This window comes from Kogia breviceps, chromosome X, assembly GCF_026419965.1.
Source record: "Kogia breviceps isolate mKogBre1 chromosome X, mKogBre1 haplotype 1, whole genome shotgun sequence".
In the NCBI taxonomy this organism is placed as follows: domain Eukaryota; kingdom Metazoa; phylum Chordata; class Mammalia; order Artiodactyla; family Physeteridae; genus Kogia; species Kogia breviceps.
This window is the reverse complement of record NC_081330.1, coordinates 30698997-30771085: the sequence shown is the minus strand read 5'-3', so window position 1 is coordinate 30771085 and position 72089 is coordinate 30698997. Positions and strand designations below refer to the sequence as shown.

General features: G+C 37.4%; 1 protein-coding gene across 1 annotated transcript; it reads left to right on the top strand.

Annotated features, from left to right (window-relative positions):
• Nucleotides 1–37149: 37149 nt before the first annotated feature.
• On the top strand, nt 37150–38509 carry LOC131747725 (peptidyl-prolyl cis-trans isomerase D-like). Its single transcript, XM_059049702.2, is given in 4 exon segments — nt 37150–37482; nt 37656–37737; nt 37740–38041; nt 38043–38509. Coding segments are annotated over 4 exon segments (1107 nt in total). The 3' UTR covers nt 38433–38509.
• Nucleotides 38510–72089: the final 33580 nt, after the last annotated feature.

Sequence of the window (72089 nt, the reverse complement as noted above, 5' to 3'; positions counted from 1 at the left end):
ACAACAGACCTTTTATGTGATGAAATGACATAAATTAACTTTAAGAAGATAACTGGCTGTTATGGTGAGGCTGACCTGTAGGGGAGAGAGTTTGATTTCTAGGAGATCAGTGAGGGGGCTATTGCAACAGCCTGGACTGATGATGGCCTGAATTAAAGTAATGGCGTAAGTATAGAACAACTAATGATCCTTCAAATGTGGTACAAGTAGATAATAATTGAAGAGAAAGTGTTAAAATACTCCCATGTTTTTAGTTTGGGCCAATAGACAGTGATACCATTAACAAGGATAGGAAAATATGAAGGATAAATGGTTAACTGGGAAAAGATAATTAGATAATGAGTGACTCACAAAACTATGTATCCAACCCCAACCTGTATTCCAAGTTTTGGATTCATATTTTCAACTGTCCTTCTGAGACTCTACAAGTATTGTACTATAATACTTTAATCTTAACATGTCATAAACCAACTTCATCCAAAAAGGGAGTATCTGTTCCTTCAGGGATCCTACATATTAAAGCTGTTCTACTTATTCTACTTTCTTATGTCTCTGTGGGAGATTCTTTCCTGAAATAAGAGGTTACAGATTCTGTTTGTTCTAGGAAGTACTAGGCCCTATATACCTTTTGGAAGAAGCCCACCTCTCCTGGTGACTGTCCAACATGCATACAGGGAGTCTATTACCTTATAGTCATCACAGAAGTTCCTCTAAGGAATTTCTCAGTATATCAAAATTCTTGAATATGAGTTGAAATCTAGTTGGAACAATTTGTGGGTCCCCTGCTCACCATCTTAGAAGACATGCCTCACTAATCAAAGTTTATCTTTCTGAGCTTAAGGCTGCTTGGAAATCAGCAAGTTATATCCTCCTGTTAAGATTAAAAGAGCTCTCTGTCCATGAAAGAACTTCCAAGTGAACAGATTTCCCCAATTCCCAGAACTAATATCTGCACACCATGAGCTCTGGAATATCTTCTGATAAAGTAGATCTTCTCTTAAGAAGTTCAAATACTCTTATAAGTTCCATGGGTGGACTGAAAAACAGTCTTGAAATTCCTGAAATTACTTATACAAATTAAAATATGTGTAGATAATGTACAATTTTCTTGGGAGAAAGTCCATAGTTTTTATCAAATTTTCATCAGGGACTATGATTCTTACAAGACTGATATTTATGAAAGTCAGGAAGCTAAGGGCTTTGCTCTGTCTTGAAATATCACAGCTTTGGATCAATTTGCTTTCAAGATAAAGCTTGATGAATCTTAGCTAAGAGATTACAGATTTTCGTTGTTTTTATGTGTGAGATGTAGGAGATGCACTACAAAGATCTCAAATTTTACTTTCAGTTTACATCTCTCCGATATTTTAAAATTGAAGTTTAGTTGATTTACAATATTGTGTTAGTTTCAGGTGATTAGTTTCAAAATGATTCAGTCACACATTCGGTTATATATATATTCTTTTTCAGATTCTTTTCCATTATAGGTTTTTACAGGATATTGAGTGTAGCTCCCTGTGCTATATAGCAAATCTTTGTCGTTTTTGTATTTTACATATGGTAGTGTGATTCTGTTAATCCCCATACTCCTAATTTATTCCTTCCCTCCATCCCCTTTGGTAACCACATGTTTGTTTTCTGTGTCTATGAGTCTGTTTCTGTTTTGTAAATAAGTTCATTTGTATTATTTTTTAGCTTCAATATTTTCTTAAATAGAAACCAGGACCAACTTTCCAGATATACTTCAAGGCACTACTCTTCTTTTGTTTTTAGATCCTTTCAATCTAAAATTGGCATTGGACAAGCTCCATATCACAATGTCCTTTGATTACTCTCCTGAAATTGAGTTTTTACCCCCTTATTTCTAGTGCAATGCCATGCCAAGTCAAGTACTCAATACATATTTGTTGAATGATGAACAGTTTATAAACTTCTTACTGCTTTCCTATTATTTGGATCTTTTTCTTTCTTGCACTTGTGATTCAAATCATATTTCTATCCTAAAATACTCTCAAATATGACATGCTTCCATAATTAACAACAGCTTATTATAGCAGTGGTCTAGATTCATGGATCAATGCATATATCAATTATGGGAAGTTAGAATTTCAAAAAGTTTGTGTGTAATCCTCAGTGGCTTTGTTATGCTGCCTAGAGGCTCATGTCTTCCCACAACACATCTTACTGAGAACATCCTCAGTTTTCTTTAATAAGATTCTTGTTCTTGTACCAGATTATTCCAAAGGCTTGAGATTCAGTTTACCTTTTGAGATATTATAGGAATTAGAAACATGACCTACATTCTTATATTTTCATTTATGAGAAGCAAGTCGTCTTTCCCTGTTGCTCACTAAGAAAATTTGTGCTTTACCTTATACTTCTTTCTAGGCCCTCTTAGACTCAAAACTAGATTAAAACCATTGTTTTGGAAGAGGTGCATCATTTCTGATAGCTGTTCAGGAGACTTACTGTCTTTTTCTATTGTTTCCCATTCAGCTAGCTCTCTTGTCTCCTCTATAAAGGTAATTCCTGAATGCTCAGCTAAAATAGAGCAATGCCATCCTCTCAGCTATACTGAGGTGAATTTCCATTTGCTTCATAGTAGAATATCATTATTATTATTAATACTACTACTGTTGTTAATCTCATCACATAATGCAACAGTCAAAATGTTTTTAAGCTTCAAGAGACCTATTTGTGATGGAGAGAAGAGCAAGCCAGGAGAACAGCTACCCTACCAGAGGCCTAGGCTAGAAGTGCCAAGGTCTTTTAGCTGCAGTTTACAATGACTCTTTCAAATTCTCAAGCATTCCACAAGTGACATATTTCTTTTCCTCTCTGAGATAAGAGTGTGTTTCAAAGTGGGATCCTCTAGCCCCCACATTCATCTTTGAAGGATACAGTAATCAAATGTGGAGAAAAGAAAGAAAGAACTAGGGGAATTGCTTGTTACTATATTAATTGCCTCTCTGAGCACAACTGGAAATTTTCATGGCTTTGTGTTGGCTTCTATATGTCTCCTACAGCAGAAGTGGGAAGAAAAGACAAAATTCTTGAGTGCAGTTATTGGTTGGCTGGATGCCATGCCAATAGCATATGCCCCAGTTATTGAAGATGAACAGATTGGGTATTCATGACCATCCAGGGTAGGCTCCACATCTTCGACATGGGAACATTAAAACCTACAGGAAGCAAAACATAAGCTGTTTTTGGAAGACCAAGATAGAATTTTACTCTGCTTCTAATTACTGCTTAAATCTAAGGGACTGAAACAAAATTAGACCCATGAAATAAGTATCTATTTAGACACCAGTCCTCTTTTCACAAATCATCTCTTTCAATGAGTATCATCTATGAAGTATGACATTTAGTTATTGGGATTCAAATGAGATGTAACATTTGTCACTTACTGTTTATTCCTAATGAAATGAAACATATGCCAGGCATATGGTCATTTATTCACCACTTATATTTGCATCATGATGGCAACACATTGTGTTGACCTCCACACCTAACCTAATACAATGTACTCATGTATCTGTAGGTAATACACTGTAACTTCACTCTAATGTAGTCTTGTAGGTTCTAACATGGCAGATCTATCTGGGATCACATTCAATAAAGTCTACTTAATATTGTCCTGAAATAGCCTCTTCTATGAAAGCTTGGATACCTAAACACCTTCATAGAAAGTACCAATGCAGCACAGTAAATAGCTGGATATTTGGGGAGGCAGAATGATAGAGTTGGTAAGAGTTATGGTATCAGAGTGAAGGGTTTGGGCATGTTAACAAATCTCCCTGAACCTTAGTTACCTCATCCATTGAAAAATAATACCAATCTTATAAGAATAAACTGAAATAATGTATGTAAAGCACCTAGCACCATATCTTGCCCACAGCAGAAGCAAAAGGGGGTTACCTATAACAAGTTATAGGTACAACAGTCTATTTTAAGTTGACAACAACTTGAGTTGGCCCCATTTTCAAGCTGAACATTTTTATTTCCCCCCTCATGTTTTATGGATTTGATGTCACATTTTACATTTTTTATCTTGTGTATCCATTAACTAATTATTGTAACAATAGGGGTTTTTTTACTACTCTTGTATTTTAACCTTAATACTAGCTTTATAACTGATTAATCCACTATCTCACTATATATCTACCTTTCCAGTGAGATTTATTCTTTCATATGTTTTCTTGTTATTAATTAGTGCTCTTTCTTTTCAGCTTAAAGAAGTCACTTTAGCATGTCTTCTAAGGCTAGTTTAGTGGTGATGAAATCCTTTAGGTTTTACTTGTCTGGAAAACTCTTTATCTGTCCTTCATTCTGAATGATAACTTTGCTGGGTAGGGAATTCTTGGTTGGAAGTTTTTTTCTTTCAGAACTTTGAAAATATGATGCCACTTTCTTCTGGACTGAAAAGTTTCTGCTGAAAAATCTGCTGATAGTCTTTTGAGGGGGGTTCCCTTGTACATAACAAATTGTTTTTCTCTTGCTGCTTTTAATATTCTCTCCTTGTCTTTAAATTTTGACATTTTAATTATAATGTGTCAGTGTGAGTCACTTTGGGTTCATCTTTGGAATTCTCTAGGCTTCCTAGATCTGGATGTCCATTTCCTTGCCCAGTTAGGCAAGTTTTCAGCCATTATATCTTCAAACAAGATTTTTGCTTCTTCTTCTCTCTCTTCTCCTTCTGGGATCCCTATAATGTGAATGTTAGTCTGTTTGATGTAGTCCCATAAGCCCCTTAAGCTATCTTTACTTTTAAAATTCTTTTTTCGTTTTGCTGCTCTGATTGGGTGAGTTCCACTGCCTTGTCTTTGAGTTGACTGATTCTTTCTTCTGCTTCATCTAGTCTGCTGTTGAACTCCTCTAGTGTATTTTTCAGTTAAGTTAATGTATTCTTCAGCTCTGTGACTTCTACTTGGTACTTTCTATCTCTTTGCTGAAGTTCTCACTATGTTCATCCATTATTCTCAGTTCAGTAAGCATCTTTATGACCATTGTTATGAACTCTTTATCAGGTAAATTACTTATCTCCATTTCATTAAGGTTTTTTTTTCTTTTTTTCTGAGGTTTTATCTTGTTCTTTCATTTGGAACATATTACTGTTTCTTCATTTTGCTTGACTCACTTTGTTGGTTTCTATATAGTAGAAAAACCACTTCTCCCAGTCTTGAGGTCATGGTCTCATGTAGGAGGTGAATCTTGTTGTTCAACCCAGCTCTTTGTTTTGTCTCAAACTTCTGTGCTTGTCCAAGCAGCCTATTATATTTTTAACAGTTCCTAATAGTTGAGGATGTGCCAAGACCTGTCAATATCTCTAAGGGGAGAATCTCAGCACCTAGATTTAGGTTGTTTGGGAGCCAGACCCTCAGGCAGCAGCTTTTAATAGTATGCAAATCTATTCAGTCCTGTGGGACCACAAGCATAAAACCCTGCTGGCCAGGGGATCAGGCAGTATCTCCTGAGTGGCAGTCACAAAAACTGGGGCTCCAGACAAGTGTATAAGCTATTTCCTGGGAGATTCTGGTGAGTTGGAGCAAGGCAGAGGGCGAATGCCATGATGGTGTCCACAGCCTATGTTTCTTGAGTGCAGCTCCATAGTCCACTAGATGTGTGCCAAACCTGAAACCTGTCCTTCAGGCTGATGCTCCTTGACAAGCAAAGGCGCATCTTTCACAGAAAGACTGGGAGGTGTGCCTCAGTCTGATGTCTGTGCACTATGCTGGGAGTGACAGCCTACCAAGAACCATGTCTTGGACTGCCACAGTCCTGTGGCACCCAGGAATCCAAGCCCTCTGGCCACTAGAGCCAGGCGATCAAGGGGCATCTTCTGGGTGGCAGCTGCAAAAACTGAGGCACCAGATATAAAAACCAGGGCACTAGCCATATATAAATCTCCCCTTCAGGAGACACTAGTGCTTTGGAGCGTGACAGAGAGAAATTGTGAAGATAGAGCCTGCCTTCCAAGGTTTCTGGAAAGGATTACGGTTAGCCCCTAGATGTGTGTGTAATTGGAAGCCTGCCCTTTGGTCTGCAGCCATGATGATTAACTAATAGGCCTCATCACAGAAACACTGAACTTCTGGGCCTGTTGCCTCTTGCTTGATCCTTGGGTGTGGTAGCTGTTTAAGAACTCTCTGTTAGTTACAGTTCTGTGGGACCCAGGAGTATGAGCCCACTGGCCACCAGAGCCAGGGCATGCAGAGGTGTTCCCTGGAAGCAGTTGTAAAAATCAGGGTACCAGACAAGGATATGAACTTCTTTCTGGGTGACAGTGATTATTAAAGTCCCATGGAATGAGAAATGCAAGCTCCCCTGTCCTCCACAGCCAGGCAGTCAAGAGGCATTCCTTGGGAATCAGCCACAAAGATTGGGGCACCAGACACATGTAAAATAAAAATTTAAAAAAGGAAGGTGCAAGACAGCATATATCATATGCTACATTTGTGTAAGAAAGGAGAAATAAGAAAATAAACATTTATATGTTGTGATACTGTGATTCATAATGAGAAATATTTACATTTGGTCTTCACTCCTAGTCCTGACACAGAGTTCCTAAAACCCCTGTAAATTCCTGAATAATAAGAGCACTTAGAGCATTTTTTGTTCTAATTAGTTGACTCTAGGAGGGCTTCTGGATGCCTCCAGGATGGGGGCTGGCCACAAGGAAAACCAAGCCATGATTAGAAGCTTGAAATTTTCAGCCCTGCCCCCACTTCTCTAGATGGGGAGAGGGCTGGAAATAGAGTTAATAATTGATCATTAAAAAATATGTGTTGACTGAATGCATTTATGGTTAAATGGCTCATGAAATAATGCATGTGGGTGGAGGAATGGGTTCAGAGGAGTCAGGAACACATCCTACATGTCTGAACTGGGGAACACCAAAGAAATAATGGCTGGATTCCCATTTCTGACCTCTATTACTGTACTTTCTTGGCACTCTCAAAAATGATATTTAGGTTTGGTTCACCAGAGATTATTTGATAGTCTTCTCTTTTAAAAGTCATACCAATTTTTTTTTTTTTTTTTTGCGGCACGCGGGCCTCTCACTGTTGTGGCCTCTCCCATTGCGGAGCACAGGCTCCGGACGCTCAGGCTCAGCGGCCATGGCTCACGGGCCCAGCCACTCCGCCACATGTGGGGTCTTCCCGGACGGGGACACGAACCCGGGTCCCCTGCATCGGAAGGCGGACTCCCAACCACTGCGCCACCAGGGAAGCCCCATACCAGTTTTTTAGATCATTATTGTCCAGAGGTGATTCTGGCACATACCACATAAGTGCATCTTCTTCAGAGTATTTGGTAAAATTCTGAGCTACAAGTAATTTCCAATGGTAATTTATTAAGTCAGAAAGCATTTGAAGACCAGCATGTTCTCTAAATCCTGGAATGTTAGAGGTAGAGAACACCAGACTCTTGAAACCTCTTAGAATTTGATGCCAGTAAATAGTTTAACTCCCCTGATAAGCTGTTATTCTTCCTTTTTGCATCAATGAAAAGCAGAGCTTTTTTTTTTGCAATTTACCACTCACCTATACAATATTGACATATTATTTTCTTCCTATTCTATTTCCACCAAATGGACTTTGATCTTTAATTTGTGTAGAGGCACGTGGTATATGGAGAGCAGCATAGCAGTAAAGAGAGACAGAACTTGGAACACAACACTTATGGATTCAAATTCTGAATCTACCATTCACTAGCTATGTGACCTTGAGAAAATTTTGTAACCTCCCTGAGCCTCTTTTGTCATCAGTAATACTTAAAATATCTCACAGTATTGTTATGAATAATACATTTTATAAAGAATGTGTTCAGTAAGGTGCCTGAAGCAACATAAATGTAATTTACCTCTTACAGCTTCTATTGTCTATCCTTAATGGCAAGTCACCTTAAATGTTTTGGAAACATTGGAAGGCATATACAAATAAATTTTTAAAATAAGAAAGAGAAGCTTGTAAATATAAAATGTAGAAAATATAAATGTAGAAAAATATTATACAACTCGTAACACCTTTGAAATGCCAAATGTTATAAATAAAATTATAGATATCATTAATTTAAGAGATTGCAAGTTGAAAAACTGACAATTTGTATTAATTCATAGAATAATATGATAATAAATTTCATGTGGAAAAATGTGCAAAAATACTGAGGAATATATTGGAAAAAAGTTTAATAAGGAAGGAATAGATATAATTACTAAACAATGTTGTTTTGGCCCAGGAATTGATAAGCAGATTACTGGAGCAAATTAGAGGGCATACAAACAGTCAAATAAATACAAGAATGTAATACATTAAAATTTGTGATTCATAACATTGGAGAAAATTGGATTATTTTATAAATGGTTTTGGAACAAATGGATAACCTTCAGGAAGAAAATCACATTAGATTCCTTAGAATAGAATATATTCTCTAGAATAAAATACATTCTAAAAGAATAAAAGATTTAAACATAAAAATAAAAATCTAAAAGTATTAGAAGGTAACATCAAAATTTTTTCTTATAATCTTCATGTGGGAATGACATTTTCTAAGCATGTCTTAAAGTCCAGACCTATTTTTTTAAAAAAAGACAAATTTCACTATATAAATTTTACAGAAGTATGCGTGGCCAGAAAAACCTACCACAAATAAAATAAAAGACAACTTAACAATTTGAATAAAAATGTTAAAATATTAAACTATGGCAGTCAAAGGGCTAATTTTTGTTAATACATAAAATGTCTTTAAAAATAAATCTGTAAAAGATGGACAACTCAATAGGAAAATTGGAGGACTTGGGCAGGTATTTGGGAAAAGGAAATACAAATGTCTTAAACATATTCAAAGATGTTCATTCTTCCCATATAGATTATTACAGGATATAGAGTAGAATTCCCTGTGCTATACAGTAGGTCCTTGTTGGTTATCTATTAACAGATGTTACTGGATCATTTGGATGTCCATACAAAAATAGTGTATTTTGAGTCCTATTCCTACCTCACATCATACATAAATATCAAATATCAATTGCGGATAGGTTACAGATCTATTAGTGAGAGGTTCTAAAATAATTTTCTGTAGAGGAAGACATAGGACATATTTTTGACCCTGGAGTTTTCAAAGATTTCTTAAACAAGGCACAAAAAGTGATAACTATAAAAGAAAAAAAAGTGAGAATAACAAATTAGACCTATTTTAATTGTGAAAATTTCTTAATCAAAAATACAATTGAAAGGGGAAAAACAAGCCAGTGTGAGAGACAATATTTTTAATACTTTGCAATTTATGTATATGTCTTAATATATAAATATCCAGAATATATAAAGAACTCCTAGAAATCAATAAGAATAGAGACACTGATCTCAAGTTTAAAATGTGCAAAATACTTTAAACAGACACTTCACAATAGAAGATAGCCAAAAGGTCAATCAATATATGAAAAGGTTCTCAAGTTTATTAGCCAACAGAAAAACACAAATTAAATGGCATTGTGGGGCTTCCCTGGTGGCGCAGTGGTTGAGAGTCCACCTGCCTATGCAGGGGACACGGGTTCATGCCCCTGTCCGGGAAGATCCCACATGCCGCAGAGTGGCTGGGCCCGTGAGCCATGGCCACTGAGCCTGCGTGTCTGGAGCCTGTGCTCCGCAATGGGAGAGGCCACAACAGTGAGAGACCCGCGTACCGCAAAAAAAAAAAAGGCATTGTGAAACAATTATATATCCACCAGAATGGGTAAAATAAAAAAGGACACAAAAAAAGTTTTGTCAAAGATTTGGAGCAACTGGAACTCTCATGTTTTTCTGCTGGGAGTATACATTTGTACAACTGTTTTGGAAAAGTTTGGCAATAGCTGCATACAACAATATGAATGGACTTAACAATATGAATGAACTTAATAAGCATAATGTTATGTGAAAGAAGCCAGATACAAAAGAGTATAAATCCTATGATTCTATTAATATAAAGTGCAATAAACTATGGGGTTAGAAGTCAGAATGATTCTTACTGTTGGTAGGGGGACTCAGAGGGAGCATGAATGGTGCTTCTGGGCCACATGTAAACATAGCATGATTCTTGATCTAGGGGCTAGTTACATAGATGTGTTTAGTTTGTTAAAAATTACTGTGGTGTACACTTATGTGTTCTTTCTGGAAATATATTCACTTTAATATCCTGTTAAAAATGATGGAGGAAGCTTTGATGTAGTGAGAATGGTGGTATGCAGAGAGAATATATATTGTTTAAAAAAATTTGAATCCTCACTCCTATGAGAATACAAATTTAAAATACAGTATACAGTTTAATCTATCAAATTGGCCAAGATGAATATTTTGTTGGTAAAGTATGTAGAAATAGATATTGTTATACATTGGAGTCTGGATGGTCAATTGGTGCAACTCTTAGGGAGGACAATTTAGCAATAATGTACATAACCTTTCTCATAGTAATTTCAGTTCTAGGAATTTATCCAAGTTTATGTTGGCATATGTGAGCAATGAAATTTATGAAAAGACAGCTATTTAAGTATTGTTTACAATAGCAAAAGACTGAAGATAGCTCATATGCCTATTTAAATGGAATTTTGCAGCAAATTATGTTATATTCATACAATATAAGATATTAGAGCTGTTAGAAAGAATAAGGCAGTTTTGTTAGCTAATATAGGAAAATCTTTGGGATAAACTGATAAAAAATAAACAAAATCCTCACAAACTTAAGCTGATTAATAGTATGTATAGTTTGTTACCATTTGTTTATAAATTGTGTATATATATTTGAATGCATACATATATATGAACATTCTATATAGAGAGAATATCTCTGGAAATTGATGCAAGGAACGGGTTACAATATTTGCCCTGTGATGGGTAACTGGATATCTCAGACAAATGAGTGATTGAGCACTTTTTTTTTTTTTTTTTTCTTTGCGGTACGCAGGCCTCTCACTGTTGTGGCCTCTCCCGTTGTGGAGCACAGGCTCCGGACGCGCAGGCTCAGCGGCCATGGCTCATGGGCCTAGCCGTTTCACGGCACGTGGGATCTTCCTGGACCGGGGCACGAACCCATGTCCCCTGCATTGGCAGGTGGATTCTCAACCACTGTGCCACCAGGGAAGCCCAAGCACCTTATTTTTTCAGTGTACTCTTTAAATTTTGTATTTTTAACCTTATTTGTATACTATATATTCAAAATATTAAGTAGTTATTAAGCAAACTACTGAAAATAACTCTACAATTGATAAATGGAATCACAGAATTGATACAGCTGAAAATTAATTACTGGATTGGAAGAACTAATATTTGGATTCTTTCAGAAGAGAGTGCAAAAAAAAGGTCAAGGAGAAGAAAAAGTTTTAGAAAAAGTTAAAAGACATAGAGATTAGAATTGGAAGTTCCAACATCTATTTAAAAGTAATGCCAGAATGGAAAAAAATGATTAAAGAAATAATAGAAGACACCCCAAACTTAGTGTTGTAAACAACCATTTCATTATGCTGGTAGAAGTTAGAAATACCCCAGAATAAAGTTTCACTGATGAAATCCATGCAGATTCTGATCTTTAAGAATCACATTCATGTGTTCCCCCAAAGTGATAGGATGTCATTATCAGAGAAAGACTACTGGGCTGGGAAGACCAGTGGTCTCACAAGCTTGAAAGATATTTTTGGCTGTAGCTTGTATGTATGCATCTATATTGCTTTTATCCTTAGAAAACAGAATTTAATGATCAGCAAGAAAAACTGAATCCTGCATTGCTAGCAGGTAGCACGTGTTCCTACTACAATCCTGCTTTTTTACTATGGTTAATTTTCTGCTTAATCTCTTTAAATTATTTTATAGTTCAAAGTTACACACAGTTGTAATTAAAATCCAATAAAAACGTCCATCATTCTTTAAAAAAAAAAGAAATAATAGAAGATAAATTTTATGAGATGAATGAAGCCTGAAAGATTTACCTTGAAAGGGCCCACAAAATGCAGAGTAACAATAACTAAAGAACACCTATATCAAAACATACCTTAGTGAAATTTCTGAATGTCATCATTATAAAGATATTTCCAAAGAGAAACAAATAGGATACCTAGAAAGGAACAAAATACAGTTGACCCTTGCAACATTAAATCTAGAAAACAGTGAAGCAGGATCTTCAAAATTGCAAAGGAAATAACTTGAAACCTATAATTTGATATGTGGACAAATAATAAGAATATGAATATGAATTTTGCACAGTTATTGTTATATGTTATAACTTTGGCATGGTGAAGTGCCTCCCAACAGGACAGAAGTCCCCCAAATCATAAAACTTCCCATATGGCAAGAAACACCAATAATAAATTGAGAAAAATATGACAAAATATTTATAATGCATATAAAAGAAATTGATTAATATCTATAATATCTCAACATCTACAAATCAGGAAACAGTCAATAATCCAATGGAAAAACAATCAGGCATTTCATAGAACAACTAGTACAAATGACCAATGAATACATTAAAAGTTAATGCTTAACTTAATTATTAATCAGGAAAATACAAATTAAATCAATAATGAGTATTATTCCTCATTCATTGGATTTAAAAATTTAAAAGATTGTGAACATACAAATGGGTGTGGATGAATGTGTGGGGGAAAGAAATCTTCATATATTTTTTGTGGGGAGCAGAGATGATACTTAATAAATTAATAATTGGTATGGCACTGGCTCTGACCAAAAGTGGACACCAGTCAATGTACTCCACAAGTATACACCTGTGTAATATCAGCCCTCTGTGGCAGAGTAAATTAGGAAAACTCTTTGGAGAGCTTTTTGGGACACATGGACACAAAATTTCACTTAGAAATGAACCTATCCTATAGAAATACTCACATGTAATACACACACACAGAAGAATGTTCCTTGCAGAATCAAAAAAAATTTTTTGTTCAGTGATTGTTTTTTTTTAACATCTTTATTGGAGTATAATTGCTTTACAATGGTGTGTTAGTTTCTGCTTTATAACAAAGTGAATCCGCTATACATACACATATATCCCCATATCTCCTACCTCTTGCGTCTCCCTCCCACCCTCCCTATCCCGCCCCTCTAGGTGGTCACAAAGCACAGAGCTGATCTCCCTGTGCTATGTGGCTGCTTCCCACTGGCTATCTATTTTACATTTAGTAGTGTATATATGTCCATGACACTCTTTCACTTCGTCACAGCTTACCCTTCCCCCTCCCCGTGTCCTCAAGTCCATTCTCTACGTCTGCGTCTTTATTTCTGTCCTGTCCCTAGGTTCTTCAGAACCGTTTTTTTTTTTTAGATTCCATATATATGTGTTGGCATACGGTATTTGTTTTTCTCTTTCTGACTTACTTCACTCTGTATGACAGACTCTAGGCCCATCCACCTCACTACAAATAACTCAATTTCATTTCTTTTTATGGCTGAGTAATATTCCATTGTATATATGTGCCACATCTTCTTTATCCATTCATGTGTCGATGGACACTTAGGTTGCTTCCATGTCCTGGCTATTGTAAATAGAACCCTTGCAGAATTTTTAAATAACAAAACATGATGGGGGAAATTTATGTCAATAGAGAATGGTTAAGTGAATAATGATCCATGTCCACTATGGAGTAACTATGGAGCTCTTAGAAGGATAAGGTAGATCACAATTTAGTGAAAAGATGTTCAAGCTATAATGTTATGGAGAAAATATTAAATTGTAAAACAATTTGTTTAGTATGATGATTTAAAAATAAGAGGAAAATTTATACATACACATAGCTATGTAAAGTAAGAAAAAAAGCAAACTGTAACTGTACTTAAATATTTATTATTTCATTCATCTGTTAAAGTATTCAACAGATGTTAATGGAGCAGCTATTTAAATGCCAGGCACTTTTCTAGGTCCTTGGGATACATTAATGAAACAAAACAGAAAAAAATCCTGACCATAGAGCTTATTTTCTAGTGGGGAAAAAGTGAGTTTGGGAGGCTGGTGATTCATTTCTACTTTTTCTCTATATCCCTCCCTTTATGCTTGATTTTTATTTTTAAATAAGCTTATATACATGTATTACTATTGAATTAAAAATGAAAACATTTAGATAGATGGAGATAAGTATCAGATTAATCTTTTGAGGTGAGAAGAGAGCAGACAAAAATACTCTTAATGAGTTATAAATGTCCCCAAAATTTAGAGACAACTTGTATCTTTGGGGAGAAAAAATGACAGTGATGATCATCAGTCCAATAGTGTGGTAGTAATAACTTATAACTCTCTGTGAGGCTTTTTTTTTCTGGCCAGAAATAAAATATTTTGAATATAATAAATTGTTTAAATTATAAAAAGCTACATGTAGACAAACGGGAAATAAAGAGTACCAGGATTGTGCAAATTTGTACCTGGAGACTTTATAAGAAATTATTTGACATTCCAGAGTAATTTTAATTTATTGTTAAATCCTAGAAGCAAAAATTTTAAAACTGAAAAGAAGTATTTTTACATGTATAAGATAAATTTTTTAAATATATAGTTAGTACTAGTTTCAAGACAATTAGAAAAAGATTAGTCTTCCAATACATCAAAATAGGCTCTTCCGAAAGGGAAAATGAATATAGCAAAAAGTTTTTTAAAAGATCAGGATCATTAATAAAGGAATGAGAAATAAAGAAATAATAAATTAATCACTTTTATTATCATATGGTAAAGATTATAATAATGATACCATACAATGTTGATAAAGTTTTGGGGTATCAGGTAGTTTAACATGCTGTTGGTAGAATTATAAATTGCTACAAATTTTATGGAGTGACACTGAGTAATATAAATAAAAATGTTAAAATTATAATACATTCTAATCCAGAAATTTCAATCCTACTGTTACTGAGTCCAAACTCGCTCTGCTAGCTGCACGACAGGCCAATGAATTGGAGACGAGATGTTAAGGCAGGGAATACGACTTTATCTGGAAAGTCAGCAGACCGAGAAGACGAAGACTAGTGTCTCCGAAAAACCATCTTATCGGGGTTTGGATGCCAGTTTCTTTTGTAGCACAGAGAGGGGGAGGAGATGAGGAGGTAAAGTAAAAAGGCCATAAGTTTTGCAAATATCCCCTGGAATGGTCAGCCTCGGTGAGGGGATGTGTTAATTTCTTCTTTTCTGCAGCCATCCACAGGTGGACAGAGTCAGATTGTCTCCCTGTGAGCTGAACAGAGGCACTTTAACATTCAGGCAGAGAAACAGGGTTCCCTGAGGCCGGCCATTATGTAAGATTAGAATAACAAAAGCAACAAAAAGCAAAGGTTAAAGTCAAAGAAACACATTGAACATGGAGTTCCGATTTTGTTCTTTCCTATTACACTACAAATTTATCAGAAGGAAATGATTTATCTAGGGTACAAATGTTGCATATAAGCTTTTCATCACAATGTTATTTTTAAAGGTAAAAACAAAACAAATTGAATAACAAAAGATAAGCAAAATGAATCATTATGTATCCATGTGCTATTATAAAGAGAAGCTTTAAAAATGCAGATATAGATATTTATTGACACAAATGATCACTATATATTAGTAAGTGAAAAAGAAGGTATGCGAAAAAAGAAGGTAACAAAATAAGATATATATCATAATATTTCATTATTGTGGGGAAAGTTATGTGTTCACATAGGACAAATAATTGAAAAATATTTGCCAATGATAACAAATGTGTAGTGTGCTTTCTGCCACTTCTCCTTTTACATTTATGGCAAAAATAACTAATTAAGCTGTTCATACAAGCCTAGGTACAGTCTCAGAAACCTTGTCAATGCCATTTTCAATGTAGTTATTATAAATCAACCAAAATTGGCACTTGAGAGGAAATATTTTTGACATCTCATATACATCAAAATATTAATAATAGAAGGTAATGCTTTGGTGATTTAAAAATTTTTCCACTTTATTTATTTATTAATTTATATTTTTTATTTTTTCCACTTTATTTTTTAATAGTATTTCATGAATACTTATGACTGATGTATTTCTTTAAATAAACTTTAAATTAAGGATTGTTCTCTCAAAAAGTAAATCAAGTAGAATGATGTCAGTGGGAATGGCAGATAAAGGACCTCTGAAAATCCTCTCTGCCAAGATAAAATAAGAACACTGACAAAAATTGTCAGAAACAACTTTTTCAGGACAGTGGATGTAAATCACATTTGGACTATTCTGTAGTGTGTTTATTCAAGAAAAATGGCTGAATCTTGGTAAGAACAGTAAGCCTTGTGGCATACTAACATGCCCTGTTCTTAAGTCCCACTTCCAATCTCCATCGTTAGCCTTGAAATCCCAAAGCCCAGAATCGTGAAAACCAACAGTTTAGCAGCCATTGAAACAGTCAGAATGGGGCTGGAACTTTTTCAAACCACCCCCCTTTCAGCAAATTGCTATTATTTGACTTGTCTGTCAGTTCCATAGATAACCCCAGTTTTAAGACTTATCTTTACTTGACCTGACCCAGAGCTAACCCAGTGTGAAAAGCCTTTTCCTCAGGGATAATTGCTGAAACCAATTACAGGGAAGTAATTAACTTTGCAGCTGCCTGAGGTTGTGGATAACAGTTGAGGCAAACAATAGACTAACCATGATTTTTAAAAAGAAAAGCTAGGGAATGAGGTCCACAAGGGCTTTGAAAAGCTCTGACACAATCCTGGAAATTTAGAAGGCTCTGTGCATGCCCAAGGCCGTGTGCAGCTGTGCACTTGCTCTGGAAAGACCTGAGAAGGCACTAAGCTTTCAACTCTGGATGATCTTGAGGTTCTGCCTAAGCAGGAAATGAAAACTAAAGCTGCCTGGCTGAGTCTTGATATTGTTCCCTAACATGCACGCAGAGCCCCTGGCAAAGACTGGGAGAGTTACTGGTCCAAATGCTTAATGAAATCTTTGCCCAGTCATTAGCTGACCACTAAGCTAACCAAGCAGAGAGTTTAGTGGCTGCACATGAAAAAGAATACAGACTTTTCAGAACTAGCTCAGAAATATCAGTAAATAAGTAACATACCACCACCAACAAACTCTGCCCTGTAGAGGGGTCCATAAAGCAAACCACAATCAATTTCAATTTTTGATATAATACAATGTTCTCCAATCATAATGGAGTGAAATTAGAAATCAATAACAGGAAGAAATTTGGGAAGTTCACAAATACGTGAAAATTAAACAACACACTACAAAGTAAACAGTGGATCAAAGAAGAAATCACAAGTGAAATTAGAAATTACTTTGAGGTGAATGAAAATTTAAACGCAATATACCCAAACTTAAGGGTTTTAGCTAAAAGCAGTGCTTAGAGGGAAATTTACCTCAAATCATTAACCTAAGCTTTCACCTTTAGAAACTAGAAAAAGAAGAACAAACTAAATCCAAAATAAGCAAAAAGAAGAGTATGAATGGAAATAAAAGAGAATATAAAAGAGAAAATCAAAGAAACCAAAACTTGATAGAAAGATCAACTATATTGACAGAACTTTAGATAGACTGACCAAGAAAAATAAAAGTACTCAAATGACTTAAACCAGGAATCAAAGAGGGGAAATTGCTACTGACTTTTCAGAAATAAAAAAGATTATAAGGGAATACTAAACAATTGTATGCCAACAAATTAGATAACTTTGATGAAATGGACATTTTCTTAAATACAAACTATTGAAAGTAACTCAAGAAAAAATAGAAAATATATATGTGTATATCAAGTAAAGTAATTGAATTAGTAATCAAAACTTCCCACAAAGAAAAAGTCAGGTCCAGACAGATTCACTGGTGATTCCTACCAAATATTTCAGGAAGAATTAACAGCAATCCTTCACAAACTCTTTTAAAAGTAGAAGGATAGGAAATATGTGGCAATTTATTCCATAAGACCAGTATTACCCAGATAGCAAAATCACATGAAAAGAAAATTATAGACCAATATCCCTTATGAATATAGACACAAAAATCCTCAGTAATGTGCTAGCAAACTGAATCCAGAAACATATAAGGATTATATATATTATATATACTATATAATTATATATTACATATAGTTATGTATTATGTGATTATATATATTATATGAGGCTTATATACCTGACCAGTGAGGATTTATCTAAGCCATAGTTGGTTGGTTGGATTGTTGGTTTAATATCCCAAATTAATAGAATATATCATATCAGCAGAATAAAAAATTAAAAACCCACAAGCATCCCAATAGACAGAAAAATCACTTGACAAAATCTTCCATCTTTTCATGATAAAAACTAGCAATACAAGGGAACTCCCTGAACCTGCTAAAGAGCATTTACAAAATTTCCACAGCTAACATCATACTTAATGATGAAAGTCTGAGAGCGTCCCCTCCCACCAATATCAGGAACAAGACAAGGATGTCCACTCTCACCACCTCTATTTTAGTGGTGGATTAGCAAGGAAAATTGGGCAAGAAAAAGAAACAAAAGGCACCCAGATTGTAAAGAAATGAGTAAAACTATTTCCACTTACAGGAATGTGGTCTTATAAAATCTTGAAGAATCCACTAAGTCCGTAATAAAACAAATTAAAAAAGAACTTTAGCAATATTGCAGGACCCAAGGTCAATATATAAAAATTAATTATATTTTTCTATGATAACAGTTAACAATCTGAAAATGAAATTAAGAAAATTCCATTTACAACAATAAAAACCTAAAGATAGAACTACCATATGACCCAGCAATCCCACTACTGGGCATATACCCTGAGAAAACCATAATTCAAAAAGACACTGTACCCCAACGTTCATTGCAGCACTATTTACAGTAGCCAGGACATGGAAACAATGTAAATGTCCATCAACAGAGGAATGGATAAAGAAGATGTGGTACCTATATACAATGGAATATTACTCAGCCATAAAAAGGAACAAAATTGGGTCATTTATAGAGATGTGGATGGACCTAGAATCTGTCATATAGAGTGAAATAAGTCAGAAAGAGAAAAACAAATATTGTCTATTAATGCATATATGTGGAATGTAGAAAAATGGTACAGATGAACCTATTTACAGGGCAAGAACAGAGATACAGAAGTAGAGAATGGACATGTGGACATGGGGGGGAAGGGAAGGGTGGGACAAATTGGGAGATTAGGATTGACATATATACACTACCATGTATAAAATAGATAACTAGTGGGAACCTGCTGTATAGCACAGGGAGCTCAGCTCCGTGCTCTGTGATAACCTAGATGGGTGGGATGGGGGGTAGGAGTGGGAGGGAGGTCGAAGAGGGAGGGGATATATGTATACATATAGCTGATTCACTTCGCTGTACAGCAGAAACCAACAAAACATTGTAAAGCAGGTATACTCCAATAAAAAATATAATAGCATTAAAAAGAATAAAATACTTAGGAATAAATTAACCAAGGAGGTTCTAGACTTGTACATTGACAAATACAAAGCATTATTGAAAGAAATTAAAGAGGACCTAAATAAATGGAAAGGTATCCCATCCTCATGGATTGGAAGATTTAATATTGTTGAAATGGTAATACTCCTCAAATTGATTTAATAATTCAATACAACCTGCTCAAAATTACACTTATTACTTTTGCAGAAATCTACAAACTCACCCTAAAATTCATATGGAAATGCTAGGGACCCAGAATAGCCAAAATAATGTTGAAAAGAAGAAAAAAGTGGGAGGACTCACAGTTCCTCATTTTGAAATTTAATACACAGTTATCATAATCAAGACAGTGTGGTACTAGTGTAAGAATATACATAGAGAACATTGGAATAGAATTGAGAGTACAAAAATAAGCTCTCATATTCATACTGATTTTCGCCAAGGGTGCCAAGACAATTTAATGGGCAAAGGATAGTTGTCTCAACAAATGATGCTGAAACAACTGTATATCCACATGAAAGTAGTGAAATCGGACCCCTACTTCATACCGTATACTCAAAATGGATCAAACACTTAAATGTAAAGGCCAAAACTATAAAGCTGTTAGAAGAAACTTTAGACATAAAACTTCACAACCTTACATATGGCAATGGATTCTCAGATATGACATCATAAACATAAGCAACAAAAGAAAAATTAATAAATTGTACTTCATAAAAATTTTAAAAAGAACTTGTTTGTAATTCAAAGAACAATATCAAGAAAGTGAAAAGACAGCCCACAGAGTGTGAGAAAATATTTCCAAATTATATATGTGGTAAGGAGCTTGTATTCAGAATGTATAAAGAACATTTAAAACTGAACAAAAAGACCAACAACCCAATTAAAAAATGGGCAAAGGACATGGATCAATGTTTCTCTAAAGATGATATACTAATGGTCCCTAAGCACATGAAAAGATGCTCAGTATCATTCATTATTAGGGAAATACAAATTAAAAACAAAAAGAGACATCAATTCACACCCACTAAGATAGCTGTAATGAAAAAGACAGTAACAGGTGTTGGCAATGATGTGAAGAAATTGGAATGTTCATACATTGCTAAATTGCTGTAGAAAACAATTTGATACTTCTCAAAAATTTAAATGTATAGTTAACATATGACCCAGAAATTTCATTCCTCAGTATATACCCAAGAGAACTGAAAACATATAGTCACACAAAAACTTGTATGTGAATGTTGATAGAGGCATTATGCATAATCACTCAAAACTGGAAACAACCCAAATATCCATCAAAGAATGAATAAAACAAAATTTGGTAAAACCAAATTGTGGAAAATATTACTCAGCAATAAAAAAACATACAGTACGAATACATTTCTACAACATTGGTGAACCTTGTAAATATGTTAAGTGAAAGAAGTTGGAAACAAAAGGCCTCATATTGTATAATTCCATTTGTATGAAATGTCCAGAATAGGAAAATCCATAGAGATAGAAGGTGGATTAATGATTACCAGGGTTGGGGTGAGGGGGTAATTGGAAGAGACTGCCAATATGCATGGAATTTCTTATGAGGGTAATGAAAATGGAATTAGATAGTGTTATCATTGCAGAGCTATGTGAATATACTAAAACAACTGAATTTTCCACTTAAAGTGTGAATTTTATGGTGTGTATATTATATATCAATAAAAACTTATTGTCTGAGAAAAAGATATACTGTATTGCTGTCATTAGTTAATAGACTAGTGCAATTATGATGAATATGTGTTGGTAAGGGAATAGTGAAAGATAAGTTCAGATTATTTTGCTGCAATGATTCAGAAGGTAAAATACTGAAGTCATTAATGTCAGAAACAATATAAGAATGCCTCCTATCTCTGCTGCTGCTATTATTATCATTTATTTTTCTTATTGTTATTATTATTACCATGTTATGGAAGCTCTAAGTAAGAATAATATATCATGACACAGAAATGACAACCAAAGCTATTGAAAATAAGCAGAGAGTATTTTCATTATTTGTAGATTATATCATTATTCTCTGGATAAAATCCCATGAAGTTCAACTTAAAAATTGTTAGAATAAGAATGAATAAGGATAAGGTGGACATACATACATATAAAATAAACAGCTTGCATTTAAATTCTAAAACCTCACCAGAAAATATGATAAAGAAAGTTCATTTTCCAGGATTAGAAAAAAAAAACTAAAAACATAGAAATAAACTTACCCCACGAGGCTTGGGATTTATGTGAAAAAAAGCAAAAAAAAAAAAAAAAAAAGCTGTGAAAGAAGACAGATAAATGCAGAAGCAGACTATAATTCTGGACAGCAACATCAAACAGTTTTAAATTGTTAAATTATTTTCAAAATAATTTATGAGTCCAATGTAATTTTTATTCCAGCCTCCTGAAGAATTTATATTGGAATAGTATGAAAAGTTTCTAAGGATCATCTGGACGAATAAACACTGAGACTAGCCAAGGAAATTTTGTAAAGGAAGAGTAATTAGAGAGGCCTTGTCACATCACATATTCTAACTTCATCCCCCTCCCACTCCTGCCTCACTTCAAACCACAATAGCCAAGAAGATATGGAACTGGTACAAGAATCAATATCTGCATCAATGGAAAGAAATAGTCCAACAGAGAAACAACCCCTACCATTATCACTACCACTACCAACAGCAACAAAACCCATGACATTATAAAGAATTTAGAATATGACCAATATGACCTTACCAATTAGTAGGGGGAATAGAAGGATTATTCAGTTAGTGGTGCTGGTACAATTGTTTAAATATTTGAAAAATAAATTTATATCCCGATTATATTCCTTATATCAGCTTAATTAAATTCTTGAATAAGAAGAAAAAAAAATATTTTTAAACCAGGGAAAAAAGTGAGTATTTATTTAACTTTAGCTGAGAAGGAATTTTCTGAGCATAAATTAATGGAAGAAACCACAAAGAAAATGATTGATAAATAAGACTACTTAAAAATTAAAAACCTTGTGCATATAAAAAGTACTCCATAGATGGCTTCTGCCATGAGTTTAGAGTTGAAGATTGATAGGGCTTGACTTATGTTTTGAAAAAAATCATTGTGACTGTTTTGTGGAGAATGGATTCTAGAAAGGCAAGAATTGGAAGCAGGTAGACTATTTAGCAGGATATGCCTATAATTTAGGAGAGAGATGATTCTGGCTTGGACTAGGGGAATAACGGAGGTGGTTAAAAGAGGTCAGATTTGGGGTACATTTTGAAGATAGGTAATTATTTCTAGAGCCTTGGCTGTGCATATAATTAAAGAAATAGGATAGTTAGAGGGATATTCAGGGTCAACAGAGGGTTTTAAAGATGTGGTAAAGATTTGAATATACTCATAACCTGGAGGGAAAGAGCCAAGAAAGAGGAAGATGTTGAAGATCAGGAAACAGTAAATACTTTTGATAGAAGAAAATATGGGGGGAAAAGATAACTGGATGGAATACAAAGCACATCTAAATGAATTAGCTTTGACAAGAAGGAAGCATATGTCACTTGATGAAATGGTGAAAAAAAGAAAAGGATGGGTATAGGATATTGCTATCTTTTTAGATGGTAGACTGAGAAAGTGAAGAAATCCATGCCTAACTACCTCTGTTTTCTTTGTAGTGGGGTAAGGGTGTGTTAGGGCCAAAGCCAGTTTCATTGCAGAGTGACCTATGCAGTCACACAGGGCCCCTCACTCAGAAGGGGGCTCTGCACTTGGGGTTTAATACTCTGTGATTGCTGTCTTGAAATTCTTGATCATTTTACCTTTGAATGTGTTTCCTAAGTAAAGTCCAATTGGAAAGTGGAGCATGTGCTCCGGTCTTGGAGCATTGGATCAGGAGTGACTCAGCCCATGTGTGGTTTTGCCTTCTGTTGCCTCCCCAGGTCTGATTCTTTGCTGCCCGCTCCCCTGCCTCTGCCCAGTTACTGCTGCCACCGCCTGTCATTGGCAGAGGCGTGGGTATGAGCACGTTGAGGGGAGGGGTCAAGTGTGCACATCCCATTCCTTAAGTGGTGAGCCAGGAGACTGGGTAACTACGAGTGTCTACATTTGTCCCAGGAGTATCCCTGCACCTAAGGAGTGCAGCATTCTATAGTAATTAAAAGAATATCTTGAGAAGGTTGAGATGGAAACTGCAGAAGGAAGAAAAATGCTTTTATCTTCCTTTTTGAGCAAGTGGCCCTGCATTTTCATCTTGCACTGGGCCCTGCAAATAATGGAGCCGGCGCTGATTAGGGGCCCTCAGTGGAATGGGAGATGGAGTATGTAACAGGATCTCCAAGCAATGTTCATGAATTTGGATTGGCTCTAATTTACACTGTTTATGTGTCATCTCTAGAAGCATTCAGCATCAATTTATTCGTTACTGGTGATTTCAGAATGAGTACGATCGATAACACAATACTGAAATCAAGGAAGTAGCCTTTATGTGATTAATAAGACTTTTTAATGGAAGAGCCACTAAGCAATGATTCTTTGAAAGTGTTGACCCTAGCATCAAAAGTGAGAGTCCTTAAACTTCTGTTGTATTCACATAGTCAACATTTTACATTTATTTTTTCAAGGCTATGTGATTTAGATTACTTCACCATCTCTGTGTGACTGTCTCCAGTTGTATAGTGGAGGATATAGAATCTGTTCTTTTGTGATATTTGTTTGGGCACTTCAGTGATTTTGCATTAGGCACAGGTGAAAATAAAAACCATTTCGTAGCAAATTTCGGTCCCTTTCTCAAAGACCCAGGAAAGAAGTCCAACCCTTGTAAGATCAGAAGGATTTGCTCTGGTCCAGAAAGTCAATGACTCATTTGAAACATACATTTTTCTTTTAATCTTAAACTGGAAAGCTCCACTAAGATCATAAAGTTTCCTTGCTTGACTGAAGCAGCAGCATTTTGAGAGGAGGTAACTATAAACATTAATTTGAGACTTGCAAGCTAACATTAGACTTTGCTTTTTGTTTGAGGCCATGTAATGGTTTCACTTTGCCTAGAGTCCCTTTAGATTGAGGAAGATAGGGGTATAAAAATACAATTTCTCAGTGATGTTACTCTGAACTACTTTATTATGCAAATAGCTGTGTGGCCAACAATGTGTTCAGTGACCTGCCCGATTCCCTGTGCACACATGCCTTCTTTCTTGCTTTTCTATAAAGGCATTAGTTTCCATGACTTGAGACGGAAAACATTATCAAATGGGAAGTGTTTAGTGCCTCTGAGAAGCTATTTTTTGGTCTCACTTGAGTTGTTAGAAAACAAGCCTGCATCTCAAAAATTTGACCTTTTCCAAGGAGAACAGTAGTTGAAGCTACGAATAGATTGAGTACTCACTGCTTGAAGCTACTTTCTCCATTGATATGCAATTCATAAATCAAGGCAATATAATACATTTGTGCTACATTTGGGGTCTTTGATCTCAGCCCCCTACCAACTGTAGATACATCCATATCTCCTGCTTTAGGACACATACATAGAGCTGTTACACAAGACATGAGGAATTCAATATTAAGGCAAACTTGATTGTAGTTATTTTCCAACTTTTTATCCTAGTTCAAGTAACTGGGTCTCTATCTGGTCCCTGAGGCTTTTCTGTACTGATAAGGTACCAAATCTTGAGGGATGGAAAACCTGCTTTGTTCTTGTTAGTTCTGACCCCAAGCTATATTCCTGTGACTGAAGCCCTATTACCAGCTACCAGACTTTCCTTGGTGCTACCTGCCAGCTTAGATCTTTGAATACCACACTCCTTAACAGTTTGTGGTTATGCTCTGTACACTTGGGAAATTCTTTTATCCATTAATATCACTATGTCAGGGAATTCCCTGGTGATTCAGTGGTTAAGACTCCATGCTCCCAATGCAGGGGGCACAGGTTCGATCCCTGGTCAAGGTACTAAGATTCCTCATGCCTCACGGCACTGCCAAAAAAAAAAAAAAAAAAAAATCACTATGTCAATAGCTCGTCCATGCCATATGACTGTTATTGTCTTTCCTTGGAGACTATGTTTCTTCTGTATGGCAGTGTCTATTCCTGTTACTTGATGTTTTCAGTTTCCCACAGTCTGCAGCACCCCAGTGTGCCCTATATTTATTAATCTTTTGGTTCCTAGTTATGTCACAGAAAAAGACAGAACAATACACAGGAGTATCATGAAAAGACTGTAGCTTCTGGGAATTCCCTGGTGGTCCAGTGGTTAGGACTTGGTGCTTTCACTGCTGTGGCCTGGGTGGGTTCGATCCCTGGTTGGGGAACTAAGATCCCGCAAGCTGTATGGCAGGGCCAAAAAGAAAAAAAAAGAAAAAGAAAAAAAAGATTGTAGATTCAGATACTTTGAACTTGTAGGACATTTGAAGACCGTATTTTTTTTTTTTTTTTTTTTGCAGTGAAGATGTTTATAAGGGAAATAAAGGTGAAATCAGTATTTTGAGAAAGGTGGAGAGAGTGAATTTTGCAAGTTTAGAGGTGGTAGAGTGAAGTAATTAGAAGTATTTTGGTTGGTTGGAAATCAACAGAAAACATTCAGAAAAATATTATGCAAAAAAGGGAGAATTTGTTATAAAGAGGTATCTCATGGAACTCATGGGTGTAAATGCAATTCATCTTGAGGAAGGGACTCTTGTCATCTCTGTCATTTTTATTTGTCTTTGTATATCTGCTTCATTCTCTGAAGATAAGTCTTGTCAGATTTTAAAATAATGGAACAGAAAATATGATCTTTTAAAAAGCAAACATACATTTGATCATGTAACTCCCTGCTTTAAAACCTCTGATGGATTTCCACTGCACTTAGAGTAAAATCTAAAGTCCTTAACATGCTCTACAAAGCCCAGTGTTATCTGGTCCCTACTTCCTTCTCTAATCTCATTTCCTGTGACTTCTTTTTTATTCCTCTGACTTTGTAGATAATTTAGATTACTGCTTGGGGGTCTTTATATTTTCTGTCTCCCTTACTCTTTATTACATCTCCCTGTCCTACTTTTTCTAGTACATGTTATTCCTGAAATTATGCTGTTCATGAATTTATCTGTTTATCATCCAATACCATCTCAGTTGTGAGCTGCATGAGAACTAAGACATTGCCTGTTCCTTTCACTCTTGTCGCTCCAGTACTTAGAATTATGCATGACACACGTTAGGACTCAAACACTTGCTAAACCAATTAAAAGAGGAAGATGACTGAACATTGAGAGTCAGACATCAGCAGAATGACCTGGCATTAGGGAGGAAAAAAAGGGCATAAACAATACTAATGTTATTTTAAAATATACAGTGTATAACAATAAGCAATAAATAGTCATAATAACTCATATTTTTTTGAATTCTTACTCTCTTTTTGGCACCGTTCAAAGAACTTTATCTGTGTTAACTCATTTAATCTTCTCAACAGCCCTATGAGGTAGGTGTCGTTATGATCCCCATTTTAAATTTGTGGAAGCTAAAGCATGAAAATGTTAAGCCAGGATTCAGGATATAGAGCTAGATAGTCTGAGTATACACAAAGTACACTTAAACACGAACGGTTATTGCCTTCCTTGGTTGCACAGCAACACAGCAAAACAAACTTGATTCTGGAGCAAATTCTCCTTCAAACATTCTCTAGCCAGTTATATCTAAGGCCTGAATATAAGTCCTAACTTAAAGGTTGGAATAAGTAAGAAGACCCAAGGGCAAATCAAAGTTTGTGAGAGGTGGGATCCAAGTTGTTCTCAACGCAAATTTAAAAAGTTCAAAAATTGAATTGACCAGCTTTACGAATAGTGAAAATAAAATCACTGGAAATAAAATATGAAGGTAGATTTCATTTTATTGTCTCTAATTAGTGGTCTTTCAGAATGAAGTACACAGCGCTGTTTAAAAAACACTGTGTGTGTGTGTGTGTGTGTGTGTGTGTGTGTGTGTGTGTCTGGGGGTGGTGGTCTCACATTCAAGTACTTCATAGTTTGTCTCAAAAAAGGGCAATATTAAATTCTTGTGCATTTATAAGCATTCATCCAACCAGTGGAAGATATCTTTTTTCAAGTAGAGCAAAATCAGTGTCATAAAAGAACTACTGAAGTATAAATGTTGAGGTTATTCTGGCATCCAACAAACCTCAGACCAGAAAAAACAGAAAAAGTGTTTACCTTAAGGGCAGGTGAAAGGGATACAGAACCATCCATTAAAAGGGCATTAAAATGGAAATCTTGATTCTTACTGTGAAATGTTGAATACATTTTTTTTTAACAGTGTGTGTTGTTTGCCACAAGATGGCAGCTAAGCAATTGTCATTTGAATATGGCAAAGGTAGGTAGGCAGTGTTGTGCAGAAATCCTTTTTATCTCTAACGAAATACAAGCTGAGTTTCAAATTTTGCTTCTAACGATATTCACGTTTGTAAAAGCCATGGTACCTAGGACCTTGCCATCAAATATACAGAGAGCCAACATTTGGGGGCGGGTATAGACTTAAAGTTATTGGGAGGATGGTATTGATTATTAGCCAAAAAAAAAGTCCTGGATAAGGCTCATTAAAGTACAATCAAACATAGAAAGCACAAGGTATATAAAAAGATGTGCCATGATCTTGGAGAAGAATGGAAATGTATAGGTTGGATGAGGCAACCAAGCCAACCAAGCCTTACAGCGAATTAATCATTCCAGCAATGATGCTTATCTTGGTTGTTGAATCAATGGTTCAGTAAACTGCATCAATCATTAAGAGACCCAAACCATGAGAAGAAAACCATTTTAGAAAGGTGCATCAGGCATAAAACATGGTTTTTTAAGCTCAGCCTTCTCCATGAAGTCCTTTCTCTTTTCCTCTGAATTTGTATCACACCTGCTGCCCAAACCACTCCCTTTAGGGAGTGCCTGGAGCTATGGTGTAGTCTGTGTCTTTTGAATTTTTTTTTTTAGATTATGAAGTCCTTATGGCTAAGAAGTCTATTCTACTTTTCCATGCTAAACATGTGGCTCACCTGGCAGAGTGCTCAGTTACAGAATGGTCATAGTAGCATGAGTAGTAAAGTACTGAAGTTAAAAGTGTGGAGCCTGGAGCCATACTGCCAGAACTTATATCCCATCTCTGTGTAACCTTACTTAAGTTATTTAACGTCTCTGAGCCTTAATTTTTCTCAAATGTAAAATGATTAGCAGTTAATATAAGTAAAACATTTTAAATGGTGCCCGGTGTGAAGTAAGTTCTTTATTAGTCTTTGCTATCAATGATTCATGTCTTGGAGAGGCCCCTAATATGAAAGGCCCGGGTTGCCTCTTGAGTTGCCTCCTGGTAGAGTGATTAAACCTGGTACTGGGAAACCAACTGCTCTCTACTGGTAAGCCCTCTGGTCACAATGATGCCAAATAATGTTTCCTTAAGAGAAAGAGTTTTGTCATAAGTACCTGGAAATCCCATAACCCGTTCTATAAGGAGTAGTTTGTCTTGTCATACTTCCATGAAGGAAGTTTGCTCCATATTGGAATTGACAAAGTTCTGTTAATATGGAGAGCTCTGCTCTCTAATGGTGAGGTCTTTTGTTTCATAATGTGTACAGCTTTGTTGAAGTGTTGGTCCAGTATTGTCTGTTGGACTGTGTCTTATCCCAGCCATATGATGGGATGGGTGGGGGGATCGGTGGTAATGGAAGGTATTCAATATTTGTTGACTCTTACTTTTAAGCCTTGCGGTAGGATCTTTCACATACAGTATCACATGTAATTGTCACAATTACTAGTCACGTTTTACAGCCAAGAAATCTGAGATTCAGAGAGGTTTGTAACTTTTTCAAGATCATATGACTAATGTTTTACCATGCAATACCATACAATCGTGGATATTGTATGATAGTGGAACCAGGATTTTAATCAAGACCTTTAGCTAAGGCACATGTAATTCTTCTTAAATTCCTTATATATTACCATGGGAAAGGTCAGGTCTCTCAGCCGGTTCTAGTCAGTGATGCCAGCTCCTTTATTGCTTAAAAACAATGTACCAGTTCAGGCAGTGACTCTTTGATGCTAATCTTACCAGTTTTCTCTGCAATGAATTCATACCCATGCCCCATGAGATATATCTATATCTATATCTATATAGATATAGATATAGATATATTCTCTCTCTCTCTCCTTCCCTCTCTCTCTCCCTCCCTCTCTCTCTCTCTCTCTCTCTACATGTAGAGAGAGAGAGAGAGAGAGGGAGGGAGAGAGAGAGGGAAGGAGAGAGAGAATATACCACATGTTCTTTATCCATTCATCTAGTGATGGACGTTTAGATTGCTTCCATATCATGGCTATTATAAATAATGCTGCAATGAATGTAGGGGTGCATATATCTTTTAAAATTACTCTTTTTATATTTTTTGGGAAATAGCCAGAAGTGGAATTGCTGGATCATATGGTAGTTCTATTTTTAATTTTTTGAGAAACCTCCATACTGTTTTCCATAGTGGCTACACCAATTTACATTCCCACCAACAGTGCACAAGGGATTGCTTTTCTCCACATCCTTGTCAACACTTGTTTTTTGATGTCTTTTTGATAATAGCCATTCTGACACTTGTGAGGCAACATCTCACTGCGGTTTTGATTTGCATTTCCCTGATGATTAGTGATGTTGATCATTGTTTCACATGTCTGTTGGCCATCAGCATGTCTTCTTTGGAGAAATGTCTACTCAGGTCTTCTGCTTATTTTTCACTTGGATTGTTTGTTTTTTGGATATTGAGTTGTGTGATTTCTTTATATAACTTGGATATTAGCCCCTTATCAGATATATCATTAGCAAATATTTTCTCTCATTCAGTAGGTTACCTTTTGGTTTATTGATGGTTTTCTTCACTGTGCAAAATATTTCTAGTTTGTTGTAGTTCCATTTGTTTATTTTTGCTTTTGTTGCCCTTGCCTCAGGTGACAAATCAAAACAAAAATTGCTAACATTAATGTCAAAGATCATACTGCCTGTGTTTTTTCCTAGGAGTTTTAGGGTTTTGGATCTTACAAGTAATTCTTTAATCCATTTTGAGTTTATTTTTATAAGATGTAAGAAAATAGTCCAGTCTGATTCTCTTGCATGTAGCTGTCCAGTTTTCCCAACACCATTTACTGAAGAGGCTATCTATTCCCTATTGTATATTCTTGCCTCCTTTGTTAAAGATTAATTGACCATATAAGCATGGGTTTATTTCTGAACTTTCTATTTTGTTCCATTGATCTATACATCTGTTTTTGTGCCAGTACCATACTTTTTTTGATTATTATGGTTTTGTAGTATAGTCTGAAATCAAGGAGTGTGATACCTCCAGCTTTTTTCTTCTTTCTCAAGATTGCTTTAGCTATTTAGGATGTTTTGTGGTTCCATACAAATTTTAGGATTACTTGTTTTAGTTATGTGAAAAATGCCATTGGTATTTTGGTAGGAATTGCTTTGAATTATAGATTGCTTTGGGTAGGATGGACATTTTAACAATATTAATTCTTCCAATTCATGAACATGATATAACTTTCCATTATGTCATTTCCAATTCTTTCATTGATGTCTTATAGTTTTCAGACTATAGAACTCTCACCTCTGGTTAAATTTACTCCTAGGTATTGTATTCCTTTTGATGCAATTGTAAATGGGATTGTTTTCTTAATTCCTCATTCTGATAGATTGTTATTAGTGTATAGAAACACTACATATTTCTGTATATTAATTTTGTATCCTGAAACTTTACTGAATTCATTTATTAGTTCTAATAATTTTTTGGTTGAGTTCATAGGGTTTCTATATATAGTATCATGTCATCTGCAAATAGTGTCAGTTTTACTTCTTTCTTTCCAATTTGGATTCCTTTTATTTCTTTTTCTTCTCTTACTGCTGTAGCTAGGACTTCCAATACTATGTTGAATAAAAGTGATGAGAGTGGGCATCCTTGTCTTGTTCCTAATCTTAGAGGAAATGCTTTCAGCTTTCCATGATTGAGTATGATGTTGGCTGTAGGTATATCATATATTCATTATATTCATTATGTTGAGGTATGTACCCACTTTGTTGAGAGTTTTTATTGCTAATGGATGTTGAATTTTGTCAAATGCTTTTCTGGATCTATTGACATGATCATATGATTTTTATCCATTTTGTTAATGTGGTGTATCACATTGACTGATTTGTGGATATTGAACCATCCTCTCATCCTTGGGAAAAATTCTACTTGATCAAGATGTCTGATCATTTTAGTGTATTCTTGAATTTGGTTTGTCAATATTCTGTTGAGATTTTTGCATATATCTTCAGGAATCTTGGCCTGTAGTTTTCTTTTTTTGTGTATCTGTGTCTGGTTTTAGTATCAGGGTAATTCTGGCTTCATAGAATGAGTTTGGAAGACTTCCTTCCTCTTCAATTTTTTGGGATAGTTTGAGAAGGATAAGTATTAAGTCTTCTTTGAACGTTTGGTAAAATTCAACCAAGAGGCTTTCTGGTCCTGCACTTTTGTTTGTTGGGAGTTTATTGATTACTGATTTGATTTCATATTAATAATTGGTCTTGGATTTATTGTAATATGTTTCTTCTTCTGCCGTTTTTTCTCTCACTTCCTCCCAATGTAGTTTCACTGTCACTTATATGGAGGGAGAGGGTATCCCCAGTGCTTTCCATAGTGCCTATGTAGAGTAGGTTTTCAAACGCTGAAAGGAAATAAATAGTTTCTAGGGGATGTCGAATTAGTTTAATGCTAATGAGGTATTGGTGTCCATTATCTAAAAACTGGTGGTTGAAAAACAGATAATCTCCATTAACCCCTGTGAGTTACACTTGAAATAATGAAACAATGATTATCTAGCAATTAGTTGGTCAATACCATATAAATTATTCTCCCACAGTGGCTTTGAGGAACATAAATCAAGTTGAGTTTCTTTGTTTCCATTTTCACCTCTGAAGAGCTAGGTCTCATAGAAGTGTGTTTATCCAAGCCCCTCCCCCCGACTCTCAAAAGAGGTAATACATATGTAATAGTTCAACCTCAGTTATGAGCTCATATTGGTGTCTGTTTTGATTGGAAGTCTCCTGTTAATGTCACCAATCTACACTCTTAACCATCTCCTCTTTCCATGCCTGCCCTTACTATCTCAAGATGGATACAGAATAACTGAAATGTGAAGGAAATTTTCCAAGAGAGTTTCTTTGATTGTTTTTGCCCGTGACTCTCCACCTGTGGTAAACAATTTGTGTTAAATTAATGAAAAATATTTATATTGTTACACATATGTAAATGCTTCTAAAAAAACATTTCTTTCTGAAACATGATGGCTAGTGTTAGAATTATTTCTAGAATGGAAAAGGAAAGCATTTTTAGAAATAGACTCTTTTTTAACCTTCAGAGTTATAACTACCCCCCAAGAGGAACTTAAACTAATAATTATGAAATCAATTTATACTTTCATTGATGGAAAATATCTTAAATAGACATTATCTTAAATAGACATCCTGCTGAGGACCTAGAGATAAGCTCATCTGTAGAGCTGCACTGGTTTTTTTTTTTTTTTTAATTTAAATTAGCTAATTTTGTGCAGCATTTACAGTATTATTACTCTTAAGAAAATTCAAAACTCCATTTTAAACCTACTAATGTAATAGCTACTCTTCAGGGTAGAATAATAAAAGTCACCTACACAACTTGGAGGCTACAATCATAATGTGTTGTAGCTCCAACTGATATAGAAAAATGTTCCCCAGACTACCAAGTGGTGAAAACTTTACAGAAAAAGCATTTATTTCAAAGAAAGTGATTTTATTTCTGATACATTTACAATTGCTTTCCACTTGTCTGTATTCTCTGGTCTGCCTTAGAGGATGGTCACCAGGATGTAAGCAATCAAAGTTTCCTTGGACACAGTTTCCATTAGTTTCTATTGCCCAGCCTACTCAGCTGTAGAAGAGGGATGAAATAAATACTGATTGGCTACCTACTTTGTATACAACATTATGCTAGACACTGAAGACAATACAAAGATGGATAACGTGAATATTGACCTCAAGTAGCTCACATACATATTGGGGACATGAAGTGTATGTTATCATGTTAAAATATGTGATACAGACAGGATGCCCACAAACTGGTCACCATGTTCAAAGACTGTATCCTAATATACTGCATTTGTGAAATGCATTACAAGTCATTTGTTACCAATAGTTTTTAAGTTGCTGAAGGTTCTAAATTATTTACTTAAAGCATAATTTTGTTAACACTACTACCTCTATCACTGCAGTCATTTACATTTTTTGCAAGAAAAAGGAAAGTGTCAGTCGTGTGAGAATTTGGCCCAGTGACTCCTCAGCAAGTGTGCAGGTAGGCTTTCTTGACCCTCTGTCCAGCTCTTGCACAGATGTGAGGAGTATACATGACATTAGGAAAAGAGAAATGGGGTGCAGAGCAGGGAAGCAAGGGTCCAGCTGGAATTTTGCTTATATCATTGTGAAAATATTTCTTTCTCCAGGAATTATGTTTCCATCATTTAATTTTTCTTTCTTGGGTTTCTGTTGTAGCCATGCTTTCCAAGTAAATGACCCAAACACCTACAATTACTTCCCAGTAGCCTCTAGACTGCTCTCAGTCATGATACAAACATAGCACAAAAAGTAAAAGATAGCACATAAATAGAAGGTGCCAGAACCATACTTGAGCACTGTATACCTCTGCAAAGTTTGTGGTTTGTGTATCCAGACTACTTCCATCCCGGGCATAGTTCTGTGTGTGTGTCTGTGTATGTGTAGAGGGTGTGGGGAGGAGGGAAGATCTACATCAGAATGATCTGCTTCCTTCTCTTCTATTTACAGAAATAGTTGGAAGTATGACTTCATGGATTCCAGAAAGAACAAACGTACTTTACATTTGCAGACGCAGTGTTCTTCACAGAGGACAGTAAATGATCATTCTAAAAGTACTATTTGGGTAGGTTGAGAGAATCTCTCCTTATTTCATGAGAAACTGAGGCTCAGAGGAGTTAAAGCCTTGCCCAAAGCCATATGTCTTGTAGAATATGGCTGCTCGGTATCTTTCTTTCCTGTTCAAGTCAGTAGTGGAACAAATGGTCATTCTTCTGTAATTGTTGTTTTTCTCTTCCTCCTTGTCCTTTCTGTCTTCTGCCAACTTAACAGACCACACCTATACTTCACTTTGCTGATACTGGTAGACAGCCAGGTCTGGGGTAATGTCTAACAACAAAGTTCCTTTGTACTCGCAGGTCTTTTTGCTTATGGTATCAGTGAGGCACCTTGTCCTGCAGGTAAAGAGTATCTTTTTTTTTTTTTTAAATAAATTTATTTTATTTAGTATTTTTATTTTTGGGTGCGTTGGGTCTTTATCATTGGGTCTCCGTTGCTGTGCGTGGGCTTTCTCTGGTTGCGGCAAGTGGGGGCTGCTCTTCGTTGCGGTGTGCGGGCTTCTCATTGCAGTGGCCTCTCTTGTTGCAGAGCACGGGCTCTAGGCACACTGGCTTCAGTAGTTGTGGCACACAGGCTCAGTAGTTGTGGTGCACGGGCTTAGATGCTCCGAGGCATGTGGGATCTTCCCGGACCAGGGCCCGAACCCGTGTCCCCTGTATTGGCAGGTGGATTCTTAACCCCTGGGCCACCAGGGAAGCCCAAGAGTATCTTTTTGAAACAAGGAGTTTTTCCACCTTTCTCTTTGCCTATCCTATTATATCAAGGAATAGCAGTGGAAACAGTTCACTTTCTCAAGGCCACCATACATTTCTAACTTCCTGACCACTGACGTTGGGATTTTCCTCACCTCAGTCTTGTCTTACAGTGCATGTCCTATAAAAGCAGAATTGTGGCAGGTACTCACAGCTGAGCCAGCACTTGAACACATATGGCACCTTTCCCTAAACCTTGAGTGGCAGGCTCCCTGGGACTCCCTGGCTGGTGCTCCGTTAACCATTAACCTTTATGCAATTTTCATTACTTCTCCCTGATCAGCTCACAAATGTGGTCAAGAAAGTCTTGCTTTGTTTGTGAGAGGGGAATTGTTTTTTTCTTCTCACGTTTGCAGCATCTGTGTATGTCTGATATGCTGAAGCCACCTGCCTCTCCTTCAGTTTTATCTTGTGGAAATATGATTATTTAATATTTTACACAGATTCAAAGTCTTTATCCAAATATCATCTCTGACATCTATCTTATTCCATCCATTCTACTGTAGCACATTACATATGTATACCTAGTGGAATTTCAATTAATGTTTGGATCTGGATTCCTTCAGATGGATATAGCAATTTTGAAGTGCACAGGGAAGAGTGTCTATCACTGGAAAGTATCAGGGTGGGAGTGGGGAGAAACTAAGGGAATGATGAATCAGTAGAAAGCCTAGTGGATGGAGTGCCTCTGTCGGCCTTCCATCTATGCTCTTGAGTCTAAAAATTCTGTCCTTCTTAGGAAATTGATCTGCACGCTTTTGCTCCTAATTGTTAATGGACTACATAGCAAGCATGGTATAAGTATCTCCCTTTCTCTATTTGTACTAAGAAGTCCTTTCTGTCTTAAATATCTGTAGAAATCTTGGTGGCGGAGGGGGCTGTAAGATAAGGCTGTCTTTAACTCCCTTACCAAGACTCAGGCTGTTTGGTTTTAATCCTAGGATTCTGGGACTGCTTCTCTTCACATTGGAATAGAGCAGTCCCGACGTAGCCTGAGCAAATGGCATGGACAGGTGTATGTGCTCAGGTGATCTTCAGCCAGAATAACAACTCTGCCAAGAATTAGTCAGAGTCCTATTGCTTATGGACAAAGAAGGATCAAAATGGGATCATCTAGAAACTCTGAATAGCCTCGCAACAGGATGACTCAATAAGAGCATATTGGGTTTGGGAGCCAACATTTTGGAAGTTTGGTACTAAAACTGAGTGAAGGTTCAGCATTTGTGAGCTGAGGGCAGTCACTTACTGCAGTGCATTGTGCTGATTGCAGGGAAAAGTTGATGGTGACAGCATGCTACCTTTCTCTTCTAACTGGCAGACAAAAGCATCAAATAATAAATAAATATCACTGAGCCAGCTTGGAACTTACTGAACAGGAATTGCCCAAAAGAATGGAGGAGAAAACAGGCAAGGTTTCACCCAATTCATTCTCTGCTATGTTACTGTAAGTCCAAGTGGGCAATGTCAGTCAGTGTAGTGGGTATGGAAATGGATTATTCAGGTTGACATGTGGTACTTTGAGATACCATGAGAATTATCCAACTTAGAATCAAGCCAGCATTCATTAAAGACAACTGGAGAATCTTTTTCATCAGGCCGAAAAAAAATAAATCTGTGGTCCTGCCAAAGAGTTGTTAAATACACCTGCCCTGCTGGAAAATGAAGCAAATCTGGATGGACTGCCAGGCTTCTGACTAATTTATCACATGATAGAGCTGATAGAGGAGGAATCGTAGCTGAATGGGAATACAGAGATGTTGGGATATGTACACATTGACAGCTCAACTAACTAAAGCATTTGCTTTGCAAGTAGCAAGGTTAGTTGGTACTATCTTAATAGTCCAAATGTTGGCTTTAAAAATTGAAGTGGGCTGGAGGCGGCGGTGATGGAAGTCGGGAGGTGACTCCAGAAGTTGGGACGCGGATTCCGGACACCCATCGGAAGTGACTAGCCAGCACTGCCATTCTTGGCAGACAGAGCGACTTGGGGGTTCGGGCTGTGCGGTGGCCACGGGGTGTTCCCAGGCGCTCGCGAACGCGTCTGCGGGCCACAATGTCGCACCCATCCTCCCAGGCTAAGCCCTCCAACCCCAGTAACCCCCGAGTCTTCTTCGACGTGGACATAGGAGGGGAGCGAGTCGGTCAAATTGCCTTGGAATTGTTTGCAGATATTGTACCCAAAACTGCAGAAAAACTTCGTATATTGTGTACAGGAGAAGAAGGCATTGGACCCACCACTGGGAAACCTCTCCATTTCAAAGGATGCCCTTTCCATCCAATTATTAAGAAATTTATGATTCAGGGTGGAAACTTCTCAAATCAGAATGGGACAGGTGCAGAAAGTATTTATGGTGAAAAATTTGAAGATGAAAATTTCCGTTATAAGAGCAACAAAACCATCGCTAATGTCCGGGATGTCAGGGGATTTGCAAACTAGCAGACCTGGTTAATGTCCAGGCTCCTAAAGGACATTAGTGGTGCTTGTGCCTTCTTACCTTCATTGTTCCAAGATGTCCCCATCGGGGTATGTTGCATCATTCAAGTTATAAGAATGGACATCATGATAAGGAGGGATTACTGAACATGGCAAATGCAGGCAGCAACACAAACGGCTCTCAGTTCTTCATCACCACGGTTCCAACTTGGATGGGAAACACGTGGTGTTTAGCCAAGTGATTAAAGGAATGGGTGTGGCAAGGATTCTGGAAAACGTGGAGGTGAAAGGTGAGAAACCTGCCAAATTGTACGTTATTGCAGAATACGAAGAACTGAAGGAAGGGGATGACTGGGGAATATTCCCAAAGGATGGATCTGATGACAGTCATCCAGACTTCCCAGAGGATGCAGACATAGATTTAAAAGATGTAGATACAATTTTACTAATAACGGAAGACTTAAAAAACATTGGAAATACTTTTTTCAAGTCCCAGAACTGGGAGATGACCGACCATTAAAAACTACACACAAGTTTTAAGGTATGTGGAAGGCTCGAAGGCTGCTACTGAGAACGCAAGTGGAGCAAAGCTGCAGCCTGTCACTTTGAGCTGCGGGCTGAATATCAGCCCTTGGAAACCGAAGATGTCTGATTGGCAGGGAGCAGTCGACAGTTGTTTGGAGGCCCTTGAAATAGATCCAGCAAATACCAAAGCACTGTACCGTAGAGCCCAAGGATGGCAAGGACTAAAAGAATACGATCCAGCATTGGCTGATCTTAAGAAAGCTCAGGAGATAGCACCAGAGGATAAAGCTATCCAGGCAGAATTGCTAAGAGTCAAGCAAAAGATAAAGGCACAGAAAGATAAAGAGAAGGCAGCTTATGCAAAAATGTTTGCTTAATAAGGAATTCAGTTTTGCTTAAGTATGCATTGATTGTATAAAGCGAATAAGACAATTTAAGGATTTTGTCTATTATGTATGATTCCTAATGTGTTCCCTCTGAGACTTCAGTTCCCATTGTTTACAGTCTAGGAATACATAGGGATTCACTCTTAATAGACCAGTGTTACAAAATATGGTGAAGTTGATTTCATTTAAAATGGCCCTCTGCATTACTCACAAAGGATAATGGTGTCCAGCGTATTTTAAACTCCTAGACACATCTTGTTTGAATAAACAGATGAAAACTTAAAAACAATAAAAAAATAAAAATTGAAGTGCACTTCACTGAATCATGTTTGAGAAATGCAATAACTAATCCATTTATTGTAATTAAAACAGACCGCTTTTTTTCCAGGGGAGCTATTAAAATAGATATTTTCAGAACATTTCTGCTTCACTTTCAGTAGGAAAATATTCCTGTTGAGGCAAACAGAATTTTGCCCATTTCAAATATGAATAAAAGTGGAATTGCAGTTGGATTATGGCAAAGGGGAGTTTAACTCTGTTTTAAATACATCTTTTACGTTTTAATTTCTACAATGAGAATGTGCTATATTTGAAATTTATCTAAATACATGCATGTGGATATAGTTATAGATGCAGTGAAAGTGGTGCTAAGCCAATGAATGTAGAGGTTAGCAGCATAGGATTTTAAATATGACAGATCTTGGTTCATATTTCATCTGTACTATTTCTTAAGTATATGGCCTTGGGTAGGTTACATAACCTCATTTGTAAAATGAAGGTAATACTGCCTACCTTGAAGAATGGCTGAGAGATTGTGATAGTGTATGTAAAATGCTTTGCATAGAGCCTAGCACAGAAAGGTGTCCAATTAATGGTTAACTATTATTTGGATTAGTTTTACTTGTATAGTGCTTTATAAAGTTCTTTCAAGCTTTATTTTATTCAAATGTCTTAATAATCCTGAAAAAATGTCAGAACCAAAGGGAGAGGTTTCAAGGATGTTGGCACTTTTTCCTATTGGAATGGTCACTGATGTAGATATGCACCCCCATTCAGGATGCCTGGCATTTCTATTTCCAGTTTTGTTTAATGAGATCTTGGCTTTTACATTCAGTACTTATCAAGTTGCAATGTATCATTTTGAAAATGGTGACCACTGAACTCACACGTCATTATCCAGAATACAGGGATATATCCGTGAAGGATTTTTAATGTTTCTGAAGAAAACAAAATCAATTAAAATCCAGAGGTTTTATACATCTACGAAGAGAAGGCACAAATTTGGCCTCAACAGTAAATATTTAGGTTCATTCTAAGGAGGCAGGTATAAGGGTCCTTTTAAATGGCATCCACAGAAAGCTATAGTTGACCCAGATCTAATAGGGCATGCAAAAAAAAAAAAAAAAAAAAAAAAGCTCTGCTAACATTAAATAAAACAAACTCTAGAAAAGGCAGCAGCTATCTTTCTATTCTTGCCTTTTCTGGACTTAGATTTTATACATTTATTCTTTTTCATTTTTTACCTTTAAGAAAACTTCTTTCTAGCATATCCTTAGAGATTTCACTTGTGCAAAAGGACTTGGATTAGACTGATAGCTCCCTAAGCGTTACCTGGAGGGCTTGCTAAAATACAGATCGCTGAGCACCAGCCCCAGAATTTCTGATTCATTTGGGAACTACTCACAAGTTCCTCGATGCTGCAGATGTTGTTGATTCAGGAACTATACTTGGAGAACACCTGAATTCAAATAAGTAAGGGTCATAGAGATTTTGTATTTTTAGCTAATTAGAGGACAGAATCTAATGTTTATTTACCTACAGTATGGAGACTGAGTTTCTACCTACTGCATAATGACTTGGCAAATGGAACTTTATCAGTTCTGTGAATAATATCTACTATGTGTCAGGCACTATGCTAGGTGTTAGAGATCTAGCATAAACAAATTAGACAAGTCTAATGGACCTCATAGAGTTTTTATTCTAGTAAGGAGTGACAGACAACAAAAAATATTGAAATGTACCAGATAATGATAGATTCTATGAAGAAAAATAAAATCAAGTAAGGGGATGGAAATGACAGAGATAGGGTACTATTTTATAAAAGGTGGCCTGGGGAACCTCTTTGAGGAAGGAACATTGAGTAAAGACCTGAACGAAGTAATGCGGTAAGCCATGAGAATTCCTTGGGGTAAAGCTTTCCAGGTAGACAAAGGGACAGGCCCTGAGGTTTATCTAGAGTGTTTAAGAAACAGCATAAATGTCACTGTGGCTAGAGAAGGCTGAACAGTGAATGAAGAAATGAATGATAGGAAATGAGGTCAGCGGGTTAACAGGAACCTGGTCACATAGAGCCTTGCAGGCCATCATAAGGACTTTGGATTTTATTGTGAACAAGATGAGACTTGAGCAATACAAAAAAAAAAAAAAAATTAGACAACATTTGGAAGATGGCTTGAATTTGTCATTTTAATTTAGATGATTTGATATTGTGTACAGATTGTCATTTATGGCATTAAATTCTGAACATTTCAACATCACAAATTTCCCATTGTTATTCTTTTCCCCCAGGACAACTCTAGACAAGTCGGAAGTTTAACTTTTAGTTAATCCAAAAATTTGTTGAGAGTGAATGAAACAGATACCATTTTCCCCTAGAATGGTTGCTGTCATGTTTCTGGTATTTCTTTAATTTGCTTACTGTCTTTTCTGACACTTGTTTATTTTTTCCCACTGTATAGCACACGCTAAAGAGCTTACAGACCTTAACTGGAATTTTTTCTCCTAGCCTATGCCAACTGCTATCTTGTCTTTTCTCCAAGGGATCTGGAAACTTGTACAATGAGAGAATGCACATTAGCTCTTTTCACATACAGGAAATAGAGAATTCTGATAAGCTTGGAGATGTCCTGATAGGACAAACCCCTCTGTGAGTGAACAAATAATTAAAATGCAAATACTTCCACTTTAAAGTTTTACTCTTCTGATGCCCATTGGTAATGTAACATTTTTGGAGTTTAAAAATCAACTGGTGGAGTCACAAAAAGACAAATGTTGTATGGTTCCACTTATATGAGGTATCTAAAGTAGTCAAATTCATAGAAACAGAAAATAGAATGGTGGTGGCCAGGGGCTGGGGGGAGGGGGGAATGGGGAGTTTTTTTTTTTGTTTTTTTTTTTGTTTTTTTTTTTTTTTTTTTTTTTTTTTTTTTTTTGCGGTACGTGGGCCTCTCACTGTTGTGGCCTCTCCCGTTGCGGAGCACAGGCTCCGGACGCGCAGGCTCAGCGGCCATGGCTCACGGGCCCAGCCGCTCCGCGGCACGTGGGATCTTCCCAGACCAGGGCACGAACCCGTGTCCCCTGCATCGGCAGGCGGACTCTCAACCACTGCGCCACCAGGGAAGCCCTGGGGAGTTGTTTTTTAATGGGCATAAAATTTCAGTTTCGCAAGATAAAAATTTCTGGACATTGGTTGCATGACAATGTGAATATACTTAACACTACTGAGCTGTGCACTTAAAAATGGTTAAGATGGTAAATTTTATATTACATATTTTACCACATTTAAAAATAATAAAATAGCCTGGTTGAATCTGATAACACCAGTGGTGAAAATCAACTAGTAATACAATCCTTTGCAGAACGATAAATCAAAATCAGAGTATAGATCAGACTATATCCCCTATATGGACTTCCATTTAGATCAATTAAGTAGACAGTTACTATCTATTATGTATATGGCAGAAGGCTAGTTGCCATAGATACAGACAGGAGTAAGATGATGACTTATGCCCACTAATAACTTAGAGCTTAGTTGAGAGAGACAGACTCATGAGCAACAACAACAAAAAATGAAATGTTATTAATGTTATACTAGACGCCTAACCAGAGAACTTTGGAAACCTGGTAAGTTAAGGAAGGTGTAAAGAAAGGTGACTCCTAAATTTGGTTTTGAAGGGTGAGTTTTCATGTTGGACTAGGGAATGAAGATTTGTGGAAATAGCAAGAGAACTAAAATTAGAAGTGGAGCCTGAAGATATGACTGAATTGCTGCAATCTTGTGATAAAACTTTAATGGATGAGAAGTTGCTTCTTATGGATGAGCAAAGAAGGTGGTTCTGAGGATGGAATCTACTCCTGGTGAAGATGCTGTGAACGTGGTTGAAATGACAGGCAAAGGATTTAGAATATTACATAACTTAGTTGATAAAGCAGCAGCAGGGTTTGAGAGGATTGACTCCAATTTTGAAAGAAGGCCTACTGTGGGTAAAATGCTGTCAAAAAGCACCGTGAGCTACAGATAAAACGTTCATGAAAGGAAGAGTCAGTTGATATGTCAACCTTCACTGTTGTCTTATTTTAAGAAACTGCCACAGCCATCCCAGCCTTCAGCAAACACCTTCCTGATCAGTCAGCAGCCATCAACAGAGAGGCAAGACCTGCCACCGGCAAAAAGATTGTGACTTGCTGAAGGCTCAGATGATGGTTGACATTTTTTAGCAATAAAGTATTTTAAAATTAAAATTGTTTAAAGTTAAACAATTGACATTGTTCTTTTTTAGACATAATGCTGTTGCACACTTAATAGATTACAGTGCAGTTTGTGACTTGCTTTATTGGATTTTTGCTTTATTGTGGTGGTCTGGAACTGAACCCTCAGTATCTCCCAGGTTTGCCTGTACTCAGGTTAGGTAGGTTTCAGTGGTGGAGGCAATAGAGCATTGTAGCTCTGAGGTGAGACACATCAGGTTTAAGTTCTGGCTCTACCATACACTGTCCATGTAACTTATTCAGGTAAGTTACTTAACCTCCGTCTATTTCCGTTCTTTCAACTATAAATTGGAGGTGATCATAGTGTTCAACTCATCGTATTGTTGAAGGCTAATATGAGATAATTAGTGTAAAGAACAAAAAGATGTTGACATTTGTTCATATTAACAATGCATGTGTAGGCTTTGTCTTGATCACTAGGATCCCTGGGCTTTTCACTGATGCTTGTTTTTGTGTTTGGCCTAAACACACCCATTTCTCTATACAATGCAAAACAATTACAATCTGTTTTACCCTTATTTTATGAATTCACTCATTAAATGAATATGAGCAAAAAAAAGTAAAAAAGGAAGATAATTTTTTTTAATTAACTTAAGTCTGAATTTGGATCAACCCATGGACTTCCATGATGGCTGTAGAATTTTTAACAGTCAATAACTGTGACATTTTGGAGGTTAGGGCTATGCCTAGGTTCCTTTTAGGATCAGGCAGTTGTTTCACTGAGTTTCTGGTTGAGGACTGAAATGCCTTTTGAGTGGTGAGGTAGGCAAGAGGTGAAGGAACTCTCCTCACAAAGGGCATGAAGGTCCATTCATCCATGTCCAGGGGGCCTAGTGGATATTTGTCAAACTGTACTTATGACTAAAAAGCAATGAAACATACATCCAAATGATTGCTATCTCGTTGGAAAACTTATACCTAATTCAGTGTCTGTGGCATCATCCAAATTATTTTTAGAACTTGTCCTTCCGTATTGTCTTCAGGGACACTTGCCCCTTCCCCGCTTTTTCTCTTGCACACACACCCACACCTGGATGTTATTTCATGATCTTGAATAGTTTTAAATTCCAAATGGTAATACATGGCAAGATTAGTTACTTTATTAATACTCTTCATCAAATTTATTACTGTTTGACACAGTCATGTACCTTTAAGTGTTCTTCTCAGTGCCAAGAAGGAAGCCAAAATATATAAACAAGTTACACATGAAAGATGAGTTCCTGCCAAGGCAATTTCTCAGTCTGCTACTTATAATGAGAACTTAATTCCACCCTTATCTGTGTGCTGAGCTCACAATCCTTATATCTCCTTGATTAGACTTGGGGAGGAGGTTGTATCGTCATCATCATCATCTCAGCTTTGAAGATTAAAACGTTTTTTTCTAGGGATCAAATTCCCCTCCAAACATAAGAATATTTTCCTATTAGGAAATTCAAAAGAATATGCTATAGGAACTGTTCATCAAACGATACCATTAAGTGAGTGAAAAGGCAAGCTACATTGTGGGAGAAAATATTTGTAATCTATCAATCTGGCAAAAAACTTTTATTTGGAATGTATAAAGAACTCCTACAAATCAAAAAGATAAAAGGAAGACAAACCAACAGAAATATGTGGGCAAAAGAGCTGAACAGACACTTGAAAAAAGAAGGTATCCAAATAAGCAATAAACTTATTAGAGGATGCTCAACATCATTAGTCATTAGGGAAATGCAAAACAGAACCACAATAAAATATTGGTATACACTACTATGGTTAAAAATTAAATGGATGAATAATACCAACTCAGTGAGAATGTGGAACAATTGGAACTCTCACACATTGCTAGTGGAAGTATAAGCTACTATAATCATTTTTGAAAAATCTTTGGCAGTATTTAAAATTTTTTAAAATTATAGTAAAATATACATAACAAAATTTACCATCTTAACCATTTTTAAATGTACAGTTCAGTAGTATTAAGTACATTCACATTGTTGTGCAACCATTTCCACTGTCCATCTCCAGAACTCTTTTCATCTTGCAAAACTGAAACTCTGCATCCATTAGGCAACAACTCCCCATCCCTCCCTGCCCCCAGCATCTGGCAACTAACATTCTACTTTCTGTCTCTATGAAGTTGACTACTCTAGCAACCTCACATAAGTGGAATTATACACTATTTGTCTTTTTGTGACTGGCTCATTTCATTTAGCATAATATCCTGTATCCTTAAGTTTCATCCACGTTGTAGCATGTCAGAATTTATTTTTAAGGCTGACTAATATTCCATTATATGTATGTACCACATTTTGTTTATCCATTCATCTGTCCATGGACACTTGAGTTACTTCCACTCTTTGACTCTTGTGAATAATGTTGCTATGAACATGGGTGTACAAATATCTGTTCAAGACTCTGCTTTTAGTTCTTTTGGATTGGTAGTAATTTTTAAAAAGCTAAATACCTTTCTATAACCTAACAATCCCACTTTTGTATAAGGAATGCTTATGTCCATAAGAAAATGTGTGCAATAACATGCATAGTGGTATTAGTCATAATAGCACCACTTTAGACATAATCCAAATATCCTTCAGTAGTAGAATACATACATAAACTGTGGCATATTCACACAATAGTACAATGTTACATAGCAATAAACAGAACAAGAACATGAATTACTTTTTTTGTTTTGTTTTGTTTTGGCCACGCCTTGCCGCATGCAGGATCTTAGTTCCCCAACCAGGGATTGAACCCGCCCCCGCTGCAGTGGGAGTGCAGTGTTAACCACTGGACCGCCAGGGAAGTCCCGAGCATGGATTACTTTAAAAACATAATGCTGAGCAAAAGACAGGTACTCAAGAGTATATAACGTATGCTTTTATTTTATATAAAGTTCAAAAACTGTCAAAACTAATCTATGTTGATACTGTTTAGAAAAATGGTTTTTTTGGGGGGAAGAGTAATGACTGGTAGTTAGCATAAAGGAGACTTCTGGGCTTCTTGAAATGTTCTACATCTTGATTTGAGTGGTGCTTACATATATACATTTAATTGATCTGTATATTTAAGATTTGTGCAGTCCGTTGTGGTTATTCATCAATTTAAAAGAGGAATCTGAGCACACTTTGTTGAATGGCAGCATCACTGAGATAAATACACAAAGTGCTACTTTAAAGGGACAATATTAATATGATCATATTTGTTCTGACATGTTTATTAGAGACAAGCATATTACTTTATAGTCACTCCTATTGGGTCCTATCCGTAGCCTGCAATCCAATAAATAAAAACAAGTAATATCTCTGGTGGCAATATCAGAACACAGTGATTTAGAAACTTATCTTGGACTTTGTCCTTTGTAAAATACCAAGTAGTCATTGTTAACTAGTTTAATGCCCAATATAAAGAGCTCACGAAACATTTTTAAACACTTCCATCCCATTGGTTGTCTTTATTTTACCAGTAATTAAAAAAAGTAAACCACTGCCTTTCATTCCCTTTAAGGTTGAGAGGTGACCATCTGAGTTCTATTTAATGCTGCATTTGTGTCTGGTTATGGTTCAAAAATGTTCCTTTAATCATGAAGTGGAGAATTGATTTTGGATGCCAGATATCATATGCTATTCCAGACTCTTTCCAAATTGTGAACATTAATTTTTCTTGTACACCAATCTTTCCTCAACTGTTTCATTGATTTGGCTTTTTTCCCATAATTCTCTAAGTGAAGAGTTGGCATTAGTCATTGTTTGTGAAGAACATTCAAGTTTCAAATCCCAATTTCCTACCAATAAATGTGGAGAAAATTAGTAGATATAATGTTGCAACGCATGTTAAAAGAGCAAATGTTAAAAATGTAACATGCTACTTCAGATCTATATGACATTCAGTTAGTGTTTTTTAAATTAATATTTAGAAAAAACAATTTTCTTACATGATGTGCTCTCCAGGGAAAGGGAGAAAAGGCGTCCAATAAATACCAACTCTCTTCTACCCCAGGTTATAAGTGTTTTGAGAAACAAAACAAAGACGGCAATATGGATATGCAGATATCACCTTTATTATTGGGAAGGTCTGGTTTGAGGATTTGTCTTTAGACCCCTACTGGGCCTGCTCACTGATTCCCAGAATTAGGCAAATATACCCACCCAGTCTTAGACAGAACTGGATAGGGATTGGCCTCCCCCTGCAGGTGTAACCACATGTATAACCTGTGGTCTGGAAGACCAGAGGAGAACTTACGTTATCTACAGGAAGCTTGCTCCCAAGAGGAAAAAGGGCAAATTCAAGCCGATCATGCCCAGTTATTCTTCCCAAATTTACCACTCAACTGTGTCCTTCCATCTCCCCACAGGCAGCATAAGTAAAGGATTCAGAAAGGGGTCCCTAGTAGATTAAGTGAGCTCATTTTGTGAAAAGGGAACATCAGGAATGGTGAAGTGTTCCTAACTAACATAGCTTTTTCCATTGAATCTGTCATTTCCTTCTCTCTTCCTAATTACCAAAGAAAAAAGTGTAAATTAAATATAAGGCATAATGAAAATCTAAATGGATTAATGTTCTTTTATTACTAGCCGTGGTACTACCCTCACATTAAAAAGAAAATATTTCTAGAATCATAAACCACCAAATCAAGGAGAGCAGAAAAAAGTTAAAGTCTATGCTGAAAATCTCTCAGATTGTGATAGTATTTGTTTTCAACCAGCTTCAGAATTTGAAATGTGAAATATTAAAATTACATTAAAAACCGACACCCAGATATCTTCAGAAGATTTTACTGCTCAGTGCAAAGTATAATGCTCAGAAAAATTTAAGGAAAATATCAAATCTTCATTTTTTAAAGCATAAACTAATCTCTCACAAACCTAAATTTGTATTCGAACCTCTGTTCTTTCCTAAAAGACCTCTTCATCACAAGGAGATCCTTCTTATCATATAACTCTCTGGGCCGTGTTACTAGTCTGCTCCTCAAGTACTTTTCTCTGCTAATTCTCTGGTAATACGCTGACAGAGCAACACAGGTAGTCCTATACTTCCTGCATCTTGGTCTTGTCTATGCTGCTTCTATTCTAAAGGACAGAAGTCCTCATTTTATGATTTTCTAGAATGCAGTCATATACATTAGATACCACCACATGAAATATGAATACACTTCTGCAAAGATAGTTCATTTCATAGTGAAAGAATAAAATAAATTGCCCCTAAAATATAATTAATTTCTACATGAAAGTAAATGGAAAATAAAGCTTTCAATTACATCTCCATTTTTCAAAAGAAGGAAAGAACAGTAATATTTGAAGAGTATATTCTATGAGCTAGATATTGTGTTCCAAGGACTTTTCATAGGTTATTTTACTTAAACCTTACAAAAATCTCATGAGGAAAGTGGTGTGACTTCCCTTTGGGTTAAAGAGATTAAGTGGCTTACCTGAAGGTGACTACTAAGTGGGGAAGTAGAATTTGAACCTAAGCGTGTCTGACTTCAGAGCCTATGCTTTTTCTTTATCAGGTTAAAAAAAAAGGAATGTGAGATGGGGAATTTTTTACATAGCTTTGATGAAATTAAAAATTCCTGGCTTTTTCAGCTATAGTTTATCAACTATAATCAGGTATAAAGTTATAAACCACTTTCTGGCAATTTTGGTGTAAATACTGCCCCCTAGACACCATTGACCTAGTCTTCCAAGCAGCAGACCAGATCATATCAGACTAAATGGCTCTGTGACATCCACCAAATCTGACTCAAAGACTCTAAGGAAATTGTTGGCAATGACAAAGTTCTGTCATGATTTTGCCAAAGACAGGAGGTGCTAAATACCATGTTTCACTTAGGCCTTCCAGCCAACTGTTGCAGATTCCCAATTTCTAGCCCAGTGCTTCCCCAAATACCCTAAAATATTTCTCAGAAGCATAGTAATGCCTTTTCTGGATCCCAGGGTTTTGGATAGACCTTTCAAGATTCCTCGCAGCTTCTTCTATGCTGCTTTACTTAATTGCCTCAAATTATGCTAGAATTTCTGCCCTTATGGGTAATTATAATTCATTTGAACTGAAAAAAAATCACATAAATGTATAGCTGCTCTTCTGTTTTTGGGTCTAGTGGTATCTTTATTTTAGAGAAAAGAGAAAAGGAAAGAAATAGCCAAATCGGTCCTGACACCAGCATAATCTTAAACCACTGTAACTATGCCAACCAGCCAGCTGTTATAAGTATGCTGAGCAGTTCAATTACCTGAATATCCAGCAAAAATCTAATCTGCTATTGAATAAGCAAAAGCAAAAAAGTCAATTTTTTAAATCAAATTTTAAAATTTCTATCAAATGTGTTTCAAAACTGCATTTGATTAAAAAAAACCCACAACTACAGGGCTTCCCTGGTGGCGCAGTGGTTGAGAATCCGCCTGCCAATGCAGGGGACACGGGTTCGTGCCCCGGTCTGGGAAGATCCCACATGCCGCGGAGCGGCTGGGCCCGTGAGCCATGGCCACTGAGCCTGCGCGTCCGCAGCCTGTGCTCTGCAATGGGAGAGGCCACAACAGTGAGAGGCCCGCGTAACGAAAAAAAAAAAAAAAAAAAAAAAAAAAACTACAGAGAAAACCAGTTTTGAAATGATTCTGAGTCAAATGGCTTGATGTTTAAGGAAAATTATCACATGTATTAGGATTCTCAGTTGAAAGCAACTGAACCTGACTCTAACTTGATTTAAACAGAAGAGGAATGTACAGAATGGACAGGAAGACTGAAGAGCTAAGCTAATAAACTGTAAACCAAAGAAAGTACTACAGTATCAGTATGAGAAAAGTGCAATGAAAGTCAAGAGGAAGGAGAGATTGATTCTGGGTAGGATGAGTGTTCCACTTGATGGAAGAAGTGTTATTTGCACCAAGTGCTATCTCTGTCTTATAACCATTTGGATATATGGCTTATCTTCTCTGCTAGACTGAAGTTCCCTTATAGGAACTGCCCCTTGTAGGAAGCAAAATAGAGATCTTCTATTTTATCAACACCTAGTGCAATTAAATGTATACATTTAAGATGATTCAACATGTGTTTATTAGATACCTACTCTATACTAGGCACTATGTACTACCTACTGGAGATAATGAAGTGAGCCAAAGGAGGCTTGACTTCTTTCCTCATGGAGCTTACCATCTGGTAGATGAAACAAACATTCAAATGATCACATTCATTAATTAATGCACAATTACAAACTGTCAAAAGTGCTATGAGGGAGGAGAAAACAGTGCCTTGATGGCATGCAACAGGGAGACCTAGCCTTGTCTCTGGGGAGTAGAAGAAGACTTCCTTGAAGAAATGACAGTTGAGATGAAGTCTGAATGATGAGCAGGGATCTGGCCTAGTGATAGGGGGAAAAGAGAATCTCAAGCAGATGGAACAGTATATACAAAGGCCCTTGTACACGGTAGGTGCTGTACAAACAATTATTTTGTACTCAGCTTCACCTTCTTCTGTCCAACTTCAGGTGAAGTTGTATCCCTTCCCTTGTCAAAATGGATCTTGCTTCCTGCATTCTAACTTATACCTTTGCCTCCTTTGAACCTCAATCTATCAGTTGTCTTTTATTTCTCCTATATCCTCAACTACTCTCGCCATTGGATATTTCCCTTCAAGATATAATGCTCAAATCTCTGTGATCTAAAAAAATAAAACAATAAAGAAACAAACACGTCCCTGAATCCTACATCCTCCTCCATTACTTCCTATCTTTACCTATTTTTGTTAGCAAAATTTCTAGAATAACAGTATTCTCCACCTGTAATCTCTACTTCCTCAATTCCCATTCAATTCCTAAGCCTAGTAAATATGGATCTTGCCAAGGTCACCAATGACCCCCTTGTCACAAAATTCAGTGGATATTTTTGTGTGTGTGTGTGTTAGTTTCTGCTTTATAACAAAGTGAATCAGTTATACATATACATATGTTCCCATATCTCTTCCCTCTTGCATCTCCCTCCCTCCCACCCTCCCTACCCCACCCCTCTAGGTGGTCACAAACCACCTAGCTGATCTCCCTGTGCTATGCAGCTGCTTCCCACTAGCTATCCACCCTACGTTTGGTAGTGTATATATGTCCATGCCACTCTCTCACTTTCTCACAGCTTAGCCTTCCCCCTCCCCATATACTCAAGTCCATGCTCTAGTAGGTCTGTGTCTTTATTCCCATCTTACACCTAGGTTCTTCATGACCTTTTTTTTTTTCTTAGATTCCATATATATGTGTTAGCATACAGTATTTGTTTTTCTCTTTCTGACTTACTTCACTCTGTATGACAGACTCTAGGTCCATCCACCTCACTACAAATGACTCAATTTCGTTTCTTTTTATGGCTGAGTAATATTCCATTGTATATATGTGCCACATCTTCTTCATCCATTCATCTGTTGATGGACACTTAGGTTGCTTCCATGTCCTGGCTATTGTAAATAGAGCTGCAATGAACATTGGGGTACATGACTTTTTTTGAATTATGGTTTTCTCAAAGTATATGCCCAGTAGTGGGATTGCTGGGTCGTATGGTAGTTCTATGTTTAGGTTTTTAAGGAACCTCCATACTGTTCTCCATAGTGGCTGTATCAATTTACATTCCCACCAACAGTGCAAGAGGGTTCCCTTTTCTCCACACCCTCTCCAGCATTTGTTTTTTGTAGAGTTTTTGATGATGGCCATTCTGACTGGTGTGAGGTGATACCTCATTGTAGTTTGGATATGCATTTCTCTAATGATTAGAGATGTTGAGCATTCTTTCATGTGTTTGTTTGAAATCTGTATATCTTCTTTGGTGAAGTGTCTATTTAGGTCTTCTGCCCATTTTTGGATTGGGTTGTTTGTTTTTTTGAAATTGAGCTGCATGAGCTGGTTGTAAATTTTGGAGATTAATCCTTTATCAGTTGCTTCATTTGCAAATATTTTCTCCCATTCTGAGAGTTGTCTTTTCGTCTTGATAATGGTTTCCTTTGCTGTGCAAAAGCTTTCGGGTAGATAGTTTTGTTGCCTTCTATATACATAAGGAAATTGAGGTTCAGAAAAGCTGTGATTAATGTCTATACAGGTTCTAAGTGGCAGAGCTAACTCTTGAACTAAGCTCTTTTGAGTGCAAGTCTAATGTGTACACAGCTAGAGAACCACTTATCTCTGGGAGGGGGCAAAGTGAGACAAGATATAGAAATAGAGGCACTCAGTAAATGCTAATTCTCTCTTCCTTCCTGACTTCTTTTTTAAAAATTTAATTAATTAATTAATTAATTAATTTTTGGCTGCTTTGGGTCTCCGTTGCTGTGCGCGGGCTTTCTCTAGTTGTGGTGAGCGGGGGCTACTCTTCGTTGTGGTGTGCGGGCTTCTCGTTGCGGTGGCTTCTCTTGTTGCAGAGCACGGGCTGTAGGCGCGTGAGCTCCAGTATTTGCGGTACATGGGCTCGGTAGTTGTGGCTCGTGGGCTCTAGAGTGCAGGTTCAGTAGTTGTGGCTCACGGGCTTAGTTGCTCTGCATCATGTGGGATCTTCCCAGACCAGGGCTCGAACCCATGTCTCCTTCATTGGCAGGTGGATTCTTAACCACTGCACCACCAGGGAAGCCCCCTTCCTGACTTCTTATTCCCTTCAAGCCTGTCTCTATATTGTACCAACAGCAATGCGAGAAGAGAGTCATCACAGAATCCATTTTGGAAACATTTCACAAGATATTTTTTCCAGAGAAGAGAGAAGATGGCGGAAGAGTAAGACGTGGAGATCACCTTCCTCCTCACAGATACATCAGAAATACATCTACACATGGAACTGCTCCTATAGAACACCCACTGAACGCTGGCAGAAGATATTTTTTCCACCTCTTCTCTCCCATCCTTGCCCTGTCCCTCTTAAAGCTACAATACAGATCCCAGAAAGAACTTTTCCTGCTCTAAGGTGTTATTGAAGTAAATAAACTCTATTGTTATTCTGTCACTGTTACCCAGCCCCCACACACACATATGTATCCTCTCTCTCCCCACCCTTGCCTGGTAGAACCTCCCTTTCATTGCCAATTCAGATCTCACTCACCCTTGAAACTCATGCACATCCTGTCTCCTCCAGGAAGCCTTCTTTGAATTGGTCAGCTCACACTGAGCTTAACCTTCCCTAGGCTACTAAGACACTTCCAGTTTATGTCAATTAGAGTGTGAGCTTCTTGAGGACAAGGGGTCTATCTTATGGTTCTCTACCCTCCACCCACACCCTCATCCAGCCCCTAACTTCTGCCAGTACCGATGTAGGGCTGGGTACCTAGAAGGTGTTCAGGAAATGCTGGTGGATTGATTCACTTTGCATCCTTCACTCTTGACATCAATAGTAGGAATGGAAGGAGCTTCCCAAGGGAAGAACGTGGAAGTCTCTGAACCTTTAGCTCTGCTAGGTGAGCCATACTGGTGAGGCACTGAACATAGTGGCTTGCATTGTGTCAAACATTCAGTGAGAACCAATGCCGCATTAATCCTGTCTTGTTTTTCTTTTGAGTTCTGTAACCTGAAGTGTGTGTGTACTTTAGGGAAGAAATACAATATTAATCATGTTTGATAAACCAGAGGTTGAGGCCCCAGGAATCTACTAGTTCTGTCTACTCAGGGAAGGTTAGACAAAACGGATGTCATTTGCATTCACACCCATGGCTTTGAGACTTTACTGGTGTGCTTCCTTGAGACTACTTCCCTATTGCCTTTCGCCTTGCGGCATTTCTGATAGGATAAGAAACATTTGCACCTGGGCAGTGCTTTATGCTTTTCTACAAGTCCAGTGCTAGCACCTTAGTCCGGATCATCATCATCTCACATCTACATTATTGCAACTTCCTCCTAATTGGTTTCCATGGCTCAGTGTTCTGCTGTTTACAATGTATTTTCTACACTGCAACCAGAGTGATCTAAAACACAGATTTGATTATGTTCCACCCCTATTTAGAACTCTTCAGTGTCCGGAGGATAATGTCAAAGCCCTTTGGCATCAAGAACTCTTCATGATTTGCCTCCTTCCTAGCTCTTCAAGCTTCATCTCCTACCCTTCCCTACTCCCATCTTCTACTCTCGTGTACTCTAAGCTCGCTCCAACTTTCCAGACATAATTGTAGATCCAGAGTGTGCTGTTTTTTGTTTTTGTTTTTTATGTCACAGTGCCTTTGCACATGCTCTTTCTGCCTGGATTGTCTTCCTACCTTCTTCTGAGCTCTAATTGGTGAACTTTTCTCCATCTTGTCAGACAACTCAAACATCACCTTCTGAGTGAATCCTTCCCTAACTTACCATCCATTATTATTTGTTCTCTCTTTTGCACATACCTGCATTATAGTACTTTTCTCATTGCATTATAAATATCTGTTTATACATCTGTCTCTGCAACCTGTGAGTTTCTTGAATGTTGGAACTATGGTCAACCCCTCCACCCTTCACACACCTAGTACCCTCAGCACTACACACATAGTAGGTATTCAGGAATGTTGTTTAAATGTATAATTATTATATTTCCTAATGTAAAGAGCTCTTTCTGAGCTAGGCTGACCTCGGAGTTGCACAAAATATCCAGTTGTTCAACTATCCCCAGGCTTCCAGGCTGGGTTAGGTGTGGCCCTTTCTTCAGAAAAGATGAATGTAAATGTGCTGTCAAGTTTCTTCTTAATTCAAGTTTCTGTAAATAAACAGCAGATTGGAATAACACCCTCAGCAATGTGGAATCAAAGAAAGCTCCTTTTCTTTGCTTTATACCTTCAATTTTTTTCCTAAATATATTATTTCCTCTAGACCGTCTCCTATACTAATCACTTATAACAGGAGATGCCTGGGTGATTGTTGGCTCTGTCTCTATTTAAGTTCAACCATGACCACTTTATTTCATCATATATATAATAACACACACATGTACATACACATATTATCTATTTAATACTCAAAAATACCCTATAAAGTAGTTACTATTATTATCCATATTCTGTAGATGAACAAACTATAGCTCAGAGAATATAAGTAACTTGTTCAAGGCTGTACAACTTGGAAGTGCTGGAGACTGGACTTAAACTTGGATCTGATTGTAGAGCCTGTATTTTAATCATTACATCACACTTCCTCATCTGCCTGAAGTTTATTGCCCCCTTCCCTCCCTTCAGGGGCTCCACTGGGACCAAGCAGGAGGGTGGTGTTCTGCAGATCTGGGAACTGAAAGAAAGAGATAGGATGTTCCAAATGTCCCCTTGTGCATTTCTTTTTCTAGTTTATATCTCATCGACATATACTATAAGGACTCTTAAAATGGCATATTCAATAAAGATCTTCTGGAGACTTGTGGTTGCTGCCACTCATTTATCTTTCTCTTAGGCAACTTGATCTTTTTAAGCCAAATTCTATCCACCACTAAGTAATGAGATAGATAAATATACAACTCTTGGAAAGTGTTAGTTTCAAAAATGTGAAAAGCCTAAAAAAGTGGAGTATTTCACTAAAGAAAAGAAAACCTTACATTGAGCAAAAGAGAACTGTGCCCTGAAGGAAGGGAATTGAAATAAGAATAAAGCCACTTTTTTCACTGTGTCACCCATCAAAACGCCTGGAACAAATTGTCATTGCAGGTGTCTTGGAGAATAAAACAGAGAACAGTGGACTTGGAGTCAGAGATCTGGGCTTGATTCCCACATTTATACCTTACTAGCCACTCAACCTTGCGCAGGTGACTGAACCTATCTGAGCTTCCATTTCCTCATTGTTAAATTGGAGATTCTGTTTTGGGACAACTGGACCATACCAATTCAAGGGACTTGAGACTTAAGATTAAAGATCTTTATTTGAACATGGGACTAACTGAGGAGCCAGTGAAAAATATGAAAGTATAGCTTTGACAATAGTTGTTTCACACAGAAGGAAGAGGCCACCATATTTCCTGTGGTCACAACTTCCCTAGGTTGGTTAACTCGGTGCTGACTGCAGATTCCACACAGGAAAGAGTCATGGAAAGATGGAAACTGAAGAGATGCAGGAGCAAATTACAATGCTGTCTCTTTAGGGATCAGGTTGAAGGGCAGGGTGGAATGGTATAGCTGAAGCTCAACATCTAAGTTGAGTATTATGGCAAAAACAAAGCAAAGTAAATATTGTCTTTGTGGTCCCATTACTGGTCTGAATCTCTACTTTGATCAACCTTTCCCTCTTTATTACCTTCTTAAATCAGTACCCTTCATATTATCTATAGCAGAAATAATGAACTATGTATTTCAATGCATAAGGCAATTCTTAGTGGTGAAGGAAATAAAAATTTTAAAATTGGAGCATGTCAGAGGAAAGTCAGTAAAAATGCTAGTTCTGTGTGGAAGAGTTCTCTTGGATCAAAGTGATTACATAGGTTTAAAAATCAAATGGTATGCTTGTTTACTAATATATTATGAGATTTTTTTTCCTTGCAGATGTAAGAAATGAAAAAAAAAACAGAAAACCAAGGCTATGCTAGCATATGGATGCAATTTGTTCAGATGTACAACTGGGCTGAAGCCATCAGTAACCCAGTTATAAATTCGACCCCCCTGCATTTTCTTATTTCAAAGTATGTTCTCCTCCATTTAAAGACAGAAATCAAAACAGAATTGCTCTGAAAGATATCACACTGAGGGTTCTGAGTAGCAAAAACATCACTGGCAACAGTTTGGACGTCAGATTATACCAAGTCTGTCTGAATTTAAACTCATGAACTCTCATATTTAAGTTCAACATAAATCGTTTAGTTTTCAAGTTCCCTTAAGCTAGGAAAATTAAGACTTCCTGTTCTTCAGGGAGAAAAAGGGCCTAAAAACTTAAGGGGTTAGAAAATGTCTTGAAGCTCTTCATAATTGAGCATAAATGAGTCCAAACCATATGGATTGCATTTCCTTTTTTTACTTTGAACACTGAGGGGAAAAACATGTTTGGCAAAACGCTTCTTTTTTTTTTTCTTTTTTTTTTCAAACCCAAATATGTTACTTTCACCCTTGAGCCTTCTTCCCAAGCTGTACCATATGCCTGGAATGTTCCCAGGGCTCTTCAGTCTTTAAGTCTGCAGCTCCTGAGAGGCCTACTTTCTTCAAGAATCCATTCCTGGGTGACTGGAAGAGACATTCCAAATGCCTCCTTACTGGGTAACATACAACTTTGAATACTCCCCTTCCTTCAATGTTCTGCTTAATGTACACTGTTAGTTGTATTTGCTAAAGGCTCACTTTGTTTATATGCAATAGCTCATGTCATTTATTCTACATCTAACAACCATTTATTTAGCAGCTAATGTGTCCAAATTTTTATGGATAAATGCCCAGGGTAGCCCAGTCTTACATTATACTTAATGATGCAACCCCATATGGAAGACTAGACATAGCCCTGGCTAATAATCCTCTCAAGTAAGACACAACCTCGAAGAGGGGATTGGAATCCTCCTACCAGAGGAGGAAGTCCCTTGATAATGGGATTGGAAAGGCTCCAATAAGTCTTCTTCAAAAGTATCAGATTCATTTGTTTGAATTAATAAAGCTATTTAAAAAGACAAATAGCTCCTAAAATCTAGTAGTAAAATTTTAAAACCTGCAATTTGCTTTCTTCCGACTAGCTCACTGAGCTTTCCACAGTAAGGGGGGATATGTGTTTCAATAGGAGTGATAAGGGAATGAGAAAAATTTGGAGGGATGTGCACCATAGGTTTTTATTTTAAGATATATCAGAGCTACCTGTTATTTGGGTGAGTTGAGGTCAGGAGAAGGATGAGAGAGAGAGAGAGAGAGAGAGTGAGAGCAAAAGTGTGAGTGTGAGTGAGAACAAGAGCGAGGGGGAGAGAGAGGAGAGAGAGAGAGAATGAAAGAGAGAGAGAGAGGTAGAGAGCACAGAGAACCTAGTTGGAAAAGGATGGAAGTATACTTGTTTTCATTAGAATTTAACTTATTTTGAGGACACGAGGGGAAAGATAACTCAATTTGGAAAGGAAACTGCCTGTAATATGTATATTGTTTATTTTTCATATTTACCTTATTTCTTTCCCTAATGAGGCTGTCAGCATTTTGGAGGGACTTTCTTACACTTACCATTTATCACCCTTGCACATTCGCACCCCACTCTCACCTCAACACCTAACTAAGCCTTAGCTCAGAGGGGACATTCAGTATTTGGTTGATTAATTATCGGAGCTATTAAAAGTTTTCCCCAACATGGGGGATGCCCTCAGCACTGTGTTAGGCATTGTCCTTCTGATAACTTTCCTAGAAACTCTATGGCGAGGAAGTGAGAGGTAAACTGATAAATCGGTATAATAAGTAGACTTGAAAGTGTGATTTTATGCTGACAAAATAAGAGGAAGTTAATTATTTGGAATATAGCCCTCATCTCTTAAGGCTAATAACCACTGGGAGAGCATTTCCACATAAACCTTAGAAATCATTTTCAATCTTAGTGGTTTGTTTTTTTAAAATCCTGTAGGGATTCAAGAGAGAGTGAGCCTCCGAGGAGGAGGTGGGTCTTTTCCATGCCCTGAAATGAGAAGGGTGAGACTTGGTGGGGAACACATTTCAATTGTGCATCCAGAAAGAGGAAGTGAACCATGGTGAAACGCAGAGTAGAATGAGGTGTCCAAGGCCCAGATAAGATAAGGAGGATGGTAATGCTTATCTTATTTTGATCAGCATTAGCAAGTGTGTACCAGACACTGTGCTAAACACTTTATATGCATTACCTCATTTAATCAACACAAATTTATGGAATAAGTACTATTATTTCACTCATTTTACAGATGAGAACACTGAGTTTCAGAGATCAAATGATTTTCCCAAAGTCACCCAGCTAATATGCAGAAGAAATAGCATAGCAACACAGACCTGTGTAGCCCCGTTGAACCACTTTAGTATACTGTCTTGAGTAGATCCACCTCTTCTGGGTTCCAGGGTGTTCATAAGCGGGGAGAGTAAATGACCATATTTGGTTACATCTCAGTCCCTGGACTCATGTTATTATCACTTGGGGAACAGGAAGTACTGATACTGTTGAGACAGACTCCAAGTTCTGTCTTTAACCCTTCCCTTTCTGGATGTTTGCTCAGGTGCAACCACCATGCTTCAAGAGGAAGACATGAAGAAAATGAATCCTGTGGAGGATGTTGTCAAAGCTGGTCAGAATGATGAAGGAACCCAGTGGCATGTCTTTTGAGGGACAGAGGAAGAAATGGGAGGTGATTAGCTCAAGAAGAAAAGTCTATTGACGCATGATAACTGTCTTCAAATAGTTGATAGACTGTCACATGGAAGTAGCATTAGGCTTATTCTATGTGGCAGTAGGGGGAAATGTGGGAACAATGGGAAGATGTTAGGGGAAGAAAAATTCTGGATCAATAGAAAACAGCTTCAGAAAGGTAACACAGAGTTTTATTACATTATTTTGTGCCTTGGACCCCTTTACAAATCTGGAAAAGCCTGAGAACTCTTCTCAAAAGAATGTCTTTACATGCATAAAGTAAAATGCGTAAGATTACACAGGAAACAAATTATATTGAAAGATGATTATTAAAATCTTTAAAAAGTTGAAGCTATCTGCAATGATTTTAAAGTGGATTGAAAATATTTGTGGTTTTTCGTTATTGATAACATTGCTAGGGTTTGTTGCCTACATTCATAATAGAAGAAATGGTAAATTTCAGTTAGAGATTAGGAAAAATATATATTTTCTCCCATCAAAGTTCGTATGTGTGGATTCCACTTTAAGGTCTCCTGAATTAGAGGTATCCAATAGTGGAATGTAAAGTCATGTAAAGTTGTGTTTTTCTTGTCACAGGACAATTTTTTTTTTCCCGCCATTCTGGCTAAATATACTTTGTTTATTTATTTATTTTTATTGGCGCATGATTGCTTTACAATGTTGGGTTAGTTTCTATTGTAGAACAAACTGAAACAGCTATACGTATACATATATCCCCTCCTTCCTGACCCTTCCTACCCTGCCCATCCCACCCCTCTAGGTCATCAGAGAGTACCGAGCTGATCTCCCTGTGTTATACAGCAGCTTCCCATTAGCTATCTATTTTACACATGGTAGTGTATATATGTCAATGGTACTCTCTCAATTCATCCCACCCTCCCCTTCCCCCTCTGCATCCACAAGTCCATTCTGTACATCTGCGTCTCTCTCTCTTTTTTTTTTTTTTGCGGTACGCGGGCCTCACTGTTGTGGCCTCTCCCGCTGCGGAGCACGGGCTCCGGACGCGCAGGCTCAGCGGCCATGGCTCACGGGCCCAGCCGCTCCGCGGCATGTGGGATCTTCCCGGACCGGGGCACGAACCCGCGTCCCCTGCATCGGCAGGCGGCCTCTCAACCACTGCGCCACCAGGGAAGCCCTGCGTCTCTTTTTCACAGGACAATTTTTAAAGAAAGACTCTCAGAGATGTTTAAGTAGGATTCCTGCTTTGATTACATACTGGATGAGAGAAACTCTGCAGGGTACTAATTCTAATATTCTCTGTTGAAAACTCTTTAATGGCTTTTGTTATCTACAGCAGGGATTTTTAATTTTTTAAGCAGCAGAAGACTTTCTTCAAATTAAAATCTTACATGGTATCTCACTATATCAAAGAGAACAAATGGGATCGGTTTTACACGGAAATGAAGGGCCTAGATCTCTGCCTGCTTAGCTTCCCCACTCACCGCCTTCCCTCTTCCTGACCTGCATCAAATTGAAGTCTCTGTTTTGACTGTGCCAGGCGATCTCTTCTGAGGAGCCCTGGGGCTCTGTTAAACACAGGATCAAACATAGGATCAAATATAAGTTCCTTATATTTGCATTCAAGGCCACGGAAAATCTTACCTCTCAGCTGCTGCTCAACAGAGCACTCATTGTCTCCAAACAACCCACAACATTCCTGACACCTCACCTTTGTTCACGCTACTCCCCAGTCTGGAATGCCCAACGCACCCTCCTCTTTGCCATCTCGCTAAACTATACCCTCCTTCAAGTTCAAATCAGGTTCCACTTCCTCCAAGAAGTATTGTCTGATCAGTCACCCTTGGTGATAGTTCCTACACTCTGATTCATTTTAATACTTTTCTGCATTTGACACTATGTAAGTGATGTTGCTTTGCTTTTGTTGCTGTGTCCATTCTGTCTCACCAGGAGAGTAGGAAACCAGAGCTCCTAGATTACCCTTATCTTGGGGGCCCAGTAAAGTATCCTGTACACTGAATCAGTTCTTGTCTATGAAATTCATTTTTCATATTTGTCCCTAAAGAAACCATAGGCTTTTTGTGGACAAGAACATTCTTAGACATTTCATCTGCTGCAATCTCTCTGGAACCTAGCATGATCCAGAATCTACAAGAGTCTTGAACTGGGTAGAGTAGGATTTAGACAGGAAAGGTGTTAGATAAGGGCAATTTAGAAGGGATGAAAAATAACATCTGATGTAGAGAGAGTTGTATCTGTTGCTGGGGAAGACAGCAGATGTTAAGAATAAGCTGTGGAGGGCCACCCTGGAGAGTGAGCGAGCCGGTCAAAACATGATTAGGTAAGCAAAGAATAAGACGTCAGCAGAGATAATATGAGTCACAAGAAAGATCAACAGGGATTAACTGGAAACTTGCTCTGAGATAAAAAGCAGGGATAGAACCCTTCTCTTCCTGACCATTCACCAAAGCTCAAACAGCTATGCAGTCCAAGCACAGAAAAAAAATACACTTTTGGGCAAAGACCCTGGTCTTCAAAGAAATATTTGAGATTTCCAAATTCTCATTTGAGAAAACATGGTCAGATGAGGTGTTTCCAAGCCACTGATATCCTAATGTCAGTTTTGTACTACATGTTCAGAAATCCAATTTAATAATAATACTTAGTAATAAGTGCCATTTATTGAAGGCTTATTTATGTGCAAGGCACTGTGATAAATGATTTAGACGAGAGAGGGGACTCTGGAATTTCAGGAAGAGAGTGGATAGGATAAGATAAAATAGAATAATAGGATCAAACGCTTCCAAGAAGTCAACAAGCGTAAGAACTCACAATAAATAAGAGCTCACAATGCCAAGTGCTTACCTTGTGACAGACACTGTTTCATGCATTTCACGTTATTTCATTTAACCATCGTAAGAACCCTTTGAGCTAAGTATTATTATCCCCATATTAGAGGTGACAAAACTGAGATTCAGAGATATTAATTGACTTATTTTAGGTCACACAGCTAGTATGAATGGCAGAGTGACAGAGTCAGATTTTGAACCCAAGACAGCTTATCTTCATCTGATGTCTTTCCCATGGCTTACACTGCCCCTATTGCTACGTTGTCAAATATCAACCTTAGTTATTTGGGAAAACAAAAAACTCATTCAGTAAAATTGCCAATTGTATGTAGAAATAGGGGCCAGGGAATTTGAGTGTAATAGAAAGCCAGAAAATCCCCAAACCTCGCTTGAATCAGACATTTCAGTCTCTTTCCCCATCATATTTCAATACCCCTTCCAAGACCCCTGGAGACACTATAAAGAAATAGCTAATAAATGGCCAATAGGATTTCGATGTCTTTCTTTTCATCTTATGCAGGTGTTGAGAATAAGGAATTTACCAGAGAGCGCAGCAGAGATCTGGGAAGGAAGAGAAAGTGTCCTTTGCAAGATAGGATAAATCAGCTGGAATAATCAGAGGGTGACTGGCTTTTATTTGTTTAGGCTGGAGGAGGTTTATAATTTACATTGGGTCAAAGCAGGAGCCAGTGGTCAAGAGGCGAAAGGATTCTGCTGTTTTTTGTTTCTGAATGAAAAGTAGTTATGTTCAGACAGCAGCCCTCTCTCCTCACTAGATCAGAGATATCAGTGGCATTCACCTCAAGCCCTGAGTTAGTAAAGTCATCATGGTTTACCGCAAGGAGAGATACACAGGTATTGACTAAGGGATTCTTGTACTTCAGGTACCTATTTAAAGGGTTTATACAAATTCAGCTGGCTTCAGGGCCAGTTACTGAGCACACATTTGGTCAGATGGCTCCAGACCGCATATTCAAGGCATTCTGTAGCAAGGTTTCTGCATCATTGCAAGCCACTTCTTCCTGATCTTCTCCTACCCAGTCACACTCTCAGAGAATCTGAATGAATCATGTGCTGGCATAACCTTTTCCAGGTCCGTGATCTTGTCTGGAATGCATAAATTCCCTCTTCAAATCTTTACTACCCCGTCCTGCTCTTTTCTTCCCCCCTCCGTTTCCTTAGTATCCTTTGCTCCTTTCCTTACTGACACATATTCACCCCATTCATCAAGTGCCTCGAGGGCATACTACTTCATCTTTGGCATCAAGGTAAAAACTGACATTTGTTTACAAATAAAGCTATCACTTTTCAGCCTGAAAATGTGCTCATGTTGTTCCAGGGAAGAGAGAGGAGAGTACATATTTCTCAAACCAAGAATGCTCTTTTTTTTTTTTTTTGCGGTACGCAGGCCTCTCACCACTGTGGCCTCTCCCGTTGCAGAGCACGGGCTCCGGACGCGCAGGCTCAGCGGCCATGGCTCACGGGCCCAGCCGCTCCGCGGCATGTGGGATCCTCCCGGACCGGGGCACGAACCCGTGTCCCCTGCATCGGCAGGCAGACTCCCAACCACTGCGCCACCAGGGAAGCCCCCTGCTCTTTCTTTTTAAAATCAACTTTATTGAGGTAGAATTTACATCAAATAAAATGTACCGATTTAAAATGTACAGTTCAATTACTTTTGACAAATGTATACACCTGAGTAACATCACTCCTCTCGAGATGTAAAATGGAACATCATCCCAGAAAGTTCCGTCCTATCCTTTTGAAGTCAAAATTCCCATTTTAACCCCTACCTTCTGGCAGCCACTAATCCGTTTCTATCTTTATAGTTTACCCTTTTCTAGAACTTCATATACATGAAATCATATGGTATTACGTTCTTTAATCTGGTGTTTGGAAATTCATCCATGCTATTGCATACATCAGTAATTTGTTCATTTTAAAATTTCCATTCATTTTTTATTGCTTTCTAATTTGTATTTCTTTGTAGAATATACTGCAGTTTATCTGTTGATCAGCTTTGGGTTGTTTCCAGGTTTTTAGCTATTATAAATGAAACTGCCATGAACAAGTGAACAAATGAAAATATTTTTGTGGTGCACAAAATACCTAAATATGGAGTTGCTGGGGTCATCGGGGGATGTACATTTAAACTGATAAGGAAAAGCAAAAACTTTTTTTCGAAGAGGTTATTTCGTTTTACATCCTATCTACAACATATGAGAGTTCCAGTTTCTTCACATTCTCACCAACACCTAAGATTGTCACTCTTTTAAACTTTAGCTATTCTAATGGGCATTTGTTTGATCTCAGCTTTAATTTACATTTCCTTGAAGACTAAAGATGTTGAGCATCTTTTCATGAGCTCATTAGTTTTCCATATACCTTTTTTGTAAAGTGTTCAAAATCTTTTGCATCCCTTTCTTTTATTAGGCTGCTTGGCTTCTTAATATTGAGCTGGAAGAGTCCTTTATATATTCTGGATGCCAGTATTTAGTCAGATGTGTATATATATATATATATAATATTTTATGTTTAGGTATTATGATCCATTTCAAGTTAATTTGTGTGCATGGTGTGAGGTAAAGATTCATTTCCCCCCCCATTTGGATATCTAGTTGATCCAGTTCTATTTGCTGAAAAGACTATCATTTCCACATTGAATTACTTTGAAACTTTTGTTAAGACTCAATTGAGCATTCATGAATGGGTCTATTTTTTGACTCTATTCTATTCTACTGATCTTACTTGAATATCTTTTCGCCAATACTACACTGCCTTGATTAACTGTAGCTTTATAGTAAGTCTTGATATGAAGTACTAATAAGCCTTCTGACTTTGCTTTTCCTTTTCAGGATTGCTTTGGCTATTTTAGGTTCTTTGTATTTTAATATTAATGTTAACATAAACTTGTCCATTTATATAAAGAATTTTGTTAGGCTTTTGACTGAAATTGCACTGAGTCTGTAAATCAATATGGGGGAGAATTGACACCTTTACAAAATTAAGTCTTCTATCATGACCACAGCATATCTCTCCATTTATTTAGTTTTTTTTTTTTAACTTTCTTTCAGAAATAATTTATAGTTTTCAGCATACAGGTCTAGTAGATATTTTGGAAATTTTATCCTTAAGTATTTTTATACATATAAATGGAATTACTTATAAAACTTATTTTTCTAATTGTTTATTGTTAGTATATAGAAACACAGTTAGTTTTACTATAAACTGACCTCATATCATGTTGCTATTCCCTTGTTGCAATATATCATTATTCTCCAGCTGCTTTTAAGAATTTCTATCTTTGATTTTTAGCTATTTAACTAAGATGTGCTGGAGTGTGGTTTTCATTATAATTAGCCTGATGGGTTTGCTGAGCTCCTGGATATGTAGCTTGTTTTTTTTTTTCACCAAATTTAATAAAGTTTGAACATTGTTTCTTCAAAAAAAGCTTTCTGCCCATTCTCTCTCTCTCCTTGCCTTTGGGGATCCAATTACATGTATTGAGAGCTTTGTATTATCTCACAGGTTACTGAGGCACTTAATTGTCTTTCAATATTTTTCTCTCTATTTTTCAGATTGGGTAATTACTATGAGTTTGTCTTCAAACTCACAGATTCCTTCTTGTGCTAACTCCAGTTTGCTTTTAAGCTCTTCTAATGAATTGTTTCATTTCAGATACTTTAAATTTCTAGAGTTGTTTTTAGCTTTATTTAAATAATTGTATTTAATATTTTGACATTATAATTTGCATTTTACCTTTAATAATGTTTTTTTACTGGAGAAATTCGACATGTAACATTGTGTAAGTTTAAGGTACACATCATGTTACTTTGATACACTTATATATTGTAATATGGTTACTGTCCCTTTATTTTATTTTATTGGAGTATAATTGCTTTACAATGTTGTGTTAGTTTCTGCTGTACAATGAAGTGAATCAGCTATATGTATACATATATCCCCTTCCTCTTGAACCTCCCTCCCACCCACCTAGAGTTTTAATGTGGTTCTTCATTATTGTTTTCATTTCTCTGATGAGACTGATTCTATTTTCTTATTCAAACTGTTCTTTTGGTCAAACCATATTTTCCTTTATATCTTTGACTATATTTTTAACAGCAGCTTTAAAATTCTTGTCTGTTAATTCCAAAATCTGGTCCAGCTTCGGGTTGCTTTATATTGATTGCTTTTTTCTTGATTTAGGAGAAAATTTTCTTCTTTGCCTGTTGAAAAAAAATTTGAATGTGTTGCTAGATATTTTGGATGATCTATTGTAAGGAATCAATTATGTATGCTGTCTTCCTTTACTTCACTGGAAGTTCTCCTTGCTTATGTGGGGGCTTGGTTATAGGTTTTGTTAGGGTGGGTCTAGAGTAGCCTTTACCCTATAACATTGTCCTTTTCCTAATTCATGTCCTTTCTGTTGTCTTAGCTGAATGCTGGGGATTTTATTGATGTCTTTCCACTCTGGTTGCAGTGGAATTCCAATGTTTTTGAGCATTGTGCAACCTCTAGAGTCTCTGTTCCACTGTCAACCCCATAACAGCCTCTTGCTGCTAAGTCTTGCTCGGTTCTGCCCTGCACATGTATAGCCTAACCCTTAGCCAATGACTTATGGGAACCCCAACAGAGTCACCTGTGAACCCTGTTGCACAGTTCCCTGCTCTCTGGTATCCTTCCCTGAACTCCAATATCTGTTCCCTCAGCTCAGCAGGACTGTTATGGTCTGCTTGGTGTTATTTTCCTGTGTCTTGTTCTCAAAATTGTCCCAAAGCAGGGAAATGACATGAATTTGGGGCTTACCTTGTATGTTCTCCTTTTCTTAGTGACCAAAGTCCTGTATTGCCTGTTGTTCAATACCTTAAAAGAGTTGTTTATATTATGTCCAGTCTTATAGTTTTTTAAATAACAGGAAGGCATGTTTGGTACTAGTCACTCCATCATAAATAGAAGCAGATACCTCCCTGCTTTCTTATGCTTTAGCAAATTTTATTTCCAAGTATTATTATTATTATAGTTATTGTTGTTGATCCTTTATAAAAATTAGGAGATGCTAAATGAATGAGCCAAGATCCAAAGCCAGGCCATCTAACTCTAAATCCCATGTGCTTTCCATTATACTGTGTTGCCTCTCCATTTAAATAGCTTTCTAGATGTAGTGATTTGATAGATGCTGAAGAGGTACTATTAAAACCAAATCTCTTCCTCCACAGTCTAGCACAGAGATCTGAAGACTTCACTATCTTAATGTCCTTTCTAAAATTTTAGACACGCAGGGATGTTACAATGGTTTAGTAGCAATCAGTCATCTTATAATGGGCTAGAGAAGACCTTAGCAATTATCCAAAACAACTCTTTCATTTTGAGGAAAGTGGGGCAGCAAATAAAACAAGTTATCTGCTTAAGGTCAAACATCTAGTAAATAGAATAACTAAGACTTGAAACATATTATTCTGTCTGATGTTCTTGCCCCCAGACTCAGCAGCCTCTATGACTGCTTAGAGTAAGACTCTTGGAGAATGGAGCCTAGAACAGTTGCCGTGGAAAAGGTATAACATTTCACAGTCATAGTTGCTTCATTTCTTTTAAAAGGCAATGATGATATCAGTGAGTTATCCCCTTGTCTGGTCATCCTCTGAGAAGTTTCTGTTTTCAGTTCAGAAAAGAATCACTAGGCCTGAGCAGGAAACTTTTTAATAGCTATAAGAATATGAGAAGTGAGCCATACCTCCTTCCAGGATGTAATTACTTCTCAACACAGTGTTGACATAGCACTGGGATCAGGTGTTGAAATTTACATCCACTCAAGGGATTTCTAAGGGGAACAAAACCACCCTTTTTCCTAAATTCCAGTTGTGATTACCACATGTAGTATTAATTCAAAGCCTTTCAGAGAATCTGTGGGACCTTTCATGAAAAAGATGAGGTTGACTGGAAATTCCTTCCATTTAGCCTTCAGTCATTTAGATAGCAGAGTCAGACAGGTAAATATAACATGGCCCCTCTTGATCCTAATTTTAGTTATTTCCCATTGCTCTAAAAGCATGTGTCTTAAACCCTCTGTAATTTCTCCATCTCCTAGAATTTTCTCACTTTTTTCTATCTACTAGTCAGGCAAAGGAGAGCTAAATTTTCATTTAAGGTTTGACATTGAGAACCTGCCAGAATTACTTCAGCACTTCTCAATTTGGGGTGTGGTTTACTGTCATACAAATCCTCTGCCTCAAACACCAAACCAAAAGGAGATGTTGTGAATCCCCTTGCCTTTTTTGAGTTGCTGTCAATAATGAAGAAGACATAGGACGTGGGATTTTTATCAATTGGACAAACTCAAGCTATTATGTCTCACTTTCCAAGACCAGATTCATACAAATAATCTAATGAGAGACTGCTTGATATGCCTTGACTGGTGAATGGACTCCTGTAACCTCAGTACTGAAGTATCATCTCCTAACCTTTTAGTCAAAAATGATTCTGAAGAATCTCACTTACATCATTGTACTCCTCAAACCTCAAACATCAAATAGACAAGAAGAATAAATGTGAAGTTGCCAAAGTCCTACAGATTGAATTATCAACAATAATAATAACTTACATTTATTATGTACCATACATGGTTCTAGGCACTTTACATGTGTTTATTATTTTAATCCTTGCATCAATCCTATGAGGCAGGTGCTATTCTTCCATTCTACAGATGAAGAAGTTCAATCAGAGCATTTAAGTAACTTGAACAAGGTCACAAGATTGGTTCAGTGGCTAAGCCCAGATTTGCACTTAGACAGCCTGCTTCCAGAATTGTAGTTCTAACCATCAGGTAGGAATAACAAGCATTATCGTTGGCTCTCTGCCCATATTCAAACTATGGCTTGCATTCTAAGCCACCATGCTTACAAGAGTTTAAAATTACATAAATAATTTGAAAAAGTATTTAAAAATTGCGAACTTCTTTATTTTAAGCTAAGATTGTTCCCTGTATTTAGTTTAATTACTTAGCTAGAAAGCAGCTGTGGAAAGATTGGGTGGCTAGTGGCCTGGGTCTTGGCCCCAGTTCTGCTATTAGCTAGTCTTGTACCTAATCATCCTAGAAGTCAGTTTCCTGACTTGCAAATTCAATTAGGTATTGAGAACATACTTTGTGCCAGGCACCGTATATGGTGCTAGAGAAACAGTGATTAACAAGTAGATACCTAATTATTACAACTGAGAATGTCAAACTATACAACCTCTAAAGTCCCTTCCAGAACTAAGCATAATCAAAGCCAGAAGTATTCTAGATGCATTCCCAACAGAAAGGTACTGATTGAACAGCCACTTGACTCACTAGAAAAAATATTAAAAGCCTGGACTCAAAACTGACTAAACTAAACTGCTTTGTGATCACAAATCTCCCTACATCATCTCTCAGTTGCTAATGCAAATTATCTCCAGGGCAAGACTGCTGGAATAATGCCTCCCTACTCTGTGCGGACCCTGGAACAAAAAAGCTGTAATGATTTTTATGTTCTCCTTTCTCCCTACTTTCTGACTTGGCAAACAGTTCCCTTTACTCACAGGGATTTATAGCTTTAAAGAATACAGAAAGTCAGACCTGGAAAGAAGTATTTAGTAACCGCAAAGTTGAGATAAGTGGGCAAACAGAAGTCATGTTGTTGAAAACCCACATCTATTGGTTTTCAACAGAGGATCCGGAAGTAGGACTAAACTGACCCCACCTTTATTCCAGCCAAACCATCCAGGAGAAACTGGGCATGTGTAGCCTAGTCCCTTTCTTCTTCTTTTTCTTGGGAGTGAGCCTGCCCACACGGATCCCAGATTTTCCTCTGCTTCTCTAAGCCATAAATTTTAGGGTAAGCCCCTCTCATGAGCACATTGTATTTGTGTACTATAGTTAGATCTATATGACTAAACATATAGTCCATGTTTGGAAGCGGCCTGAGATGAAGCAAAGGTCACATCACGGATAACAATTTCCTTCCACAGGTTATGTGCCTGAAAGCAAGAGCCAGACTGACTGAAAGCTCTCAGTTTTACTTAGCTTTGCCACCAATCTTCATAAAAGAAGAATCAGAATGTCATTGTGCTATTTCACTCATTCATATAATGATACCTCATCTATTCATATCCCTTCATTTTAAAGATGGGGAAGCTGAGATCTAGAAAAGCCAAGTGATGTGCCCAGATCACACTGTTCATTAGAAGCAGTGTGGATATTGCTGTTTCTCTGAATAGAGGGGTCTGATTCTGGGAGGAATATCAATGCCAGGTTTAGGTTTAATTTAACTTCTATGAATATTTACTCAGATTTTACTTTATTTAGTATGGTGAGAATGCATCTACTATAAGAGTTCCACATTACATCATTACTGTTTTGTGGGGAGAAATAACAGACCTAAAATTGGGTGTGGTCACTGAAAGAAAGGGAGCAACTAATATGTCAGATGAAAAAGACACTATAAATATTCTGTACAGAATGAGATCTAAGGTTCTGTACCTCCTAGCCTCTGATCCACGAAGTGGCAAAGTGTCCCAGCCACCAGCCTGTGCCATGTGAATGCCTACTGCAACCAGTAGAAGGTGCTTTCAAGGCATGGCTTCTCTCCTCAGCACTGAGTCATGAACAATATCATTTGCTGGCCAGTTGGAGCAAATGCAACGAAATGATTTTGCTACAGGTAAAGAAAGGGCCCTTGAGGTGTCAGCTTTAGGAAGGCAGATGAAATATGCCAGAGAGCGTAATCAACCCTTGGCCATCCTTGTAGAAAGATACTTTAGATAAAGCGAATGACCCAATTCCGATCTACTTGCAGCCAACACCCTTCTTGGCTTCACTGAGTGAGAAGCTCCATTTCTCATCCTTGTTTTGCTGTTTTATTTACACTCATCTGCAACGTGGTCTGGAACTCTAGTCTCCTTTCAGCCACACTAGACCGAGTAAATTAGAATGGCTGAGAACCCTCAGGCTGCTGAGCAGCAACATTCTCCAGATCCATAGGATTCTTTTCCAGCTGCTCTGCTAACTGCTGCTCAGCTATTCTACAGACTACATTTGCCCCATCCTCTGTTCCATTTGTCTCTACGCATCATCCACCCCTCCCTTTGCCTGGGTTCCAATGATCTCTTTTCATCCTTTGTTGAGCTATACCAGTTAAACCTAAGCACCCAATTTTCTTCCTGCCTCCCTGCTTTCACACAATAACAAATGCAACCATATGCCTTAAATTGATTCCTCAGCGGCTGTTATTTTCTCTCTGGAAGCTCCAGCAAGGACATGCACAAGGAGTTTCTTTCTCACGCTTTAGGGAGACCAATACTGAGGAGGTGTGGAGCTCAGCTAGATAGTAATACAGACTGAACTGTGCTAGTTTTTGTTTGCCCAGGTTTCTCTGGGAGCTTTTGGATGAGCTGGCACCCTCCTGAACTTGGCCTTAAGATTCGAATTAACCTTATTCACAGACCTTGAAGACAAGACAGAGCACTGTAACATATCAGCTGAAGGCAATTTCCTCCAATGGCTGTTTGGTTCCGTTCAATTTACTTACTCTGGAGTCGGATAGCACTAACTGAAGAGCACTAGTGTGCATAGGACATGATCACAGCTTCTTCCTCTTCCTATCCCAATAGGGTAAACAGCAGGTTACCAGCTTTGCTTTCGGCTTTAGTGGAAGCAGATTTTGATTGGGGGCAATCAGGAAGCAGATAACTGAGAGACCATCTGTGTGCTTAGCAAAAGAGACCTAAAATTCAAATGGTGGATGCAGATCTGAACATCACCAGAGAGGTGTATAAAAAAATTTAAAGAGGGGCTTCCCTGGTGGCGCAGTGGTTGGGAGTCCGCCTGCCGATGCAGGGGTCACGGGTTCGTGCCCCGGTCCGGGAGGATCCCACATGCCGTGGAGCGGTTGGGCCCGTGAGCCATGGCCGCTGAGCCTGCGCATCCAGAGCCTGTGCTCCGCGGTGGGAGAGGCCGCGGCAGTGAGCGGCCCGCGTACCGCAAAAAAAAAAAAAAAAAAAAAAAAAATTTAAAGAAAGTTAGCCAAGTCTCTGAATATTCTACGTATCTCTCTTTGCATTACTCAGACT